The 61309-nt window shown below is 44.5% G+C and overlaps 1 protein-coding gene and 1 long non-coding RNA gene across 6 annotated transcripts; one reads left to right on the top strand and one right to left on the bottom strand.

Annotated features, from left to right (window-relative positions):
• Positions 1-585: 585 nt before the first annotated feature.
• Positions 586-49124, bottom strand: LOC4816587 (uncharacterized). Of its 5 annotated transcripts, none has more exons than XM_033380999.1 (7): positions 48988-49124; positions 36437-36481; positions 8877-10566; positions 8020-8806; positions 6696-7438; positions 5199-6621; positions 586-4379 (listed from the first exon to the last, which is right to left on the bottom strand). In XM_033380999.1, the coding sequence occupies exons 3-7, from the start codon at positions 10481-10483 to the stop codon at positions 2187-2189; spliced, it is 6753 nt and encodes a 2250-aa protein (XP_033236890.1). In that variant the 5' UTR covers positions 10484-10566; positions 36437-36481; positions 48988-49124; the 3' UTR covers positions 586-2186. The 5 variants fall into 5 exon arrangements, with proteins under 5 accessions (XP_033236890.1, XP_015036542.2, XP_001355906.4 ...); XM_015181056.2 differs by having other exon boundaries at positions 5775-6621; XM_001355870.4 differs by having other exon boundaries at positions 6201-6621.
• On the top strand, positions 48901-49190 carry LOC117184259 (uncharacterized). Its single transcript, XR_004469574.1, has 2 exons — positions 48901-48954; positions 49019-49190. It is a non-coding gene; the product is annotated as an uncharacterized lncRNA (long non-coding RNA).
• The last annotated feature ends 12119 nt before the right edge of the window (positions 49191-61309 follow it).

The following is a 61309-nucleotide window of genomic DNA, read 5'->3' as shown; positions in this document are numbered from 1 at the left end:
TGGCAACTACATGGGGATGATTTTTGGTACATCGAAACTACACAGGGATGAAATTTTCGCGGGCGACACCTGTCTAAACGTAGTGCACTCGGATAGCAACGTAACGTGTTGCGTATTTTACTGGTAATTTGAACACATGTTGCTTGTCAATCGGCTTCAACTTGGCGGACGGATGTTTGTCCAATACCCGTTAAATTTGTTTATATATAAAAAATCAAATTAATTGTTTTATAAAGCTTTGATTATTTGCTTAGTTTTCAAAACATCTAATAATATTTCCTTGATAATTTTCAAAAATTATAACAGCTTTCATAGAATTTAGATATAAAGATTTTAATTCATTTAATATTTAAAACTAATTAATTTTGATTTACAGTATTGTTATTTGTAGGTTATATGGTTTGGTCCATTTCGAAACTAAACTTTTAAATTATATACATTTAATGTTCTAAAAGAAAAATGGTTTGTTTCTAAAATATTATGATTTTAAATATTTCAATTTTAATTAATTTAAAAGGGAAATCCCTATTCTAATTAATATTATGAGAGATAGAGAGCGATAAATTGTAAATGCAACTTGTGTATTTTTTTAATTTGATTTCTTTATTAACAAATTGTTGTTTTTTGTACATTTTTTCTCTTTTTGAAGTTGATGCCATAAATCTGTGTAGGTGTAGGTGTACGTGTATGTGTGTGTGTGTGTGTGTGTGCGTAGTAAACAAAACTAATTTAATTAAACTACCTTTTGTTTAAGTGTACTTTCATGTTAAGGACTATTTTATCATATTATCAAATATTTATGTATATTGTTGTGTATAGATATAGATATACCCTATATATAGATGTATACATATGTATATGCATATCAAAGGCGGTTGCAGTTTTATATTCAAGTGTAAGTTACTTCTGTATACTCTCTATTCTGTTTATATTTTCTGTTTGTTTTTGATTTGCTTTTGTTTAAATGTTGTTTCTCGTTAAACTATTTAAATATGGCCCCGCTATTCCACAAGTGTTCTTTTTGTTTGCTTAAAGTTTATGATAACATTTTTTTGTTTGCTTGTTTCTTACATTGTTTCTGGTCAAATAATAGGAGTTCTAATTCAAAATTATTATGATACTAAAAACAAAAAACTATTTTTAAAGTCTAGCGAACTAAATTCCTAAATGTAATCATTTTTTGCTGCTTGCTTGTACAAAATAATATTGCAAATATTGCAACAATTGTTCCTATTTTCTTCAATTTGATTTTTGAATTACATTTGCGTTTTCATTTGCATTTGCATCGTATTGTAGCAGCAGCAGTGTGTAAATATATGAATATATATATAAATAGGTTTTTAGAATTATATAGTATGTATATAGTACCATATTCATTGCATGATATACGCTCTCTCTGCCTTCCTGCATTCCTGCACTACTCTTTTTGTTTTTGTTGTTTTTTACAATTATCAATAATCACAGTTCCCATTCAATAAAAAATTATATTAAACAAATGATGTTTTAGCAAGACTTAATTTTGAATATTTCTTTTCCAGTAATTCTATACAGATTTTTTGATTTCTTTGAAACGCTTTTGGATCTTGCTCTTTGTTGGGTTAGATATCTTATAAATATATCTCTAATCGTATTTGATTATAAACGTTTATAGGTGACTCCCTCTCTGTTCCTCTGATAATTTATATTACTCTTAAGTTATATTACACATTTTGCACCGTTCTAGAACATAATCATAATCATAGTCATAATCATAGAAATAATGAAAGACAGAAGTTCTTCCAGGCAGATTCATCCCCAAAGAAGTATTCGAAATTGTTGCTGTTGATAAATATGAATTTGTTGGTCTGCCCGAATCATAAACGGAGAAGTTCTTATAGTATACTCGTGTTCTATTAACTAGGGGTTTATAGCTTATGATCTAAACCAAGTTTTAAGTGCAGGAACATGTTCCAACTTTTGTATCTGTGTGTGTGTGTGTGTGTGTGTGTAGGAGTGTGTGTTAGTGACAAAATATAACCATTAATCGGTGTGTGCCTAAAACAATTCCCAACCTCAACAGAAACCCGAAAAAAAATAAACTAAACAAAAGCAACAACAAAACATTAACAATACCAAAATGAAATAATATTTTAAACATAATCAAAAGTGTTTCAAACGTAATCTAAGGGGGGTTGGTGGATTCCTTCCTACTTCCTGGAAATGACTTTGCCCGTCTTCGGGTTGACCAGAATCATTTTATCCGGAGTCGTTGGCCGCTGCTGCGCCTGCTGCTGCTGATGGGACTCCTCTGGGGCACTGCCCCGTAGAATGCGCCGACGCAGCCGATCGCTGATACTCTCGCTACGCTGCGACTCTGGTGCGGGCTCCTCCGGCGATGGTTTCACACTCAGTGCTCCGTCGCTCTTGTACAGAATGATCTTTGTGCTGGGTTTCTTGGCTGGCGGCGGCTCGTCCAGTTCCCCATCCTGATGCTCTGGATCGTTGTGTTCCTGCTGCTGCTGCTGCATGTTGGCATTGACCACATTGTCCTGGTTGTTATTGTTCTCCGTGTGCTGCTTGGTGGAGGACTCCTCTTGGCCAGCCTCCGGCTCCTGTTCCATGCTGATCTCGAGGTTGTCGTAACACGTGTAGAACTCCACGGACTTGAGCTTCTCGCTGGCATTGAAATGCACCGCCGTGTGCTCCTCGATCTCCGCCTCCGTGTCGGTATGGTAATCGCAATGGGCACACAAATGTGCACCTTCTGGGGCTGCCTGGACGATGGCATGATGCGGCAGGTGCTGCTGCAGTTCCTCGTGCTTCTGCGTCTCGAACGGACAGTGGAGACAGCGCTCGGGGGCCGACGCTGACTGGGGCATGTCCATGGAGCCGGCATCACTGCTGCCATCTGCAGCCAGGTCACTAGTGGCCACCGAGGCACTCGTCGATGGCGTGGAGCTGCTGCGACGCTCTTCATCCTCCTCGCCTTCGGCTTCCGCCTCTTGTGGCTTGGGCTGAGGCGTCGACTCGCGTTCGTTGGGCCTCTCCAGGCCACTGCCCGACTCCAGCTGCTTCTTGAGCAGCGAGTTCTGGCCATTGTAGTTGCCGCCAGCGCTGGTCGAAGAACTAACGCCACCCGCTGCCTGCTGCTGCAGCAGCTGGACGCTCAGCTCATTGTCCACCACCCAGATGGTCTCGGGTCCCGTGAGCTGCATGAGCTTCGGGGCCGGAAACTCGACATCCTCTTTGCAGTTCTTGTACAGCTGCTGGCACTTCTCCTGGTAGTGCGACATGTGCACCGCGCGGTGCAGCTGCAGCAGGGTCTCCTCTCCGGTGCGGTATCCACAGTAGGTGCACACGTAGAGATCCTCCGTCTCCGAGTCGCTGGCGGTGGCATGGGCGGTCAGGTGCTGCTCCAGCTCCTGTTTGCCGTTCCGCTCATCGTTGTGCTTCTGGGCGAAGCGGGCGGGACAGCGCGGACAGTAGCTGATCAGCTTGTACTGGTACTCCGGCGGCAGCTGTTGGGGATTCAGTTCCGCATCGGAGGCCGCGTCCAGCTGCAGCTGACTCAAATCGATGGACAGCGGCGTGGAGGCGGGCAGCTGTTGGACCTGCTTGGCCGCCGCCGCCAGCTGGAGGGCCACACTGAAGTCCAGGCCCAGGGAGGAGGCTCCTCCTGCTGATCCTCCAGCGCCCGTTCCAGTTCCTGTGCCTGTCGCGCCCACTCCCAGCTGCTGCTGGTGCACGCTCCTCATGTGGCTGCTCAGATGCTGCTTCTTGGCGCACACAAAGGTGCACAGCCGGCACTCGTACTGCGTGGGTTTGTGCAGGGACACGTGATAGTTCATCTGGGACTTGCTCTCCGAGATGTACGGACAGACGGGACACTTTTGCTGCTTGCTCTTGGTGTTGCTCTGGCTGCTCTGGTGCTGCTGCTCCTGGTTGGCGGAGCCGGCGCCTGCAGATGGCAGCCGCGTGATCTCGATCTGATCGTTCTGCTGCAGCTGGAGCAGCTCCTCCCCGTTGGCCACGGCTGCCTTGCAGGCGGCTGCCCAGTAGGCGGCCACTGCCTGGAGATCCTGCTGGGTGTTGGCCGCATTCACCACCGCCGCGGCGCCTGCAGAGAGGGGCGAGTGCAGCAGCTGCTCCAATTGCTTGGAGCTCATCAGCAGCTGTTGGGCACTGGAGCTGTTGCTGTTGCCGTTGCCGTGGCCGTTGCCGAGTTTACTGTTGAGGATGTTGAGGCTGGATGTCGTAGTGCTGTTGGTGGTGCTGTTGATGTGGGACTGGGATTCATTGCTGGCACCGGCGCCCAAGGGCCGATAGCTGGCCGGTGCACTGCCGCCACGCTCAAGGGTCTCGATCCGAATATCCCCGGAATGCTTTAAGCGACAGTGCCGCTGTTGATTATAGAAGAAGGAACAGAACATATTTCTGATTAGTTTTATCTCAATTTGGGATCAGATACTTCTTACAAGTGTATGTATTGTATCTCTCTGTCTATGTGGGTGTGGGTGTGAGAGTATGTGTGTGTAGTATGTCTTCTGGAGGGTAGTACTAGTACCATGAGTTTTAGCCCAATCGAAAACACCCGCACCGTATGGCATCCCTTCTTTTGGGGGGTTAGCTTTTTGTTTGTATGTTTGGATGGATTACACTTAGTTCGAGGAATATTTAGAGATATATAACGATAGCAAGCAAGATAGCAAGATAACACTGTCACCAATGAGTAGTCTTATAAGTAAAAATATATATCGTATCAACAAGAAGCAAGACCAGACACCACACATTTAACAAATGAATTGAATCCAAAAATAAGATTTCGGTTTGTTGCATATTTACCAGCGCAGCGCAGGGACTACAGACACAGATGGAGAACGAGTTGCTTGGTTGGGTGTGTGAGTGTGTGTGTGTGTGAGATGTTTCTTTCATTTGGAAGGACTCTGGGTAAAAGCGGGACGTCTTCTTTATATACCTTCTGATTGGCTACTAGTGGGGACCTTTATAGGTCTTTCGGATGCTGCAAAACACACGTCAACCCCCTCTAAAAGGATACTTTTTGTGTTGGTAAACGGACTCAAACCCTATCAAGCCCCCCCTCTGAGATGGCTGATTGCAGGGACACGGCTAGGGGTCACGGCTAGGGGTCACGGCTGGGGGTCTTTCGGTTTTTGAATGGGACAAAACACAAAAACCATAAAATGCATTTGAACAAATACCTGGATCACATGCTTCCAATTCGACACCTGGTGGCAGTGGCCACAGCGATATGGCGACGGATCGCGGCGATCGCCATCGGCCATCGTCAGGAGACTGGGACTACCTGGACTATGGCTTTGGAAGCGCGACTGCGACTGTGAGTGCGGTTGCAGGGCGGCACTGGCCGCCGCCTGTGCCTGTGGCATCGACGATGCCAGATACGGCGATGACGACGACGACGATGGCGGCGACGCGTGTGGCGATGCAGCCTGTGATGCTGATGATAGGGACGACGACGACGACGATGCCGCCGACGACAACGAGGACGATGACGACGACGACGACGACGACGAAGAGGCGGAAACGGAGGCGGAGGCGGAGACGGATGTTGGGAAGGACTTGGGATTTGTGTGCAGATGGGGGGCCATGTGGAGATGGTAGCCATCACCGGCGATGTGGTGGTGTGGATGTTGTTGGTTATGTGGAGGATGAGTGTTACCCGAACCCAGATGATGAGCCAGATGAGACTTTGCACCAGTGGGAAAAGTAGAAGAGGGAGTTGTTGAAGTAGAAATAGGAGTAGGAGTGGTAGTTACTGGCATAGTAGGCGATGCATTCTTGTGGTTGTTGGCTGTGGCTGTGCCAGTGGCTGTGGGTGTGGTGGATGATGCGACGTAGATGTTGTTGTTGTTGTTGTTGTTGCAGGAGGAGGCGGCGTCCAGCCTGTGGCCCGTACCGGTACCGGTAGCACCCATTACCACAACCGAGGAGGAGTTACTGTTACTGTTAGCATTAGATTGATGATTAGATGTTTGCAGCCCTCCAGTGGCTGTTCCAGCACCATGATGACCACCACTAGCATTTCTGGTTCGCGGTGACGTGAGCAGATCCTGCAAGGATCTGCCACCACCGCCACCCGCCATGCCGGCTGATTGCTCTTTTGTGGTGATGTAGTTATTGTTGTTGTTGTTGTTGGTGGTGGTGGTGGTGGTGGTAGGCGACGTCAGACTGTCGGCACTTGCCTCGTTTTGACTCGCTTTCTGCTCACCGTGCTCTAAAATGGAAGCGGCACTGGCTTTCGTCGTATTGGCAGCGGACTTTCCGCTAGCCAGGGCCAAGGCTAGGCCACTCAGAGCGCTGGCGTTCGGTGTCGGTGAGTGCTGGGCCTCCTGGATGGCCCGCTGCAGCAGTCCTGCGGATATGAGGGAATGTTGTTGGCTGCTGGAGCTGCCCCCAGCGCCGGTGTTCGTCGCATTGGACGTCGGCGATGACTGTCCCAGACACATGGCAGCGAATACTTTGTTCATGTAGTACTGCTGATTCGGGCTGACGGACACCTGCAGCGGCGAGGTGCCGGAAGTGGCGCCGGCGGCGGACTTCGGGTAGCTAGCATCCTGGTAATGGACCTTCACGTGGGCCAGCACTGCGTCGCGATTGTGATGGCTGTTTGGCGGGATTTGTATACAGGTTAGACCCTTGATGGGTGGACGGACGGATTCGTGTGTGGCAATACTCACCCAAAGTTGCACTTGCGGCACCTGTAGACGGTGCGCTTCTCGTTGCCCTCCTGGTGCACCTCAGTGATGAGATCATCGCTGGGCTTGCTGGGCGGCGCCTGGTTCGTCCGCTTCACCGGCGAAATGGTCACCGAGGGCGTGATGTGCTGCTGCTCCTTCTGGTGGTGGTGCTGCTGCTGTTGTTGGTGCTGCTGCTGGGACATGGCCGCGTTCATAATGGTCGCCAGCAGGGGTATGCGTATGAGGTTGCCCGCCAGATGGGCATCGTCCAGGGCATTCGGTTTGCTGGACATCACCGGCTCCAGGGTTATGTCCTGGCCGGAGCCGCTGCCCACCTTCGCGTAGTCCTTGAGGAAGGCCAGCGAGGCCACCTGGTTGGGTGTCATCTCGCCGGATTTCATCAGCTTGGGATCGCCATCCTCCTCGGTGACCTTCATCAGGGTAATGTACTTGTTGTACTTGGTGTAGTTCCGCCGTCCGGTCTCGTCGTTCATCAGCACTTTGGCGGTCTTGTGCGAGGGATCCCGGATGGTCTTCAGGCGGATGTGCTTGGTGATGTCCCAGCGCCAGTTGGAGCGGTACGAGCAGAGGGAGCACTCAAAGGGCTTCTTGTTGAGGTGCCCCACAATGTGCACGTGGAAGCGGGAGGCTGTCGAGGCCCAGAAGCTGCAGTGCGGACACTTGTAGACCTTCTTCAGGGACGAGTTGGCGGCCTCTTCTTCGGGTGTCATCTTTTTGGTTACCTGCAGTGCGTGAAAGAGTCAAATTTCATTTTGACGCATGTGGTCGTGCATGGGAGTTGAACGGAGGTAGGGAGTTTCGAGTGTGTGTGGGGGTGTATCTTATAACTAGAGTACAGAGATATACTCCTGATTCGTGATAAAAATATAAGAGTTTAAAATTATCTGTCGAATAGCGTGGTATATCACGTCCTTGCTACCAATTTTCCTTATTCATTCCTCGAAAACAGAAGCCGCACAAGCAAACCCCTATACATGTCGTGTGCCTGACGAGGCTATTAATGTTCTACTCGAAACTGGGACAAAGGCTGACTCGGGCCAGCGAATTTAAGAACAAAATACATGTCGTGTGCATGACAAAGCAAACTGATGTTTAACTAGAGACTCGGACTTTGGCATTTAAAAAAAGAAATACATGTCGTGTGCAGAACAATGCGCATCGATACAATTTTGAAGATCTATTCTGATATATTAAGCATTATCTATCGATTTTCCAATGATTACGGATTACACAAAGTCTTCTTTGTTGTGTGTGTGGATTACGGATTTGATTTGGATTTGGAGGGCTGTGCTCAAAGACATACCTCGCCGTAGCCGGGCGCCGTCTCCACGCCGTAGTAGCTGTTCTCCTCGTTGTTGGTCCCCTGACTGTTGGCCGGTGACTTGACCAGATTCTTGTTGCTGTTATCCTGATGGACAGCCGCTGTGGCTGCGGCTATTTCCTTGGCCGCCTTGTTCCAAATGCAGACGCGCTGCTGCTGGACGGCCGCCTGCTGCTGGAGGGAGTGGTGCGACTCGGAGCGACGCTGCTCGCCGCTCTCGCCGGAGTTGGAGTCGTACATCTCGTTGGCGCAGCGGATGGCCTCGACGCACTGCGTCAGGTGGTGCAGCAGATCGTTGGAGGACTTGCAGCGGTGCCGGCAGTGTTGGCAACGTGTCGATCCCGTCACGCTCAGATTCAAGGCCGAGTGCGAGTGATGATCCTCATCGTCCTCGTCGATCTCCAGGCGATCATCGGCATCGTCCTCGTGCAGGGCCGCATCGTCGTCGTCTGCAATGATCACGGCCGAGGCATGGCAGCTCTTGCCGTGGATGATCGACTCGGACAGGCACTTGGCCACGTGGCCGCACTGGCAGATGAGATTCTCGTGCTGGGCGCCGGTCTTCAGTTTGTCCAGGAAGCTGGAGCCGGACTTTTTGGTCAGCTGACTGCGGGACGAGGCCTGCGAGGTGACGGTCGTCGCTGGCGACAATTGGGGCACATCGGATTTGTCCAGCATCTCCGAGATTTGCTTCTCGTTGAAGAACATGGAGGCGATCTCCGTGAGGGCACTGCGCGATGCATTCGTGTCCTTGGAAAGATTCAAGACGCTGTGTAGGAGAGAGAGAGATGTCATAGGGTTATTATCCTGCCAAGACGGGGCACCTGGTGTAGACTTACTCTTTGGGACTCTTGGTGATGGGTATGAGATTTGGCACGGGTCTCTGGGACCTATTGGGCGTCGTGGTGCCCACACTGGAGGTGTCCGACGAGCAGCCGCCCTTCTGCGACAGGTCCGTGGGCTCCTCCTCGTCGTCGTACTTGCCGCGCTTGCCATAATGATGCAGCTCCTCGCCGCTCAGCACCTCGTCGGGATCCTCCATGCCAGCATCCAGATCATCATCCACATTGTTGTTGTTGTACTGATCCTCGAGCTCCGCCGAGTCGCTGAGGAAATCATCGCACATCTCGCTGGCGCCGACCTTGTTCTGGCGCCTGGGCCAAATGGAACCGGCATTGCCCACGGGGGGCACATGGTGGTTCATCTCGTGCACCGTCAGTGACTGCTTGATGTCCGCGGTGAAGTCGCAGGCGGCGCACTTGAAGGCGCCCGCTCCGCCATGGTTCTTCATGTGGCGGTCGAGGTTCCACTTGTAGGGGGTGCGGAAGTCGCAGGTCACGCACTTGATCATCGGCATCGAGTGGTACTTGACGTGCTTGCTGAAGCGCGCCTTGATGTGCGTCACATAGCTGCACTTGTCGCAGCGGAAGAACTTGGTCTTCCCGTGCTCTTCCAGCTCGTGGGCCCGCAGCTGGGTGCGGTACAGGGTCGTGAACTCGCAGGCGCTGCACTTGAGCAGGCGATTCTGTGGCTCCTCGCAGTTGGAGGGCGGGGTGGCCGATCCGCTCGGCGAGGGGGTCGGCGGCTCTGGCGGCGACTGGCGCTCAAACTCCCGGAGCACCTGCATCTGGATCTGGCGCTCGTAGCTGTTGGCCAGCTCCATCTGCTGCTCGCGCTGCTGCTCTACGCGCTGCCGCTGGTTGAAGGCCTCGATGTCGCGCTGCAGCTTCTCCTCCTGCAGCTGCAGCTCTCGCTTCACCTGCTCCAAGGTGGGCACATCCGGCACGGTCACCGTCAGGCCCTGTCCCACCACATGGCTGCCCGCCATCACGCCCACGCTCTCCTCCAGGCGACGCTTGCGCGCCTCCCGGCTCATGCCGCGCTTGCCCCGCGCCTGGCCGTGGCCACTGGGTATGCCGTCGGTGCAGCCGTGCACCATCTTCATGTGCCGCACCAGCTTCTGGAAGTGTCGCGAGGCGTACAGGCACAGCTTGCACTTGTTGATCACGATCTTCTCGCCGTGCACGTCCCTCAGATGCGTGAGATGGTAGCGCGGGTTCTGCGTGAAGTAGGCGCAGTGGTTGCAGCTGTAATTCCGCTTGATCTTGCACTGTGGCAGTCCCTCCTCCTTGGCATCCATGGATATGACTGCCTGTTGCTGCTGCTGTTGAAGCTGCTGCTGTTGTTGTTGCTGCTGCTGCTGCTGTTGCACGCTGTTCACGACTGCCGCTGCGGCAGCTGCCGCCTGCTGTTGCTGCTGGAGTAAGTGTTGCAGGCGATATCTCTCCACGTGCCGCTCCAGCAGAGAGGAGGAGCCTGCTGTGGCACTGTTTTGGCTTCCGCTTGGATTGTGGCCGCCCTGCTCGGCGTACAGCTGATTGCCGCTGACGACGCTGCGCACAATCAGAGTGTCACCGGAGCGCTGCACCATCGAAGGCAGGTCCATGCTGCAGCCTTGGTCAGCGTCTTGTTTACTGGAGAGGAGGGGTCTGGTCTGTGGCAACTCCCTCACTTTTGGCTAGTGTTTAACTGTAAGTAGAAGAGCCGGAAGGGTTTCAGTTAGTAGGGGTCTATGAATAGACTCTTAAGTGTAAGATAAAGAGAGTTAAAGAGTAACGAGGGGGGACGTTGTGAGTTGCTGCGGAGACCATTGTGAGAGCGGAAGGGGGGGGGGCGAAATTTTGAAATAAACTTGTCAAGGTTCGATATCACAGGAGTGCGGATACCAAATTTGGTTGCTCTAGCTCTCATAGTCTCTGAGATCTAGGAACTCACTTCTTGCAATAGGCAAAGCCGATATAATAACGATATAAGTAATAACAATTATTCAATAAAAATCAAGAATAATAATTATAATAACAATTATTCAATAAAAATCAAGAATAACAATTATTCAATAAAAATCAAGAATAACAATTATAATAATAGTTATTCGATAAAAATCAAGAATAACAATTATAATAACAATTATTCAATAAAAATCAAGAATAACAATTATAATAATAGTTATTCAATAAAAATCAAGAATAACAATTATAATAACAATTATTCTATAAAAATCAAGAATAACAATTATAATAATAGTTATTCGATAAAAATCAAGAATAACAATTATAATAACAATTATTCTATAAAAATCAAGAATAAAAATTATAATAATAGTTATTCAATAAAAATCAAGAATAACAATTATAATAACAATTATTCTATAAAAATCAAGAATAAAAATTATAATAACAATTATTCAATAAAAATCAAGAATAACAATTATAATAATAGTTATTCGATAAAAATCAAGAATAACAATTATAATAACAATTATTCTATAAAAATCAAGAATAACAATTATAATAACAATTATTCAATAAAAATCAAGAATAACAGTTATAATAATAGTTATTCGATAAAAATCAAGAATAACAATTATAATAACAATTATTCTATAAAAATCAAGAATAACAATTATAATAACAATTATTCTATAAAAATCAAGAATAACAATTATAATAATAGTTATTCGATAAAAATCAAGAATAACAATTATAATAATAGTTATTCAATAAAAATCAAGAATAACAATTATAATAATAGTTATTCAATAAAAATCAAGAATAACAATTATAATAATAGTTATTCTATAAAAATCAAGAATAACAATTATAATAATAGTTATTCTATAAAACCAAGAATAACAATTATAATAACAATTATTCTATAAAAATCAAGAATAACAATTATAATAATAGTTATTCGATAAAAATCAAGAATAACAATTATAATAACAATTATTCTATAAAAATCAAGAATAACAATTATAATAACAATTATTCAATAAAAATCAAGAATAAAAATTATAATAATAGTTATTCGATATAAATCAAGAATAACAATTATAATAACAATTATTCAATAAAAATCAAGAATAATGGAATAATTTTATTTTATTATTTTTTTTTTGATTTTTATTATTAAATAATTATTATTTTTGATTTTTATTATTAAATACTTATTATTTTTGATTTTTATTGAATAATGATTAATTTTGATTTTTAATGAGTAATTATTATTTTGTATTCTTATTGTATAATGATTATTTTTGATTTGTATTGTTTTTGCTTAAAAAAAACCCGAAAAAAAAGAGGGTGAACGTTGTGAATTGCTGCGAAGACCGCAGCTCTACATAAACGACACGACAAAGCGTGCGTGCGAGTGAGTGAAGATCCCAGATGCAGTTCGGGAACAACCTCACACGCCCCTTGCCCCTTACTCTTCCACCTTCTGCGAGAGGCTAGTCACCTGCGGCACCTCCTAGAGCATTTCCCCGACTGTGAAACGGAGTACGAGAAGGACTACAAGCCCAAGTGGAGCGCACAACATTCTAAGATGAGTCGCATTAAATTATTTCATGTACTTTAATTCCACATTTAACAGCTAATATGCTAAAGAAGTTTCCTTCTTAATCTTAAACTTTTTGTGCCCTTCCCGCTAAAGAAGGGTCAGCCTGGAAAAGCAGGAAGTGATGCGAGCTGAAAGGCCAAAAATGCGATACAGCAGCCCTAAATGCAGATTTCAACACTTGGCCGGCACAACACTCATTACAGCAGACATTAACACACACATGAGTTGGTAGCCCCTCGATTATACGAGTATAATACATATGTATAAGTGTGCGTGCCTGTTCGGCCTCATAAATATTTCAGTTTCCGACTCCTTTCCTCCTGATTATATCTGAATGAGTGGGGCGGGGGTTCGGGTTACTGGGATATTCAAATGAAATGAAATGTTTTCGGTCCATGTCCGCGACAAAAGTTGTGAAAACAGTGGGGAGGGGCAGCAAATGATTCGAAGGCAGAAGTTTCCAAGCATCTGGGGCGCCACAAATCTCAGAGGTAAATGTATTGTAGTTTTGTGCGTAGCACAAATCCATTTTAAGGCTAATTGGAGTTGGCCAAGTCGAAACAGTAGGGCTCACAGGAGTGGAATGTGCCCATGCTCTCGCACACAGACATAAATAAAAGGGGGTTCGACCCAATGAAGGTCAACCTTTTTTTGGGCGGCGGTCCACAGATTTGGATGAGTGCACATGCCGACAGGGCGGGCGGGGAGGGGAGGGGAGTCCTGTCCTGTCCTGTGTCCTGTCCTGGCCTGTCCAGGGGCTAATCCTTGGGGTGTCGTTTTTATCAAATGCAGTAATTTTGCTTTTTAAGCGTTTTTTATTGCCCTTAAATGGACCCTCCTCCCCATCCCTCTCCCCCTCACTCCTGCCTCACGATTTATCCTCTCGGAGGGGATTCCATGCGTGTTAGGAGAGGCTTAGCCGCAATTGTGTTTTGGCTTAGAGGGACAGAGCGAGCGCGATGAAGCTTTGATGTAGCCATCCTCCCCCTCCCCCTGCTCCTCCTCCTCCATCTCCATCTCCATATTTAATTATCAAAGTGCGAAAGAGAGAGCAAATAACACCCGTGGCGGTGGCGGTGGCGGTGGGGGCTCATGTGATGTACTCTTGACATTCAACACGTTTATTGTCGCCAGCAACAAGCTCATCATCATCGTCCTTCTCCTCCGCCTCCTCCTCCCGCCGTAACTGCTCCTTCTGCTCTCCAACATCCTCATCAGCGTCAAGGCGGAACTCATTAACAGAGGCGTCTCTAAGTGCGTGTGTGTGTGTGTGTTTGTGTGTGGGCGTGGCATCTCAGGGTTGGATAGAGACCATATGGGCATAATCAGAAATTAAATTACTGTGCAGAATGTCACTCTTTAGGTCACTGTGACCCATTCAGGGCCAAGGGCAGGGAAGTCGTGAATTTTATTTGCGATTTCGATTAGGTTTTAGCCAAAAATATGGCAATAAACTAATTAAAAACTAATTCCCTGTCTTGCCATTTATTTGTGTGTCCGTTATTCGTGGTCCTAGGTGTTTTTTGAGTCCCTTTCTATTGGAGTCTGTCCTGGAAAGTCCCCATCTAAATAGTAATAATCCTCCGCTTAACAGGATTATTTATTGCCTTCTGCAGTCAGCTGTTTGTTTTCGTTTTCTGTGCAGCCCTGGTCGAAGGGGGAATCACCTTTTGCATTGTTTACACCGCGCTTATTACGAGGCAGCGGCACAGGCACAATCACAGTCACTGGCAGAGCCTCGTCCTCGACTACTTTGACGGGACGACAAGGAGATGCTTCCTGCTTATTTGCCTTTGTTTAAGTTTTGCTGCTGTTGTTGTTGCTGTTGTTTTTTGTGATGTTTTCCTTTTTGTTTTTCGTTTCGTTTCGTTTTGTTGTTCTTGGCTGAGTAAATACCTTGCCACACACCCACACCCACACCACCCACACACACACGTGCAGCCTGCTTATGCGGCAACACGTTACGCTTTGAAATTTTAATTTCTCGCGCGACGCCAAAAAGTATGCTATGCCGCACGAAACGAAACGACGCGAAACGAAACGAACCCCAAGGTGTAGTCTGTTCCAGGTGTTCCACGTTTCAGGCCCCCATTGTTTGTTGTAGATGTTGCTGCTGTTGCAACAACAGCCTACGCGGACTTAATTAATCTTGCTGTGGGCTTAGCCCATCGTTGTCCCTGGCAATCCTTCAGACAGTTATCCCTTTTTCTCCCGTCTCTCTTTCTGTCAGTCTAAGACTGCTTTCTCCTCGTCTTCCACTCCGTTCCGTTCGGCTGAGGTCTGTTCTGGTCTTTTCTTGTATTTTCTGGTGATAATGAGGCATCACTGAACCGCCTTTTTATATCGTATTTTCTTCGTTTTTTTTTGGGTTTGGGTTGGGATAAAACTGTTGAGCGTTGGCTTGATTGATGGGCCGCCTTTTGCCTGGCTGCCTTTTTGGCTTGTTAACTTTTTCGCATTTTAATTAGAATTCAACAATTAAAATTCATATATTTTTGTGCTTTTTGTTGGGGGAAGTTCTTTAAAATTTGGAGTTTGAGGCACGATTGCTGCAAACTCTGGACTTTAGATTTAAGGGCGTGCAATCCTTGTGCTTCAAATCCTTCAATTTTCTCCAAATATTCCCATTTAAATCACAAAATAAATAGGTTCGAATATTCGCAGCTTAATTGGCATTGCAGCCGTTGAGAGTCCTGTGGCAGGAGCAGCAGCAGCCGCAGCAGCAACCAATTTCCTCTTTGGTCATTTGGTTGCAAGGCAGCAAAAGAGAGAAAGAGAGAGAGAGAGAGAGGGAGAGGGCAGATGGAAATGGAAATGGCAGAAAGGAATGCGATGTTGTAGCTACAAATTAACTGCAAACTGCAGGAAAAGTAAATACGTGGAGTCCGGCCAAGTCCTGCGAGGAGAGTGGCCTGCAAATATCCTACAAAATGTTTATACATCATCAATTTGTTTTCATTTGATGGCCAACTAAGCGAAACATGGCTGCCACGCTGCCACATTCATGCCCTGCCCATTTCAGGAGATCGTCCTGTTATCATCTTGTTTATGGCCGTGAAAATTGCCAACGCTGGTGGGGGAGAATGGAATGACATTAAAAGCAGGAAAAGTAAACCAGATAATTACGGAGAGGGCTCTCTCCGTCCTCCCTGGCAAGTGCTGCAAATCGAAAAATCTCCTTTCACAGTTTATGTCCCCTTTAAAAATTTAAATACATTTCAAGTTTAAGCCCAGTTCCGGCTTTCGCCTAAAAACATAAATAAAGGCGGGGGCGGCGTTAAAAGTTTTTCCCACTAGTCTGCCCCTGGCTGGGGGCTCCGTTTCGGGGTCTGGGACGGGGTCCTTATTACTTAAAGATTCTGTTTCTAAAAACTAAATCGTCGAGGCGGCAGTGAAAACTTTTAGCCACCACACCAGCAGCCCAGCAGCCCAGCCACTTAGCCCACTCTTAGTGGCAGCATCCATCCGCCCCCCACACGATGAGTTTTCCACCGACGATTTGTTTAGAGGGCACATCTCATGAGATGCGAGCAGAATCTTCGGTTGAAAACGTTTCGTGCCACGTCCACCCACAAGGATAATATGGAGAGGCAAAGAGCATTTTCTATTGCCTTTCACATAAATCTCAACGCACGTCAAAGTTTATTTCGCATTTTTGAAATTAAATAAAGATTTGTCACGTAGAAATCCATTTGGGGAAAGTCACTCACTAATACATAAGCAGTCGCACGCACACTCACACACACACACACACATGTGCACACTGATGAGACAGCGTAAAAAAAAAGGAAAACTGTATTTCCTTCGGTTTTCGGTTTTTCGTTTCTTTTTTCCTCCTCCCTTTCGGTTTTCTGTTGTCTTTTGCTCTTGGCGTTAGACAAATACCAAGGCCAAAACTTTGTCTACTGTGATTTCTGGAGTTTCTTCGCTTTTTACACCACCTAACCATCCAACCACGCCTCTTTGGGCGCTTTCCTCGCCTTTTTTATCCTTGGACACTTTGCTGGAAGTGGAATTTCTGGGCGATTTTTGTTTAGCCTCCGCCAAAAGTTGGCCGGAAGTTGGGCGTTTTTCGCTTCCGTTTTTGATTAAAGTTGAATGCTTCTCCCCGAGAGGAGGCGCTTCCCAAAAAAAGAGGATATTAATAAAAGTTGTGTGACTGCAATTTAAAGTACTTTTTTTGGCCCCTCATTTCTTATGGGTTTGGTAATTTTTGCATTACAGATTTCCTTCATCCTTTTTGACGCTGCTCTTTTTTTTAAGTTTAAATTTTCTAGAATATTTGTGATTTATTTTTATACATTTTTTTTCTTTTATATCAACTTTAGGATCACTTTTTCTCATTCATTAATTCCTATCTCTTTTTGTTCTGTTATTTGGCATTTTTTTATATTTTACATTATTTATATTTACTTTATTTTGTTGTTTTTTATATTTTGATATATTTTTTTTTTTACACCTAAAATCACATTTAAGTTACGATGTATTTTTATAAATTAATTTTTTTATTTTGCCATTTTTTTCTTTCCTTTTTTGCATATTTTTTCATACATTTAAAGTAGATATTTTTGTAAATTTTGCATCTCCTTCAACTAGTTTATTTATACTGCTTTTTTGTTATATTCTTTATGTTTGGCCCTGCATTTTTTTCCATAATCTAAAGTTACGCTTTGAGATGTTAAGGCGAGAGGAGAGCATATGTTGGCATATGTTGACACCTGCTGTGGACGGAAGTCACTGTCACCCCACTTTGCCACCCCACCGCCCATCGTTGGCCTCCCTTCTTATCAACATACTCATCCATAAAGATGAGGCGTACTCGCAAGTTCCTCTTTGGACACCCTCTGATTACTCATAGGACATGTTGGCCAGCCCACAGTTTCTGTCTCATCTGCCGCACAAAAATGTACTGTACCCTCGAAACTACTCACTCCCCCATCCCCCACATAATTACCCAAACGGAGAGCGGGGAGAGAAGAAAAGTTATTGCGAAATAAAACCAAACATATGTTAGCTTCCTTGGACACCTCGAAAGCTGTTGGAGAGTGCTTTTGGCTTGTCGTTTAGCTACTGAAATGATAATAAAAAGCAAAGCAGGAAAAAACAGTGAAGAAAATTTAAGAAGCATAAAAAATGCAGAGGCAAAGAGGTGTTTAAAAGCAGCGACCACAAGGAGTGGGGCGTGAAATCCAATAGATGATGGAGAAGATAGCAGAGGGGGTGGAGTGTGAACAAAAAGAGGGAGCTCTAGTGGTGGTTTGGCCTGAAGGAAAATCTTTAGCGGTTCTGCCTGAAGAGTTAGTAAAACAAGTTCCTCCAATAGTGGAGTTTAAAGCTGTGGTTGAACAGAATGGAGTAGGGTCGGGGGGCCTGCCCCAAAAATAAACAGGGAGTTGAGGGTTGAGGCCCAGAGATGGACAAGGAGTTGGGTGATGCCTGAAGCAGGATATGTCCGGCAGCAGTTTGTGTTGGTGGCTGTACCGCTGCTGATGGGGATATCCATGAACCTGCGCGACCATGCAAATTAACAGACGCCGCTACCAGGAGGCAGGATGGCAAGAGGACTGTGGATAGTGGCAGGAGCAGAAGCAGGACCAGCAGAAGGAGCACGACACGAACGCGGCAGGGGCCGCGGTCGGGGACAAGGCACAAAGTTGCTAATGCGCCGCGTTTGCATTGTCTGCATTCACACACACACACACCCACACACACGCACGCACACATTCACATCACACATGGATCGGCTGTCATCGGCTTTAACAGCGCCGAAGGCAGAAAAAAAAGGAGACGAAACAAGTTCCTCGGCTCCCCATCTCTCTTACTCACTCGCTGACTCTCTCTCTCTCTCTCTCTGTCACTCTCTTTCCCTTTGTTATATTGGTATTGCCGTCACTTTTTTACTTGTTTTATTTAAGAATTTTTTTGTTTTTTAGCCGTCACACAACGCAACGCTCTTGCGGTCCAACAACAACTGAAGAAGAAGTGACCGCCGTGGTTGGATTCGCAGCAGGACCACAAGGATGTTAAAAGGATGCTGCTGCTGATGCTGCTGCTGTTACTGGATGGCTGGCTGGTTGCTACTGCTGCTTCAACTGCTGGCTAGTTGGTCTCTCTTCGGCTGCAGAGGACACGATACGATGCGACACGAGCAGCATTCAATGGACGTTAAGTCTGGCAAAGAGTAGCGCTAACAGGGCTCTGTTAAGGGCCTAAGCAGAGAGTATCATTAACAGGGCTATGTTAAGGGCCTCAGCAGAGAGTATCGTTAACAGGGCTCTGTTAAGGGCCAAGGCAAAGAGCATCTTTGGTGCTCTTTGAGTTGGGAAGGCGAAAGAGAGCAATGTTAAAGTCCATAACAGAGTTACAAAGCGTAATGCGGACTGTTATTACAGTCCATGCCTTGAGGCCTGTTAAGCTGGGATGTTAGGGGAGTCCTAGTGATAAACTTAATTAGGGTATCGCTTAAAATTCAAGAATATCGAAATTTGGGAATAAACCATTTTTAAATATATTTATAAAAAGATTCATTAGAAAAAAATAACATGTACTGTATATACTGATTATGTATAATAAAATATATAATATAAAAATAATAATAAATACACTGAATAAATACTGCAGGCTATACCGATTCAATAGCAGAACAGGATCGAATAATTGAAATTTAAGACCTTTGGAGAAATGTTATATTTTTTTTCTTGAAAAATAATGAAAACTCGTATTATCATTCCTCATCCATATTCCAAAGCTTAGAAAAGAGAAAAAATCAGATGATAACACCAGAGAACAACCTAGATAATCATCTTAATCGTTATTAAACGCTTTCGGTCTTCGAGGATGGCTAGTTCTTAATTTTTGGATCAGTTTCCATTAAAAAAATTCTGTCTACAAGTATATTCCATTTGATTATAATTTAAATATACCTTAACAAGCTTAGAACCCAACAAACCCTTGGTGAAAATTCCAAAATTCCTCACAACATAGAACTTTTCACCCTCCTGCCATCCGCCCTAACCACACGAAAATCCGTGTAATCACACCTATTGAAAGCCACGAGGAACATTTTCATTTACAGCACTTTTAATTTGTCGCAGCCCAAGACATTTGCCGCACTTAATTTGCTAACCATCCAGAAGACCGAGAGAGAAGAGCGAGGCATCCACTTGAAAAGAAAGGCAGAGACCAGTGGAAAATAATGTGAAAATCAAGCACTCTTCAGGCCCCGCAATTGTCGAGAGGCTAAGCCGAAACCGTAAAATGGGACGAGCGATGCGATGCGATGCGGGTTTCGGGTTTGGCATTGGGTTCTCGGCAGGGGAAGGGGAAGGGGACGGGGAGGGGGAGGTCTGGTGACTGGAGCTTGGGTTGAGGGATTTTCTCGTGTCCTTTTTCAAGGCAATCAACACAAATGCTACTTAAAAATTTATTTGTGACACGCACGGGACGCACACAAACACACACACACACACAGGGAAAGGCTTCCTCCCAGGGAGGAGGCGTCGCAAAGCACAAACACTTAACACACGAATGGCCTGTGTGTGTGTGTGTGTGCGTGTGTGTGCCACATGAGGCACCGGCACAGACAAAAAAGGACAATCAACATTTTAACACTTTGCGAGGCAAAAGAGTGAAAGGAAGGGTCTCACAACGAGACCGAAAGACCGAAAGATATCTGAGAAATGTGTTGCGGTCATGCATTTTTATACGCCCTTAGGAACAGACGGGTCGACAAGGACCCGAGGGCCAGTGCTTGGCCAGGATACGGTGCAAGCAGCAGCCACAGGACCCTTGACATTTGAGCCTGTACTCATCCTCCGGGGGTTTCTGGGGGTCTGCGGGTCTGGGTCCATGATAAATGCCGCAAAATGCCTGTAAGCCTGAGTGCGTTTCCAGTTAATACCTCAGCAATTATGACAGGATGCTGGCCCTCCCTTGCTGCACGCCAGCACGTGTCCGAGCCTCAAATATTGACCAGACCTGCAGTCGAAAATCTTTTGAGCAACTTTCCTGTAAACTTTTCTAATCAAACACTTGCCACACAGATGGCGGGCAGCACGTTGCAGGCCGATGGTGTTGCAGTGCCACCGTCTGGCCAGTGCCCCCAAAAAGTCTAGTTGTTTGTTTGCTTACAACTGGTCCTGCCGCCGCCCCTCCTGGAGCCAAATGAAGCAGCTCAATTTCGCCCACAGAGGAAAAGTTTCACGAGTGCAACATGTGAGAAGCCAGAGAGCCAGAGAAGCAGTGCCCCTCCATGTGGTTTGGGGGGGGGGGGGGGAAAAACTGTTGCCTGGTCAGCGGAGGGGAGGGCAAGGACGTAATGGAGCCGCACAAATGCATACAACATGGATTTTTTTCGTGCAGAGATATTGCTGTAATCAAAAAGCATACAGAAAAAGAAATTTGCTGTGTTGTTTGCTTGCTTGATCCCTCCCGCAGCGCTGACTGATGGAGAAAGTTAAGGGAACATTACGAATGCTGTTAGAATTTCAATGAGAGAAACGGAATTATCCACGACTCGAGTGAAAGATACAATTTGGAGCTGCTGAAAGTGGATGTACTTGGCTGCAATCTAACCTCGATTCAATGTTTGATTTCTCTTTAATGCAATTCCCGCAGAAAAAGTGTTTTTGATTAGGTATTTATGGAACTTTCTTCTTCTATTTATTGTGGAAAAAAATATAAATAAAATATACAAATCTATAGCAGTGTTTCATCGATTTTGGCTGCTATTTCTTTCATATTCAACTAAATGAAATATTAATTAGTGGTTCAGTTATTGCTTTTTATGCTCCTGTATTTATTTAAAAATGTATCCAAAGAATTTATGGCCTCTAAATCAAACAGAACATATGTTCAGGAACGTATTCCATGGCCCGCCGGCTTGCCATTTCCAAGCCAATAAATCTCTCAAATCCAATATAAAAGTATATATTCGCATGGAAAATATTTTCCCACTGATGGGAGCCCAACAACTTCTCGGGAATCAACTCCGGGCTTCTGCCGGTGCCCCGATGACAACTCAATCAGCCATATTTTCCATAAATCTTTCCATATGCATCTTTCATTGCCTACTTTTCAGCGTTTTGCAATTTGCAATCCCCAGTATTTGCTGCCACAAAAATTTGATTTATATTCGAGGTGCATGTGGCATGTGGGCTGCTTCAAAGTCGGTTGCAGTTGCATGCGGCTGGGAGAGAGGTGGGAAACCACAGCCAGAGCCATGAGCGGTACTTCATCAAACGAACAACTTGCCGCAAGGTAGCCCCCCACAGACTCACTCACACACACACACACACGAATACAGGGCCTCACATAGATACACCCATACGTATTTGAGAACTCTCTTCGCTTTGGTTGCAGCAGCAGCAGCGGCAGCGGCAGAAACAAAAACTCCGAGGCACACGACTCTCGGGGAGCACAGGAGCCCCGGCACTTGTAAACACGTGCACAGTTATAAAAGCATATAAAATTTCCTATTTAACTTCCGGCATGTTTCAACACACACACACAAAGGCGGAAAAACACACACATGTATGTAACTATGTAACGCATATGAAATACTCACTACAGCAATGGTCATCGGCATAAGAGCAGCCGTTTGAATGGAGAATGGAGCAGGATTGGTACGGAAATGGTTGCCACATTATGGCACACATTCACACCTTCATAGGGCGTGGCCTTGCTTTCCACTGCTCCCATTTTCACGGGATTTATTCATAGACAACCGACGGCAGTTAGGCGCTCGAGAATGCCCGAGAAACCACAACAAAATACATGTCGTGAGCAGGATAAAGCCCAATAATATTAGACTCGAAACACAAAAAATAATGATGAAAAGGATAACGCTTAAAAATATCCAAAAACAAAATACATGTCGTGTGCATGACAAAGAATCTCATCGGTAGACTCTAAGAGCTATGGCACCCACAATATTAACGCTTAAAAAATATCCAAAAACAAAATACATGTCTTGTGCATGACAAAAAATCTCATCGGTAGACTCTAAGTGCTATGCCACCCACAATTGTAAAGCCATATATGAGGCTTTTTATCCATGATAAGGAATAGAAGAGCAATACCTGAGTTCTACCTGAGTTGTATTTTTGTTAAGGGAAAACTCTGGTATATGACTTTGTTCTGGGCCAAGCTTCAATCATGCCTATGCCTTAAACTTCAAGTAGTTCTTGAACAGTTCTCGGAGAAGACTTCTCCCCTATCGAGGGTTCACTCCTATCACATTTCCCCAGACTGTTTGCCAGAGTCGCCAGCCAGGGAGAAAGGTGAGAGCCCTGCCACAAGTATATTGCTGACATGGTAAGTCCAAGTCTAAGGAAAACATATCCGTGACAAAGTAAACCGCCTCCAGGTGTGCAACCAACAATAATAATACTTTTAGTAGTTGATTTTTCTCTCGGCTTTCGCCTCAAAGTTTTCTCGCTCTTTCTTCAACTTGCAACTCAGTTTGCCTCAGGTTTTTCTTTCCTTTTTTTTTTTTGGCTTTTTTTTCTTTGAAGGCACCTAAGCGGACGACAAGAAATTGAATTGGGCTGCAGGTGGCATGCCACCATCCATCCACCATTTCGTCTCGTCCTCCCACGCTTCAATCCCTCGTTGTGCCTGATGGCAGGATGTGTGACAGGCTTTTGAGTTGAGTTTTCCTTTTTTTTCTTCATTTTTTTTTTGCGGCACCTTGACAGCCACAGGATTTAGCGGTCCCCAGTCGACGCTTTAATATTTAATAAGCTGACTTCGCTTCGGTCTAGCCGAGTTCTCAAAGGTAGAGCCAGAGCCAGGCCAGGGCCAGGCTAAGCCAAAGCTAAAATATGCCATTGGCTCGAAAAGCAGAAACAGTAGCCGTGGAAGCTCTCTTCAATTATGCAAAAGAGGCGTGGCAGGCGGCAACTTAACCCCCACTATGACATGCCCAATGGATTGACAGTCGGGCGGGGGACGTCGACTGACAACCAAGCCAAGGACACCTAGGGGATAATTCTACTTAGAAAGTGTGGTAGCTGGTAATGAAGAGTTTTTCAAAGCAAGAAGATCGAAAAAGTTGGCTCTTGTTCACGAGAGCTTGAGGTTATTCCGGAATAAATTATGTCAAGTATTTTTGAGGAAGAAAGGAGAGCAAAATATCAAGTGATTTACCCCTACTTTCCTTGAGACTTGATCCGTTTCCCTGGACCTTCACATGAGTCTCCTCTATTTTTTGGTATTTAACACATTTCCTCTAATTATTTACTTCTGGCCATATTATCACGTTATGTCAGCCAGAAGTCCCCATCTACCAGCCACCAGCTACCGTCTTCCATCTACCGTCTTCCATATTCCATGTGCGTTCCGTTTGGCTCCTCTTGGAGTTCATGCCGGCGCATATTTTAGCACACGACGCGACGCTGCCGCCTCAAGGACTCCTTCTTTATAGAGGGGGGCGATGTTGTGTCTGCGATTTGGTTAGGCACGTTCTTCGTCTTGGCCTTTGTATTCGTTTTGGCCTCCGCTTCGGTTGCACGTTTTTGGTGTTCTTTGCCGCGGCCAAGTTTATTGTTTGTTGTCGTCACATTAATCATAATTTAACGATTAGCGCAAGTTTTGTTTATTAAATATTTCCACCCGAGCCGCTGGAAGTCGATTCAAGTCGAGACAAGTCGAGTGTCGCAGATATTTATGAAGCGTCTGGCGACGGCGATGCCACGCTTTGATAGGCCACAAAATACAAATAAATCGCACATTATTTAAGTCAAGAATCCACAACAAACAGCAACAACAACTAGTGGCAAAGGTATGGTCAAGAGTTATGACTTGGAGATACCCTTTTCCCTTCAAGCCCGCCCCAAAATGGGTTCCTTTTTCCCCACTCAAACCCTCTATACCCTCGGTTTCCCGCATGCCTTGGAAGAAAAACAAAATTTATGACGCGCGCCTTTTTGCCGGTCTCCAAATTTATGGCTCACACTTTAATTATGCACGAGGCATGCTTCATTCAAAAAATTATTGCACTTTGCCGCACAGAGACGCGACCCGGGGGCGGGGGCGAATTTATTCCTAATTTATTAATAAAAAATTTAAGGCTAAAATGCCGCAAAATGTGGCACAGTTCACATATTGTTCTGCTTGGGTGTGTGTGGCTTTTATTGTTGCTGTCGCGTCACGTCCTCGCGCAGAGTCAAAGGAATCCATTCCATGCCATCCTCTTCCCCTGGTCCTTCGTTTAGTTTTATTTTGGTCTGCTCTTTGATCAAGCCTTTTCCTGTGGAGGGTCGGGCATGGGGCATGCACATGTTGTCGCAGTTATTTTGATTTTAGATTTCGTTTTTCCTGAGGAAAGCTTGAAGGGGCACAGCTTGCAGGGTTCGACTGGTTCTTCGTTTGATCCGTGGCATTTATTGGAATTTTTTGATGAAGATTCATATTGAAGGCGACTCTAAGCAATGTTTGGGGCATGTGTTCTGCAACAAATCATCCCTGACTCATAAATGAATATGATTATTCATATGCGTGGTACATGTCTCTTATCGGTGAACCATTTGAAAGTGCTTCAAAGATGACACATAACAAATGCTCTAAGATTGTAGAAACCACACAGAAATAGGTCTACAAAGAGAGAGGGGTCTGGGCTATAGGCAAATAAAAGATACAGATACAGATACAGATAGTGTGCCATGTCTGGCATTGGCTTCATGCGCTGCCTGCCATGCGAATGAGCCAGGGATACAGATACGGGACGGGCGGCTATCTACCAGATAGCACATTCGCTAAGGTCAAAACTAATTGATAATCAAACAATTGTCCGCACACAGACGTCGCTTGTTGTTTATCTGCTTGTAATCGCTAATTAGTTGCATTGTCCGTTTGCCGAGGTCACCGCTGCGTATGCGCAATGTGCAAATATGGCCAGCAGCGCACGAAAATGGGTTAAGCAACGACGAAATCGAATCGAGAATTGAGAATCGAGAACACGCCGCCACGCAAGTTCAAGTTTATTACGCATACGCCCCATGGCCAGAGAACACCTCCCCCTCTCTGTAGAGAAGGAGAGCGTGAGAATCCATAGAGAAGCACAGAGAGAGAGTGCATGCAGCCGCCAAGAGAGAGAGAACAATTCTAATTTATTGATGTGCGGTGTGCCACGCCAGTCAATGCCATGGCATGCCTATAAATGTAACTCAAACAATTTTCTATCTATTCTACGAGTACGAGTATCTGTATCTATATATCTCTATGTGGCCATGAAAAGCGGCTGTGGCTGTGGCTATGGCTGTGGCTGCTGTTGCGTTTTAGCAATTTGCAATTGGTTCAAGATCAGCAGCAGCCACTGCAGCAACAGCAACAGCAACAATCGCATTGCGTGAACCAAACTTTGAGAAGACCTTGTGACAATTGATTCTGCCCCAAAGCCGCAAAGACCTGCACCGCTTTGGATATCCACTTTTGTGGTCGCTTGCACAAATTGTTGGCAAAATAACAATAATAATCCAAGCAATTACCGAACGATAAACGACTAGAAGACACCTCCCCCCCAACCCCTGCAAGAGATTTCCCTCTTAAAATGGGAAAATTATAGGCAATTTGAAAGAAGAAAAGTCCGGAAAAAGATGTGGTAATATAAGGGGTTTGGTGGCGGAATAACAAAGGAATATATTTCATCTTGATTTATAGAGTATAAATATTTTCTTTTATAGTTTTATTTTATTACCCATAAATGAAGGAAGACTTTGGAGTGTAAAATTGAAAGGAGATTTAAAGGAAAACAAGAGATTTCTGGAGTAAAAACTTGGCAGCCAATTATTCATATATTTTATAGCACATCAAATGGAATGGAATGGAAATATATAGCTACGGGGGGAGGTTGGTATATTTCTAGATAATTCTTAGAAATTCTGGAATTTATACACTTAAATAAAAGTATTGAAGAAGATATAGTTACGAAATGTGGAATATCTTCTTTAATAATATCCATATTTATACGTTTATATTTTTAAATATTTAAATATTTGTTCTGATTTACCATGAAACGTTTATAATACTTCAAATAAACTTTATGGCCGCACAAAAGTTTAGTTCCAACAAAAACGGATGTGGACGTGCGTCCGTGGTGTGGCGGACATGACGCACAGATAGACGTTGCTCCGGCCGCCTGCTACATGCTGCTGCCACACAGACAAAACGCAATATGCCCTTGTGCCTTGTACACCCGAGGAGAGACGAGACGAGCCGAGAGGAGGGGAGAGGAGAGCCATGATGATATAATGGAAAACAATCCATGGCAAGGTCCCATTTTTATCAGTGGCAACTTCTTGAGTCATTTGAGTCGCTGCTTGGCATTGCATATGGCAAAACTCAATTGCTGTTGTTTGTTGCCGCTGCTGTGGTTGCAACAACAACAGTACCAACAGCAATAACAACAGATGATGAGTGCACAATCGAGGCTGCCAAGTTGCTCAATGCTATCGCACTCTCTGGTCTCCTTGTCTATCTATCTCTATCTCCGTCTCTCTGCATCTCTGCATCTCTGTATCTGCATCTGTATCTGTATCTGCATTGCCTTCTCAGTTTGCTGCAGTTTTCAGGGTCTCCTCTGTGCATCTAAATAAACACGGTCTATAGTATAAACGTCTGATGTTTTAGTGGGTTTTGGTCCCTGGCACACGCACACACAGCCCGCCCCATGGCAATGGAATCCACTACGGTATAGATTATGGAAACTATATCTCTAAAGGGCATTCATTCTGCTTCGATCTACGCAGAAATCGGAACGGGTTGCCAAGCACTTGAGGAGCAACTCATTTCGAGGGGGCTATTCACTTTCAAGCGATGTGGTTCTCGCCTTGGCCCAAGGCTACACTGCAGAGAAAGCGGGGTGCCCCAGTTTAGATCTTGGGTAGTCTATCCTGAGATTCCTAGTAATTATTTGCAGTGTACTGCATGACAAAGCGTGAGGGTGTGAGGGTGTGAGAGTGCCGGCATGTCGTACATCAATTTTCATTTACTTATGAAAATTAATAGCATTTTCGCTTAACTTGCGCTCAAGTTTGCTCAGGCTCAGTGCCTCGCAGGCCTCGCAGGGGCATGGCTGGGGGTGGGGGGCATGGTACATATAAACAGGACATGAAAGTGGGTTCTGTGAGTGTGCGGAATGAAATGAATTCGCTGTGTGCCGGGAACCAGTACCCGGACCAGTACCCGGACCACTGCCAGCCATTAATCAGTGGAAATGTTGCCGCAAACGAAATTAAATTTCTGCCTGCAGCTGGATGGAAAATGTTTTCTCATATTTTTTTCCCCCTTCCCCCACTCCCTCTTCAACAATTTTCCTTATTTTATTTTATTGCTATTATTATTATGACGGAGCGGGGGAGGGGGGGTTTTTTTGCCCCGCACTTGACTTGACAATTTCATTAAAAATTTATTAATTATGAAATATACCAATTATTCATATTTTTATACGATTGAATTGCATTTTGTGTGTGTGTGTATGGATCTTTGATTGGTTTCTGCATACGGCAGCAAATTGAATTGGTAATACGAGAGAGAGGACATGAAAAAGTAGTACGCTCTATTAAAAAAAAGGAAAAATATTGCCAATAATTTGAATACCAGTAGCAGTTTCTGGCAGTACAAGTTTTTCATATGAATACAAAATTTGTTGGGAATTCGAATGGAAGAGGCGTATCCTTTTTTCCTTTTGTCTATGGAAATTGCCTGGAATATAATATGTTTTGGTGGACTTTTGCTTAAGTTTGTTCAAAGGAATAAGTCCCAGTGGTGTTTTGAGCGCTAAATAAATATTGCAGTGATTTTCTATCAATCATAGAACGTGCAGGACTGCTCTGATGGTGACCCATCCCACGGAGTGCCCTTCCAACTCCGACTAAAGTTTCTCTCCAACTGCTCGAAGCCTCACAAACCTTGTATCTCTTTCTCCCATTCACTGAGTAGCCTGCTTCCATGCCAACTCTTTCCCACAAAAGGTTCGATCAAACCAGACTGAGGAATATATCTGCACTCTTCTAATCCCATTACCATCCATCCTTTGAGGCTGGATCAAACCCATCCACAGCCGAACATCAAACGTGTTGGAAGTCTCTCTCTCTCTCTCTGTCTCGCACCCGATCACCATCTCCCAACCATCATCAGCATCGTTGTTGTTGCATTTGCATTTGCAGTTTGTTGTTGTTGACAATCAAACACATTTGTGCGCGAACTTGACTTTCAATGCAAAACCGAACAAGGCGAAAGCTGCGCTGCCAGCGCCGATGCTGGCGTCGATCGTTGAGGCGCTGCAGCCACAGCAGCAGCAGCCACAGCAGCAACCTTGACCTGGTTCTTGAAACTGCAGTGGCAGCGCTGCAGCAGCAGTCGACGCGTCGACGTCGCGTGGCTGCTGCAGTCGACACTTGTGCAACATTGAGAGAGGCTGACAAACAGGTTTGCTTTCGGCTTTTGCCGGCCGCCTGTCGCGCATGCGCAAAAAATTCCCAATGCGTACGCCGCATTAATAAGCCAAGTGCTTTGGGCCATACCCTTGCAGATGGGGCCACGCCGACTGTGGGAAGGGGTTTGCAACGGAAATGGGGAAAGGAAGAAAAGAAGGACACGATTTTAAGGGACAACCTTTGTTGTTTTCAAAGAAGGTCTAGAGAAATGTTAGATATGGCAGATTCATGTGGGTTTACACTTTATTCTTTATGCAGATCCCCAAAGTGTATCTTAAGCCTCGTCTTTCGCAGCCCCGGCACCGCCTTTCTTTCTTGTTCATAATAAATTGTTTATGTATGGCCTATTACTGATGTTTTAATGTGGCAATTGGCGATGGCCAACTGGAATTGGTATGGCAATTGGAAATATGGCGACATTGAAAACTTGCGAGCGAACGAACAAATGAGCGGTGCCTGACGTCAGCCAGCCCGCTGTCAGCGTCGTCATCGCTGTCATGGTTGTTGTAAGGAGAAGGTCGAGGTTAATTAAGTTGTCTTTTGCCAGTAGCAGCAGCAGCAGCAGCAGCGGCAGAGCCAGAGGCAGAAGCAGAAGCAGCGACAGCGACAGTGCCTGTGGCAGTGGCAGTTGCAACCTTGTTTGTCGCTGCTGCAGTTGTTGCAATCTTGACATTTTGGCTTAAACAAGCTGTGCGCTCTCCCTCTGCCTCTGCCTCCCACCCTCTCTTTGTTTCACCCTCTTTTCATGCGCTCTGCGGGTTATGCATTATTAATTGTAACTGCCTGCTCCTTGTGGCCCATCTCGCGTCATGTCATCCTTCTTGCTCTCGTGCTCTCTGGCGTCTCTTGCGGTTAATTGTGACATATCCGCGGGCTCTCTCTTCCCCTCTCCCTCACTCGTTGTCTCTTTGGGTTACTTGTTAAATATTTTACACAGAAAATAAAACTTCAGATTCGAAATAGCTAAAGATTCATATTTTAGGCCTCAAACTAGACAAAGTTAATCTATCCGATAGGAATCGATTTATTATTAATTATCGATTTATTATTAATACATTTTTTAATCTAGAAAGAAAAAAATCTAGAAAAAAGACTATTTAAAAATTATTCAAACGATTTTTTATCGACTGTTTTTTCAATCGATTAAATTCTTTGAAATATTTAGAAAGCCAATCAATTTGATAACTTGACAAATAAATATTGTTCGATTTATTATCGATTTCGGAACATCGATTATTTATGGTTTTCTGCTTCCGATAACCGATCCTCCCCTCTCATTGGTAGGCCAATCAATACTCCATCATTTTGAGTCCCCAAGGAATGGATCTGAAGGTAATTCTCCTCCAATGAAATATTCTCAGCTGTCTTTCAGTGTGTGCCAGTCAACTGGCTGTGGCTCTGCCCCCTTCTAATGCTTCCATCTCGATAGCTCCTTCCGCTTTTATGATGTCGCTCATTCGCCATGGCAGCACATCCATTGTTCTCTCACGCTCCGCTCTGTCTGGTGGAAGGTTAAATGTAGCATTTACTTGTGCTCTGCTCCTGCCCCATCTCCTTTCGGCTCCCCTGCTGCCCCTCTCGTTAATTGCAGCATCCCCTCTTGTGGTTGTCCCTCCGTTTACTTCATCTTCTAACATCTCGTGGCATTCTGGCTCGTCCTTACGCTTGCTTGCTGGATAATTGCTTTTACAATTTTATTAAAATTAAAGTAAACTTTTGCGGTTCTTGGCCTGTGCGTTGTGGCATGACATTTAGTTAAACGGAAATTCCATTCCATTCCATCCAGCTCTGGCTCTGGCTCTGGCTCTGGCTCTCCTGCTCTCACTTTCATCCTTATCCTTATCATTCCACTTCTGTCACGTCACTTCAAACATATTTTCTTATTAAATTCCTGCTGGAAAACGAGGGGGAGCTGCTGCTACTGATGCTCCACCGCATGCTCCCCTCGACCTCCTCTCGACCGCCTCTCGACCGCCTCTGCGACTGACAGACCCACTGACTGTCTGACAGACAGACAGCCGTGCAAATTTAGTTGCAAATTGGTAAAGTGACTGCAGTTGAAAGGCGACAAGTTGTTGCCGAAGGTAAGGTCACACACACACACACACACACACACGTGCACACTGCCCTGCCGAAAGAAATCAATGGGGAAAAGCTGGTAGGAAAAAATATATTTATAAGAGAGAGAGGGAGAGGGAGAGAGGGGGAGAGGAAGCCATTGAAGGCTAAAGACCGTCATGGTTGGTTGAAAGGGAACAACAGCAGCAGCAGCAGCAGCAATTCGCAGCTGAAAATAGTCAAGGGAGTAGAAAAGTAGCAGCAGAAGCAGCAGAGGCAGCAGCAGAGGCAGAGGCTTAAGCAGCAGCAGCTGTGACTGCAACAGAATGGGGCACGGCCAGGGGACAGGGGCAGGGCCAGCGCTACGAATTCTAAAGAATTGAAAAAGTACAAAAGCCGATTGGGGCTGCCAGCTCCATGGAAATTCTAGTAACTTTATACCGGAATTCATGGGGATAAATTATTTTTTTCGCTTTTTTTTGTGCTTCGATAAAATCTGTCAATTGGGGAGGCAATTCAAATGAAAGGGGGAGGGGCAAGCGATAATTCGTGCGCACAAGGAAACATTTAATCATGGGAAAATATTCAAATAAGCTGGATATTCCCGGAATCCCCGAATAAAAGATGTTCCACGAACATTCGCATTCTTTTATCGCAGTATCGATTACTTGTTCGATTTTAAGCTATCGATTCCTCTTTTTCGATTCTCAATTATCCCGCAATTAATTAGATTGTTGATTTGATTATTTCTTGTTGAATAAACATAAAATATTTATAGATTTTATGTACGTCTCTGTCTCTCATTTCATATTTTTGTTTCCCTACCAATTTCCAAGGAAATTATCTCCTGCCCTACTTTTTCTGTGCACGCATAATCCATCTGTTTCCTTCGGATAGTCCCAAAATGATTTGATCAAAGTGGCCGCCACCAAAATGCAGACGAAAGTGAAACCGAAGCCCAGAAAAATTGCCCACAAAATGGGCAACAAGTGAACCAAACTCCAACCCCCGAAAGGCGAAGGGAAAACCCCAAAAAAAGAAAACAAACTTTTCCTGCTATTTGCTTAATTAAATGCGCAATGAGGGGGGGCGGAACGGAAGAATATGGAGGGCAAAAGGCAGAGCGCTACTATTTGAGCGCTACAAAGCATTAATACGAAGAAGCGGCAGCAAAAGGTCAAAGATAGGGCTAAGAATAATAGAGAGAACAAAACAAACAAAAGCCGCAAGAGCCGCAATAGCAAAATGGTGTAAGAGCTTGCCGCACAAAGGTCTATGAAATCAGGAAATTATCAAGCGTAAAAAGCAGCAATTTCAACAACAAAAACAAACACCAAGAATAAAAGTATCAGCAAGGGGAACAAGAGCCTCACAAAGGATTCACCAACCAAGAAAAACACAAATAAAAATACACCAACATATTGATTGGGAATTGATTAAAAACTAAATAAATAAATAATACACCAACCAGCAAAAGAACACCAACACCAATGAAAGCCAACCAAAGAAAATGATAACACCAAGAAAAGCATTCCAACAGAATTTCACCAACAAAAACAATCAACAACAATGCACCAAAGAAAAAGAAAACATACACCAACAATAAAAACAGCACCAACAACAAGTTAAACATCAACAGAAATACACCAACAAACAAAAACTACACACCAACAGCAATACACCAACAAAAAAAAAACCAATAAAATCTCACCAAGAAGAGGGTTAACACCAACAAAAAGTACACCAACAGGTACTCTACAAAAAAAAACCACACACCAACAAGCAGTACAACAACACACCAACCACACACTTCCCAGCCCCCCATAAACAGGACTGCCATTTCTAGGTAAATCATTAGGGGTGGGGCAGGGCTCGGCTCCACCATCTGCGGGTCTGCGGACTACGACTAAGCTGTAATTAATGAGCAAGTGGAACATCGTTGAGCCGGGCGCCGAGCAAATTAACCTGAACTGCTGCTGGGGGGATGGGGTCTCCAGCGATGCGGGCTGGTGCTGGGGTTGCGCTCTGGGGTCAGGGGTTCAAGTGCAATTAAAGCAACGCCGCATTTTGTCTTGTAATCATCTAACTTTTTCCATTCCCCCAGTTTTTATTATTGCTGACGTGCCAGCGAAAGAAGGAAAATGCTAAAAACCACAAGGAACCGGGGGGCTCTCTGGTATATGCTCCGAGGGCCGAGGGGACGGGGGGCCGGGGACGGGGACCACTTGGCCGAGTGCCTGTGCAGAAAACTTGTTAAATGTCAAGGTATTTTCCCAAGGATCGGATGATGCGGATGATGCCTGATTGGTTGAGCCAAGGCAAAGATTTGATTGGGGTTAAGCCAAGTAATTGGCGATAAGTCAATTCGAATCATAGCAAAACTTGTCCAATTGAATGCCGAGACAACTAATTGTGGGCATCTGCGAGGAACAGGAATCAATCGTATTGAATTAATGATATGCCATGGAAATTGTAGCCAATATTATGGGTTAATCAGAGGCTAATCATCGAGCAGGCAACTCGATGTGTGGGCTATCGATTTTGTATCTAAGCTCAAGAGATTACACTGATATTCTACCCAAAATGTAGGCTCTTTGGGCTATTTAAATTGGTCATCATTTCGCTTCAGTAAATCTCTTCGGCCTAAAACAGATTACAAGCCTCTTTAAGCCTTAACCACCCACACACACACGCACATAGGTATCTGTGTAATTTCCACTTTTGATTTTGGATTTATGCACACTCCCTTCTGTGGCCTCCTGCTCCTGCTCCTGCTCCTGCTCGTGTCGTGACCTTCAGCTGCCACATCGTTATTCGCAAGTCTTTTGTTCAAGAACTTTCCAGCCCAGGCCGAACTCTGCCTCCGCTTCCCATCAGACAGCCAGTTAATTATTAAGTAGGATACACAAATTTATGGCAAAGGTATGCCCCCAGGCTATGCCCCACATTCTTCAGCGGGGGTGAGGAGTGGAGGAGTCGAGGAGGAGCCGTGTTTGCCGTGTGCGTTGAGGTGTAAACGTGCGGATTAAGTGTCTCAGTGTCTGCTTTGGGCCTAGAAGATGTATATCAATGTGCCTTCTGCTCGTTTCGTGGAAAACTTGGCTAATTTGTTGTTGTTATTGTTGTTGTTGTTGCTGTTCTGTTTTTTGGTTTTGTTTACGCTTTTCCTGGGGATCTTCACCTGCCGCATCTTTCCTTTTGTTTTTGCGAGCATTGAAAAATTGATGAGATTTTGTTTGCTTTCGGTTTTCTGAAGTTAAAGTTTTGTCGACACTTGAACTTTTCCTCCATCCCTTCTCTCCCTTCTGGAGAGAGGAATTTCCAGAGCTGCCAAAAGCGAAGGAGAAGAGTTGGCCAGAAAATAAAAAGGAAATGCAAAGAATTTCACTTCTTTTGAGATAGTTTAACTGCCGTTGAAAAAACTTGCAGTCGAAAAGGGGAAACGGCAAAAAAGTGTCATAAGACATGTACAGGGGTGGGGGAGAGGGAGGGTGGCACATTCATTCAGAGACTCGGACATTCAGACTCTCATTCATTCATTCATATTCATGCTGTTCGAAAAGGAACAACAACAACAGCAGCAGGGGACGAAGGCCAGGCCGGAACTGAATTTATAACGAGTGTCTGCCTGCCTAAGCCATATTGATTGGAGGAAGCGAAAGGGAGAGACAGACAGAGAGAGAGAGAGAGACAGAGCATGTGATGGCAGAAGGTCCTGCCAATTGGTTGCATTCCATCTCGAGCAATGCCATGCAGGACATCGAAAGACTTCACTTTTGATTGAGTTTCGCCTCGGCTGTGGGCTCGGCTTATGTCTCCCCAAAGCTCTCCCGATTTGCGGTCTCATTTCTTTTGTGTGTGTTTTTAATTGAATTTTGTTCCAAAACGAAAAGAAAAGCAGCCAAATTTTAAACGATGTCAGCAAAAAAGGTTTAAAAGGGACGAGGCAGAGGTTTACAATGCGGATGGACGTCCCACACATCCTCCCACATGCCAGCAAAGGGATATTCGAATAAAAGATATATCATCCAGGGCACACACACACACCCACACAGTGGAATGAATATCAATGAACTGTCATAAAAGCTTCCCGGGAGGAGGACTGCCGATGACAAGAGTGACACGTACGCAAACATTTAAGCACCCACACAACAACAACAACAGATGCCAGCCCACACACACACACACACAAACACACACACAGAAGATACTCGTACTAAAACCTACACTAATACGTAATTCACACTTTGGAACAGGGAGCATAAACGTAGCCCATAAAATGTGCGGCTTAAAAGGGGGTTCGATAGTATTTGGAAATTTAAATATTAAGAGATACGTTTAAGGGGAGAGATGGATAGATGGGCAGACACATATCAAGCATATATAAATATAGAAAGATGAAAAGATTTCCCAGCAAATCGAAATCTCAAAAAGCAGTCAATAATTCCCACAAATACACCCTGTTTGTGCTCTCCGCTTACCCTTTCGTAGGTCAAACTTTTTAGGGTTCTATGCCGTAAAATCCCACAAAAAACTTGTGCAGCCCAAAGAAGTCTGCCTTAGACATTCCCTAGCGTAAAAACAGGGCCTATGCCTATGCCTATCCCCCCCCCGTTACTGCCTGCCACGTCCCTGTCTGAGCTTTGGGTCACTTTTCGCCCTGCCAATGACATGTGATTTCAACTAATGACAGCTTTTCGGAGGCGTTTGTCATCACAGCAAAACACCACAGACACTGACACTGACCGGACCGTAGTGCCCCCCCGCCCCCCCTCCACCCGACAGACAAATAACAAGCTTAAAAATTAATGAAATATCCATGTGTAGGCTAGAGTTTTCTTTTCCGGCCCATAATACAGAGGGAGAGGGGTGTCTGTGTGTGTGCGACTGTAACACATGGCGTATGATTAATGGGCCTGCACTAAAAAGGGATCTAGGATAGGGGAAAGGGTATGTGAGATGTGGGATCTGTGGGTTATGGTTTTTGGCCTGTCAATTAGGTTCAACTTTTGTCAAATATTCAAAATACAAAGCAGAACCTCAAAAACTGACACTCTTTAGTGGCTCTTTAGGGCTTTTCCCTGGCCTGCATTTTCTACCCTTTTCTTCTGGATATTTTGCACCCCCCCTACCCCCTCCCGCTTGACGGTGCCAATATGTATTTTTGATTAGCTTCAACTTTTACCTACAGTTCTGCTTTTCCTTTTTGTTCATTTTCATTTTCATTTCTCCACATTTTCCATTTGTTGGATTGCGTGTAATTCATGTTTTCTGGGTCGCGCGGAATGCTTTTTGCCCTGCCATGCCCCTGCCCCTGCCCCTGCCCCTCCCCTGCCTTTTGGCTGCCTCGATGGGAGAGAAATCCCAAATAAAAAGTTTTTCATTTGCATATGTACGATATGTGGCATTCAATTTTTAATGAGCTTTTAAGTTGGGCCCCTCCCCACATACCAACGCCCCTTATTCCGAATATGTTTGAGTATTTGCCATGAAAGAGAGCCACTTACCGATATGTAGAGTGAAGCGTTCCCCGTCGGCTCTGAACATGTCAACTGTAATGAAAGGAAGGAACACAGTATTAATGAAAGATTTTTGATGAAATATATTTAAAAGAAGCCTTCCTTGTCGTCCCGAAATTACCCCAAATACCGACAAAGGGCACACCAATGAAAATCCCGTTCGAACATGTTTGATCCCCATATCGAACATGCTGGATCATACTCAAGTTCTCTGAAGTTCGCTGTGCAAAGTGCCCATAAACGAAAGGATACATTTGCATCGAATGATCATTCATTTGACTGGGATGAAATCCCCGTAAAGCTGTCGATAATCCGAATCCGAACACTTTTCACAGCAGTTTCTTTTTTCCCCCACACTGTCATTGTTTCTTCTTTTCTTCGACACCCATCCGTGACCCCAAAAAGTATGCTAAATGCACATGAAATATACATCGTGTGTCACTGGGTGACCTGTGTGACCCACTTGACAACTCAATCCAAATTCAAATTGATGCAACATCCAATCATCCATTGCCCTCCCCACCGCCCCCCTACGCCCCCTTAACCCACCGTTTCACTCAGCCATCGAGGCGTCAGTCAATCAATCAATCAAGCGATCAATTGCGCCTGCGTTTAGGGTTCCAAAGTATGGCTTGTCAGCGCTGAAAAGCGCTTCTTGTGTGAGTATCTGTGCTGTGCTTTGTGTGTGCCTGTCTGTTGGTGTGGTGTGGGTGCGATGTGGCGTGGTGTGAAGTGCATCCCCCTTAATGCATCAATGAGCAAAACGATACGAGGAGGAGGCATCGCTCATGTCACTTTTTGTGTGTTTTTTTTGTTGCTTTAACCTTTGCTCTCTTTGACATTAATATGTGGACGCCTTTGATGGAGGAGGAGGAGGTCCATAAAACTAACCATAAAACACCACGAATAAAGGATTCCTCTTCCTCTGGCTAAAGGCACCTTTCTCGCAGCAGATTTGTTTGCCTTTCATGCTCTCCCCTCTCGGACCTGCCCTGGCCATCGAGTCAAGGCAACAAATGCGGCCTTAAGTGTGACCTTTTGTTTCGCTGCTCATTTGGGTGCCTTCATGGCTGCCCAGCCCAGCCCCCGCCGCCGTCCCCGTCCCCCTCCTGCCTGTTCTGCTAAGGATAATGGCTTGTCTTGGAATACAATTGCTTGGCCCTGGCCGCAGAGCCTGGCCTAATTAGCAGCCCTGAGCAGGTTCAGGGAGGCTCAGGGAGGGGCGAAGCAGAAGCCACATTTGCCACACTCTCGAAACACATGGACATTAAGGATAAGCCAGAAGTTGGCTTGCATTTATCACGCATACGCCACCCCACACCCCCTCACAAAAAGAAAAACCACTTTGTGTGGGAGATAAAAGCGAGGCAGAAAGCCAAAGCCAAATGGCCAACACCGAAACCGACTAAAAATGTAATTTTGGCATTAAGCGAGCTTGGCAAACATAAAATTACCTTGATTAGAAACTCAAATGTGGCCCGGGCCCAAATAAAAGGTGCAGAGAGGCAGAGAAACAGCGAGGGGGAGGGGCCGCGTGGCCCGACCTAAGCCTAAAACGACTTTGCCCTCTGCCGTGCCCTGCCCTGCCCTTCTTTCCATCCCCCAGCCTCATATATCAATGTGTGCTGTGTGCCGTGCACCTGTGCCCCGGGATGGCGGGAATAAACCAAAGACCCAAATGAAGCTGGCTGCTGGGCGGTGGGCGGTGGGCGGTGGCGCCCTTTTACCTTGAGGCGAGAGCCAAGCCGCAATAAAAACCAAGCGTCACACATAAAAAAAATATAAGAGAAAGCAAAGGTAACAAAGGGGTGGCACAGAACGTACACATCGAAGTGGGGAATACCCTTGGGGAAAAGATTTAAATATCTTTACAGGAAAGATTACTCGAACAGATGTCTTGTATTTTCTGCTGGAAACCCCCCAAAAAAAATAAATAGGAGGCCACAAACTGTGCCACTTTCTGGGGTATTCCCATTGCACCTCTACTCTACACTCTCTGTCCCTCTCTCTCTTTCTCCGCCTCCTTCTCTTAGTATCAATTACATGTCACTTCTCTCTCTGTCCCTCTCTGTGTGTGCGTTAGCGTTTAGTTTTTATGTTTGGCCATAACAAACAGCCAAGCAAAGTGGTGGGGATTCCCGCCGCCACCCAGACACAGGCCTAATCAACGAAATTGCTGCAGCCTTTTAGGGGCCTAACCAGAGAGAACGACAGACAGAAACAGACACAGGAGGGGGGAGGGGGGGCACAGAGGCAGGAAGAGCAACAGAGGGGGGCAGAAACAGAGTGTGCAACATATGGCTGCGGATCTGAACACTCTGTTCCGTGTCCCGCTGCCGACACTTCATGTTTTGATTAGACTTGGGGGCGTGGCATGATTGATGAACTATTGAATGACCCAGCAGGACCGGCTATAAATTTCGCCTGCGGAAGAGTCGCCGCCCCACGCCCCCCGCCCCACCCTCTTCGAAAAAAAGGCCGTCACGATTTGGCCACCATCCGGAAACAAAAAACTTTTGAATGAAACGAGTGCTGAAAAAGTTTATTCCTGGGAATCGTAGCGAGCGTTCACGGAAGGGTAAGCCACAGGAGGGGAAGGAGAATTCATTCAGGAATCGATCTTGGAGATTTCTAGAGGTAGAAAGGCTGCAGTTGTAGCCCCTGAATATTCAATGGTTTGTGGTGACCCCGACATAAATGATGGAAATATTTTGCCCTCCATCTTTTAGCCCAAAAATCATCTAAATCTGTTAAATATTCATCTCCTTGCAGCACTCCCAGCTTTTCCTGTTAATATTCTTTAGATTTCAAGTTGTAAAAGGTATCCCTTGGTCGGAAAACCCATCGCCTCTCCTTTTGGTGTGGAAACAGTCGCGGAATTTGTAAAATTTGCAATGCAGCCCCCCTCCCCCCGCCGCAGACGGTAAAGTTTTTGCCTCATTTCCTCTTTTGTTGTTGCACAGCTGCAGAATGAAAATGAAGCCGAGCAACAGGAAGTGCATCTGTCTTGGGCGTTGAGCAAGTTTCAGGTTCCCTTCGAGATGGGAAAACTTGTTCAACATTCTCTCCCTTCGGGATTCTCTTCGGGTGGATTCCATCAGCAGTGGAGTGGTGTGGAGGCGGGGGCTATTCTCTTATATTCGGATCAGACGTAGAGACATATGTTTCCCTGCTCAAGGACCTCCTCAATGGCCACAATCAACATCCGAACAACATCATCGGGCGGCGGGGCAACAAACAAAGCACTTGAAGAGCCTCGAAATTTAGCTTTAGCTTCGTCAAAGGACCCTCCCTATACTTATGTGTGGGTAGGTCGGCTGTGTGGGTGGGTCGGCTGTGTGGGTGGGTCGGCGGCTGTGTGGGTGGGTGTGGGTGTGTGTGTGCAGAGGACATATTCAAAACACGCAACACTTGTCATCAGCAGGCGTCGGCAATCATTCAACATGAGCACACATCAGCACACACACACAGACAGACGCACACACACACACACAGACAGACATGCACTGAAGAGAGAGAAACAATAAACTGGCTACACTGAAAGAAAATTTCATAAATGTGGATCAAGGATGGATGGAAATATACAGATTTGGCAAAGGAAAAGCTTTCAACAGAAAAGTAGAGGATATTTCTAGAAGATTCTAGACAGATTAAAGTATCTAATGAATAGTGCTCTGTCGTCTAATGTTCTAAGAAATGGGATAAATCCTATAAGCAGTAGTAAAGCTTTGAAATTCTGGTTCAATTTAAAGAGAATCCTAGCAGATAAGATCAAAGACTACTAGAACTGTTTCAAATACTGTTTTGAATGCCAGAAGTGTTGATAGCCAAGTAAAAACCATTTTTTTGGTATACAGTACTCATTTCTTCCGAAGTTTCGTGCCTTAAACCGAGGTCTAGAGTCAAGGGTGATCTTCTTACTCCAAAAAACCTCCTTTTATCCATCTTTAACTACCATCCATAATCATTTGTCTCTATTTCTTTCAGTGGCCGAACAAGTGGCAAAGGAAATACTTTGGTCCTTGGCTTTGAGTTAAATTCTGCCTCTCCCCCCTCTCTCCCTCTCACTCTCATCCTTTTGGCACTGTCATCATTAAAGCAGCTTCAACGCAGCATCGTCTCATTGCCACTGCTTGAAGGCACTTTGGGCACATTTCAGTGTCGCCATTTTGATGCCTTGCAAGCAGTTAACAGCACTGCTTGACGCATGCCTCAATCTCCTTTGATTCCTCCTCCCCCACTGCTCCCCTTTCCCCTCGCCCGTGCTGTGCATGTTTACGCCCCAACACCTGCAATGTGACTTTGTTGACGGCAAAACGTGGCAAGGGGCAGGCTGCGGGTGTGGGCCAGGCTTACTGGGGAGCAGGGTGGCATGGGGCAAGGTCTGATTGTTATTTATGACATTTATATGTTATATCCGAGTGATTTTTGTCTGGCAAAAGAAACGTTGAATGGGCTTGAGTTGTGCTCGAAGCTAAACAGAATTGTTTACTGTTTGTTTTATCGAAGAAAAAAGATTAATGACCGTATAGGGGAAGTGCATTCAACTAAGGTTTATGCTAAATCTATACTGGATGTATCTCTTTATTTAGCTGTGATGTAGAGCCAAAAATAAGGTTTTATTGAGGGGAAAAGGATTTCAAAAGGGGGTTCTTATACGGAATTGTATTTCTATTGTATTTGAAGTTTTCCACGAAGAAATGTGTGAATTGCAATTGGAGATACTTGTATCTTAAGACTTAAATGTATCCAAAAAAACCAGGAGAAATTGGATCCCTATCAGAGCCATTGTCCCATTTCACTGTGCGAAAACTTAAGAAGATATGTATTTTCTTATCTTGTATTTTATAACCGATATACATATATCTATACATATATCTATATACATTTTTTTTGTATCTGTTTTCCGTATCTATCTGTATTTATTTCCTACTCTACGATCGGTTCTATCGAAAAATATACAGCAAAGATCTCTTCGGCAGTGCTGCCCATTTGGTTTCAGTAATTGCCTCACAACAGTGCTGCCCATAACAGGGTTACCCTAAAAATGCTACCACTCACAGTGATGCCCATAAACATACACACAATTCCGCACTTGTGAGTGCTGTCCATTCAATGATGCCCACTGGAGTGAAACCCATAACAGTGCTGCCCATAACAGGGTTCCAAACGTATGAGTGCTGTCCATAACAGTGCTGCCCATACTCTGGATAATTTTTCCTTCCTAGAAGCACCCCCACTCTCCCTCTCTCTCTCTCTCGTTCTGCTTTAATGAGAGTGTCATTTATTTATGACATTTATCAGGTTAAATGTATTTGAGTGAGCAAAAACCCCGAGGCTTCTCCCAATATCTACCACTTGATGTCTCGGATACCCGACTATATGTATATTCCATCAATATTCCATCGATAGCAACCCCATTCACAGCCATTGAACCGTCGATTTCCATCTTAAGCTCCGAGTGTTTGTCATTTCCATTGCCTACTACTTGGGGGCCTGCCTGCCTGCCTGCCTGCCTGCCTGGTGGGTGCAAAGACAAACAATTGTTTTGAGGTTGATTTCTCAATTGAGAGGCTCCACAGAGATTTTGTTTGCATTGGTATTGCCAACACAAGTATCTTTGTGTGTCTGTGTGTGTGTGTTGCACTTGACTTAATTGAATCTGTGTGATTGACATGTGCCCTGCTGCATATACGAATGCGAATGCGAGTGGAATGAGTGCAGGATTGGCTATAAATCGAAATGAATGAGAGATGAACGATCTCCCAAGTCCATCTCGTGCCACAGATTTGTCTGCGTGTGTGTCTGTGTGTGTGTCCTTTGAATGTTCATCAATTATCAACTAAAAAGAAGTCCAAGTCCACGTCCAAGCCGCACAGTGGATGTCCAAAGGCAAACAGAAAAAGCAATAAATCTAAACAAAAGGCCCAACGGGGTCATGTGGGTCATGGGTGTCCAACGACAGGCGAAATGATATAGGAGAAAGGATAACAAGGACAGGGCCCCTGCCCCAGTCGTGGCTGTGCGTATGCGAGTATTCAGAGCAGAGCTGCAAAGTCTTGTTTATAGGCAGATTTCGTATACCTTTAGACAGCCTTGAGCCCCTGTTAGGCGATTCCAGCCTGCTCTTAGCCTCATTCGTTGTCCTTTTAGGCTGTCTCTACTCTGTTTCCGTATCCCTGAGCCTGCCTACAGACGTCACTCATGGATTCCAGTCGTTTTTTCGTGTGCGGCTATACATATCCATACATATTCCAGTGTATCCGATTCTAGTCTACAGTAAAACCTCTTCGGGGGGATCCTCAGACGAGGATAGGACTATTTGGACATCAATTTTGAAGTCTTTTGGTGGCGAAGTGCCTGTATAGCCTTATTCGATATTCAATGATTCAAAAAATCATTGTTTTTTTGGGATTTAGTCCAATTTTCTCTGTTTCGACTTAGGAATACATATATAATTCTGTATTATTATTTTGTATTATTATATTTAGATCCTATCCGATTCCCTATTGCTTTTCCAGAAACCTCTATATTTTTCTATAATTTTTCCTGCCTATTTTTTGCCCAGTTTTTCTATATGCTGATGCCTTTAATATTTTTGTTGTTGTTGTTCTGGTTGTTGTTGTTGTTTTTGCTGTTTGAGATGACGTCTGCTACAGAATTTTCCATTGCATCGAAAGACAATTGGCCCAGTGGCTGTGAGGCAGTGTGGCTGTGTGGCTGTGTGGCAGTCGCAAGTCCAAGTCAATTCAAATGAATGCAATTGGCACGGAGAGCAGTCTGTCCCGTGCCCCACTTACACAGCCACCCACTGGGTGGAATACACTATCTCTCTGATTCGATCAACCTTCCATTTCTTGGCCAGACTCTGGCCTCTGGCTTCTGCTTTTGGATTTTGCTTCTGGGGTTCGCTTTTTGCAAACAATGCCAAGTGCTGTCAGTGCTATTGATTTGAGTGTGTTTGCCATGTGAACGCCTTTTCCGATCCAACACCCACACACACCCCCCGCCCGCCCCGCTCCCTCTCTTTCTGCTGCGTGTTGCAATCAATGGCAAAGCGCATTGCCTTTGCCTTTGCCTTTGCCTTGGCACCTCTGCTCTGCCACAAGGCTGTAGCTGGAGCCTTTTGTCCTGCCCCTCCTTTCCTCCTCCTCCTCCTGCTGCTCCTCCTGCTCACCCACATGTGACGCTGGGCAAAAAAGAAAACAAAAAACTAAAACTCTGCGAAGAAGAAAAGCTAGAATTTTACAGCAGAATCAGAACTTTGTTGCCAGAAGCTTGTTTTACTTAAATTGTATTTGTACAAGGCTTCTGCTGCACTTGCACCCCCCCCCCACACTCTTGGGCTCCCCCTCCCCCTCCCCCACTCCATCATCAATCTCTTTCACTCGCCCCAACCCCCCTCCCTCGCCCACCAATAAAAAGTGCTAACTTGTTGTTTTTTTTGCCTTTCTTTTGGCTTTCTGCTTTTTGAGTCGAACAGAGGCGGTGAAAAGTGGAAGAAATATTCGAAAGGGTGTGGGGATGAGAAAAAGAGAGTGAATGAGAGAGAGCCAATGAGACAGAAAAGAAGGATAATAGAAGGGGAAATTTAAGATTGGTCTTGTGTAGAAAAGAGCGGCAGAGCTGCCTAATTATTGCCTCCTTTTTCTCTCTCACATTCAGGTTTTTATTGTGTTTTTTTATAAAAAAAGGATCATTGAACAGATGCTCTATTCCTTTATTCCAAACCACAAAAGGTAAGTAAATGATCTAGGGTCTTCCTCCACAGCAGGAGCTAAAAAACAATCAAGATTCGAGTATTCTTCGTCCCAAGGAAGATGTTACCCAAAACCATTCAACGCTCCCAGAATTTGTACAATTTTTCATGAGAATATTCACCTCTATGACGTTTATTCACTGCACATAAATTTCCCCTAAGTGAAAGGCAACCTTTTAGTGCAAAAGCCATTTGGAGTGAGCTCTTTTTAGAGGACATTTAGAGGCCCGTTTGGAGTACGGTAGAGTATTACTAGTACATATACTACTAAATGATTTATTTATTTTTATGCCCTATCCTCTATCCTATCCTTTGATTGATAGAATTAACTACATTTTTAATTTTTTTTTTTACTTTTGAAGGACTTTTTTTTAAAAACTTGTAGCCAAAAATGTAATTAAATTTTTACCTTATGTATACTATTTTTATCTTTTAATATTTCCATTATATAATTTTGTAAATTACTTTTTAGCTTTTAGGAAATTACAACCAAAATACAGAATTTTTTTTGGCCCCAAAAAGAGTCCACAAATTACAAAAAAAAACCAAACAAAATTTAAGAAAAATAAAATAAAGCAAATGAGTAATGCAAATAGAATGAGAGAAAGAGAGGGAGTGAGAGGGAGAGCAATAAATGAAAAGAAAAAGAAAACAGAAACAATAATTGTTCAAGGATTGCAATGACAAAAGCAACAACAACAAAAAACTACTGCCAGACAGACAACAAAAACAACAACAATAAAAGCCATAACAAAAAACAACAAGAGCTGCAATTACAACAACAAATGAAATGGCAAAAAGTAAAAAGGAAAAACAAGAAAAGATAAAGATAAAAACAGTACCTTGGCCCAGTATTGAAAAGCGCCTATAAAGCACCCCACCACCCCCTCTCTCACCCTCTCCATTTGTCTCTCTCTATCTCAGCACTTGCTCATTCTCCGTCTGTCTGGCTGCCTGTGTGGGTGTGTCTCTTGGCTGTAGATACATTGGCTATAGATACAGATACACCAGCAGCAAGTATTTCGAGCGCATTGAGGGAAGACCCCCACCGGGGGGCTGCAACACCGAATAATAAGGCAACAATAAATGTCACTACACACACACACCCACCCTCCACCCCCTCCATTGATCCCCCACCCCCGCTGATTACCTCCTTTCCTGCCTTCGTGCTGCCAAGTGCATTCGAAGACGTGACCAAGACGTCAAAAGAATAAAACAGAAAAAAGGAAAAGAAAAAGATACTTTGACTTTCGTTACATTTCATTTCGGTTCTTGTTTTTCGTGGGGGCTGCAACGTGTCGTATGCTTAATATGGCACAAGCATACAATTGAAGAGGCAGTGCCAGAGGGCGGGGGATGGGAGGGCTGGCTTGGCAGGAGGCCCCACTGTACGGGTGGACTTATCAGTGACAAAGTTTGCCCAAGTCAAGCACTCGACATATTTGTCCACCAAAGATTGGAGGAGCCGGCACACACACACGGCCCCACGGCCACACGGCCGCAGAAACACTGCAAAAATAATCACACAAAAAAGCTATCTTTAAGGACCGAAACATAAGATACTCTGGGGGAAAGCAAAGATGCATATATAGGTTTATTCAAAAGATTTTTTGTTAATATTTATACATTTTTTCCGCACAATTTCCTTCATTTTTTTGCAGGCAGTAGAGTTCCATCTCTGGGGGAATGCAGTGGCTGTATCTGTATCTATAGCTGATGCTCAAAGTCTCCCATAAGCGAGAGGATACTATGAGGCAAGCCGAGAGCCTTTCGACTCAAAGGTTTTGCCCTTTTCTGCCTCGCACAATCATCATACCCTGTCGCCTTTGGAGTACCCTGTTTTAATAGCAAAAACTTGGCCAACCTTAATGATGTTGCTGTTGTTGTTGTTGTTGCTGCTGTTGCATGGTCTCTGATAAGACACACACAGACAGAGACAGACCTATGGCTCATAAAAGGCAAACTCAATTTGCTGTTGATCACGTTTTTCTTTTAACAATTTGCACCGCACTCCCTCATCCCCTCCCTGGAACTATTTGCAACAAAGAAAATCTTTTTATTACCAAAGAAGTAGAACACACAAGCACATACATATACGAGTATGTACAGTGGACAGGCATATAAAAGGAATACAATTAAAATTATTTATTAGCAAGTGCCAGAAGATATGGTAGATACTGTGCTATGTACAGATACTTTATTATGCTCAGTGGCAGTGCTGTAACAGCCCAAGGGGATACCCTGTCAAAAAATAGCCCCCATAATGAGAGCACAAGAAATCAGGGGAAAGATTTGCAGATTTCGACTGTTATAGATAGATTGGAGAATATAGAAGATAGGATTAAGGCATAGATACATATACTCTAACAGAGAGCCCAATTTGGAGACTCCTTCTGCTGTCTAATTAGCAAAGGGAAAAGCAAAAGCAAAGGCAAAAACCCTCTACAGGGTACACAAATTGGCCTAAACATTGGCCAACCGAGAAGCAAAAACCCGGCAAGGCACAGCCCCCAGAATCAGCAGAATCGGAGGCTGGCTCTTTCTGTTGGATGTCTGTACATTTGGCCATGTCTTTTTGGCCACTTGCCAGCCATAACAGAAGAAGCGGCAGAGACATAACAGTGGTGGTTGGGTGGCTGCCGGCGGCTGGCTACAACAATGCGGCTGGCGGCTGGCGACCAACAATTTTTTGGTTGCCTTTTTGGCCCAAAAGCTTATTTATGTGCGTTGCCTGCACAAAAATATGGCGCAGCAAATATTGTATTTCTTGGATACGTTTCCTCCCGCTACCCCTCTACCGCTCCACCCCCTCCCCCCCCCTCTTAGCCAATTGGGCGACAACTTGGGCTGCGGAATCAAGCGTATGTAATGCATTCCCTGCTCTGTGTTCTGTTGCATATTTAACGAATGTTTCTTGTTTGGAAAAACTACATTTATATTTTGAGTGGCACATGGGGATTCCCCCTTTCTAGTTTCCGCAATTTATTTGTCAATGTTTCAATATTTTCTTCAAGTTTGCGTTTCCCCCGCCCCCGAAAACCGATTCGTTTTCCACAATTTATTGGCCATAATTATTGGCCAGACATTTTCTGCGGCCAAGCCCAAAGGGGCAGGGAGGGGTGTGGCATGCCTCTTCTATATTGATGGGAAAATTCGTTTTTATTGTCATTATTTATGAAGAAAAATGAAGAAAAAACTCCACTTAGAGGCTGCATTTGTTGAATAATTAAAAGATCTTTTGGGTAACTAAAAGTTCTAGGGAATCCTCAGATAGAAGTCTTCCAGAATTTCATGGGTTCTACATTCTCGAGAGGTTATTCTGTAGAGATAGGAGCTTCAATCGAAGAGAAACTATTTCTAATGCTAATAATATTCTGGGAAAAAAGTCCCTGCTAAATCTTTTGGATTCTTCTTTTGTTTTGCATCTGGTACTTCCCTTTTTGAAAGCTGCACAGCTTCCACACAGAATTTCTTATCAAAAAGAAACCCAAGAAGAACCCAAAGCAGAAGCAGAAACAGAACGAATGTGGGGTTAAGGGACACTCCGTTATATTTCGGCAAACACCGAGAGGAGAATGCAGTGATAAAGACTCAGTGTCAGTGAACTCTCTGTCTCTCTCTCTCTTATCAACGTTGTTCATTTTGCCAAAAAAAGAAGAATGTGTATCTGTATCTGTATCTGTGTCTGGGCTTTAGTTGAGCAACAAATGATTGACAAATCGTGGGAAACAACAGGCAAGACTGATTGATGTACGGGAATGCATCTGTATCCGTATCTATATCTATATCTACATCTATATCTAAGGAGGAAGGGCACAAGTTCGTTTACCTATGGCACGAGTAAGTATCTCTATCTATATTTTCGGGGAGGGTAAACGATCTGGTGTGAATAAACCCATTTCTCGCTGCTGCACTCTCAAGGGGTTCTACCGTTTCACCCATCATTTACGTTGATGTATTACCCCGAGAGACAGAGAGAGAGAGAGAGAGAGAGAGACGTCTCCGAAAACAGATTTGCTAATTAAATATCATACGTATATGAGTGCATCTTCAGAAATTAATTAAGGAATTGTCACATCAATCAGGCTACAAATTATGGCTTTCTCCGTCTCTCTCTCTCTCTTTTTCTCTGTGTGCTACAAAGGAATTTTTAAATAAACAAATAAAATGCAGAAAATAGATTTATGTCCCCCGAGCCCGAGTGCAGGGAAATTTATGACAGATGTAAAAAAAATGTCAGCATTTTCTGAAGCTCTTTTTTATGGCTCTTTTTTTTATGAATGAGCGACAGCGACAGCGACTGACCATATCCATGGCCCTGGCTGACAGACAGTTCTACAAGTACTCATACACGTACTCAAGAAAGAAAAACCCCTCAGAGAAATATCCCAAAAAAAGAAATGACAAAAGTTTCAGCCTTTTTTGTTCTTTGTGATGATCCTTGGATCTTCCGGTAATGAGATATCCACTCGCCGTACACTTTGTTTTCACTTCTTTATACACCATAAACACTCATAGATATATGTATTTATATCTGATATAAATAATTCTTTCGATTTCGTGTGCTCCAGGTGTTTCGTTTCCATTTTCCTGGAAATTCTACCCAAAAGTATGGCCCTCCGGCGTTCCTGAGGGCCTATCAATAGCCAAAGCCAGTTGTCGGAGTATAGATTCCCCTTAAATCGGTATCGGTATTTACAGGAAAGGAATTTCCAGGCGGATTTATAATTCCCGGACACGTACGGACGTATGTTTTTGTTTTGTTTTGTTTTTTACTCACCTTTTATAAAATGTATATCCCGTTTTCTTAGGCATCTGGTGCTTCAGTATATTCAAAATATAGAGGGGGGACTCGGGGCTGTGTTGAAGTATTCCAAAATGCAAAAACTTTTCGCGGTTAATCCAAGAGTTGTTTCGTATTAAAATAGTTTTTCCTTTTAACACTTTAATGCGGAACCAAATAAAATTCACGCTCTTCTTTTCTTCTTCTTCGTTTATTTCTGGCTTACGAAAATTGTTATAAAAATGCACGCAAATTTCTGCAAAATTCAGAAAAACCAAAAATTTACTTCACTTTTATTTTTTGAAAATTCTTAAATATAGAATCTTCTTGCCACAAATTTGTTTGTCCCTTAAATCAGGAATCTCTTTGGCCCGATTTTTTGTTTGGGAAAAATACAAAATTTTTGTTGTTGCTACAATATTTTTGTGTTGTTTTTGTTTTTCCACTACACTTTTGGCACTTTTTGTTGGCCTTTTCTTTCTCTATTAGTAAATTAGTATTAGCAAATTTTTTTTTTTATTTAGTTGCTGTTTTAGTAACTATTTTAAGAACTTCTTTTCACTTTTTGTTGGAAAATGCCGCCACACTACACGCGTTTTTCCTTAAGGTTTTTCCTCTTTCTTTGACACTTTTTTGTTGTTTTCTTTTGTTTTGTTGTTTCTTTTTTTGGCACTTTTCGAAGTTTTTACCCTTTTGGTTTTTATTTCGGAAAACTCGTCGGCATTTTCTCTGTAGATTTTGTAGTTGTTGTGTTTGCTCGATTTATCTCTTATTTCTGTTATTTTTGTGTGTCTATTTTTAGCGGTACAAATATTCTGCGGTCAGCATTTTAAAAATAAACAAAAGAGTAGGAAAGAGAAGAGATGCCGTTGCACTTATGCTGCTGCTGCTCGTGGGATGTTCGATGTTAGATGTTGTATGTTGGATGCTGCTGGTGTCCGCGTAGAACCGCATGCGCTGCCTGCTGATAATGAAGACAGCAATAGCAACAGAGCGACAAAGAGCGAGGGAGAGGCGGAGGCAGAGCAAGAGCGAGCGACAGCGACAGCGATAGCGGTTTGTGTGTTTCTTTTTCGACTGAATTTGATTACGTTTCACACTTCACTTGTGTCTCGATGCGAATTGTGTTTCAATTACAAGTGTTCTTCGGCAGCTTCTTCGGCTGCTGTTGCAGTTGTCCAATTACCCGCTCCGGCGTTCTAGTCACTTCGATGAACATCTTGTAACTATTTTTGAAAAGCGCACGAACGCAACTGCAGAGCAGAGTCCGACCAGCAGCAGCAGCAGCAGCAGCAACAGCAGCAGAAGCGGCAGCAGCAACAGCAGCAGAGGCCCACAAACGAAACCGAAACCGAAAGCAGAGACCAAGAACAAACACCACAAAAGAGAGCCAACGAGCAACGAGTTGGGGGAGCACAAGAGAGTGACTGTGTGAGTGTGTCCAAGAGAGAGTTTCACTGTTGTATACGATTCCGAACAAACCTCTTAAGAGAGCCGCGCGATGGCGAACATTTCTGTCTGTGCGTTAAAGAAAAAACGAAGCGTAGCATCCGCGGTGCTGCGTTCGTGTTGGCTCTTGAAGAACTGAACGCAGCCACAACCAGCCGACCAGCCGACCAGCAGACAGCAGCCAGCAACTGGCCGAAGCCCACACTCTGTAACACGAGCGAAGCTTCGTGCGCGCGGGCGAAGAGCAGCAGCCAGCAGCACAAAAAGACGATTACTTAAGCAGTGACTAACTGGCACAGCGCGAGGGAGGGGACAAAGAGAGCAGCAGAGTGAGAGAGCGACAAGCCAAGCCCCGCATTTCTGGCTGCTGGCTGCAGTTACTACTGTCTCTGCTGTTAGACCCAACAGAGCAATGTTAACACTTGTTTTTTTGTACGCTTCTGGAGGGGGGAGGGGGCCGGCAGATATTCTGACCAGATGTTTGTAAAGCAGATGCTTTTTCGACCCCAAAAATGGGTGTTTATGGCTGATCAGCAGCAGCAGAACCCAAATTATGAGAGATCGTTATAGTATACTGTGTGGTTCCCATGGAAACTAGTCCGCAAGAGTATCCAGCTGTCGGCACACTTTTCCTTCAAAGAAGCCATATGCCGAGAGATTTCATGGCTAAATGACCAATCTAATTGTCCAAAAGAAGCCGCACAACTGATAATAATAATAATCAGGGGAAGCCCACGGGCCAGCCCAAGCAATCCATTATCAAAAAGTTTTCCGTTCGGATCTGCTCATTTAAGTCCAGGAACTTATTGGTACAACAATGGACCGTAAGTACAATAAGCGCTTATTAAATGCCTCGAATGCGAATCAACTTTCAGCTAAATGGAAACTGGCGGGGCGACGGGGACGGCGATGGGGATGCCAACGCGGAAAAACAATGAAAATGCCATGGCCGGAAATTCACGCAACGGAAGGGGAGTGGGAAAGGAAAAGGAAAGGAAAAGGAGTCTTTGGAGGAAAGCAGCAGCAAGACGACGCTGCCAATGCCACTTGGGAACGTCAGTCACCCACAAGATTTGCTCGAGTCACCACAGCCCACCGCCCACCGCCCAGCCCTCCTACCCTCCTATTCCCAGTTCCAGTTTCCCATCATGCTATACAATCTTCAGCAGCTGCTACTCCATGAGGTCGCTCTGCATCCTTCCTTTCCACTACTCTTTCCAGCTCCTTGGGGTTGGATACCCTGTAAGGGTAGGGTGTTATAATTATAGGCACGCGATTGTCATGCTGGAGGGTAAGGTATTTCGATAGCCGTCACTCATTCATCTTTTTTGGCTAGCCAAAAATTTTGCATGCCATGGCAGAAACAAAGCCAGCGCAAAATGTTTGGCCGCCTGGGAACAAAAAAGACTTGAAGAAGTACAGGCCAGGGAGCCAGGGAGCCAGGGAGCCTGGGAGCCTGGGAGCCAGTGAGAACACTGCGAAGGAATGAGCACTAGAGCACAGAGAGGGGGTGGGGCGAACAGGAGCGAAAAGAAAGAGGAAGCCTGATTGGGTTTCCATTGAAAACTGCTTGGCCAACTTTATGTTTCGGCCGCAGGAATTACCCAAAAACTTGAAGCCTGTCTCTTAAGAATTTTTTTGGTTGGTTAAGAATTTCGAAGAGAGTTCAAAACTGATATTCCTGTGCATAAATCACAGGCAACCAATCTACGGGGTCCGGATCTCGGGGATTGATTAATGAGATGCGCAGCACTTAGCACGTGCTCTCGGTCCGTCCGGGGACATTGGGGAGTCACTCCGTCAGTCAGGTACAAGGACACGGATACGGATGGAGACACGAGCGCACCGGCGATTCCTTGGACACAGTTCCCAAAAAGTTATTTATGACCGCCGGGCGAATGCAATTTGTTGTGGTCAACAAATCGCTACACAAATTTCTGTTCTGTTCCTCTTGGCTTGTTTTTTTGCACAAAAATGAGCCAGATCATTAGAGATTTGATGTGTGGGTGCGGGGGGTTTGGGGAATTGGAGAATTGGGGATTGGGATTGAGGATGGGGTGGAATGAGACAGAAGTTTATTAGTCACGTTCGAGGAATGCGAGTGGCCATCGCCACCAAAAGGTGAGGCTCCCAAAAATATTCATACTCGTATTCGCATTCGTATCAAAAGCATCCAAAGAGTCTCTGCTAAAAGCGGCCAAAGAAACGAGCTTAAGCCAAATGGCGTTAATCCATGAATTATTGCCTAAAAGCATGCCAAAGCGCATTAAAGTCGAGAGGTGACAGCGCGAAGAAGGCGACACTGGAGTGGAGGTGGAGGAGGAGGTGGAGGAGGAGGTGGAGGAGGAGCAGGAGCAGGAGCAGGAGGAGCCCGGATCAGGCAGGTAGCCAAGGGACAAGGCAGCGGACAAGATATCAATTGTATTAGACAAAAACAAGAGGTGCGGAATACCCTCTCCAAGGGCTAAGATTTTCAACGGAACTCATCGAATATGGAATAAAGATATGGGGGGCTATGGGGGAGGTGCGCTGTCCAGGGATGTTTGTGGGAATATCTAGTTTGAGAGGCTAGGAAGGAGTGGATTAGTTTGGATAGGATGAGTGGAATGGTATTTTCCTTGTAGAAGTTTTCGAGCAGAAACTCTGCTTGGAATAGATTGTTCTCGTAGGAGGGTAGATATTGTAGATAGTCGTGTATAAGGAAAAATATCTGAAAAATATGAAATCGTATCCAAAGATAACACTGGGATATAAATACGGCCTTTTTTTATACTATCTATATGGACGGACTTTTTCTAATAAAGTTGGAGCTCCAAAAATATAAAAATATGTTTTTTTTAAGGTTCAAGTTTTTCAAAGTTTGAGTTGAAAATTTTGTAAAAATATATATAAATATTTTTTTAATTTTAAAAGGAACTAATCTTTTCTTTAGAAATATTAAATCTATTAATCTATTAAATCTATTATCTATTAAATATAGTTTTCCGGAAATTTTCAAGCCTGAAAATATATTAAAATCAAAAATTTACAAATTGCTGTTGTGTGTATTTTTCTTCAATTGTTTCTTGTAAATACTTGGCTTAAAAAACGGAAATTGAAATTTCCACCAGGTGACAAATCCCCAGACAAAACGACAATACCCTCGCCCACCGCCAAATGTCTCCACGGAGCATTAGTAATGCCCATGAAAGTGCCAATGGAGAACATGAAACATACATTTTGATTTTTTAGCTCAACAAAAAAACACCAAAACACCAAAAAGAAAACGATAAAAATATTGACCGCAAAATATAAATAAAAGCACATAAAAATCAAAAATAAAAAATAAAAAAAAGGGGTAAAGTGAAGCCCAGTTTTGGACCGCACCCATGAGGAGAGCGTTCCAATCAGTCCATGTGTGGCCCCCCAACCGAATGCCCCTCTATCCTGGTTTTTTAGAGGTATACCTGCCCCTCCATGCCCCCCTATCCCCCCTCTATGTAGGGGTACATACGTATATCTATATCTCGCTTTCTGCATTTGTCACAACTTTAAAGTTGTATATTTTATTTATTTTTGGGTGCCTGCTTTTGTTGTTGTATTTCTGTTGTTTCTGTGGATATTGACATTATAATCAACGCCGTTTTCAATTTCAACAAAACCCTCTCCTGCCACAAAATGTTGCATCCGTCCCGCCCGCCCCCAAACTCCTAAACCCTGAGGGGGGGAAAAAAAACTTCTCTTTGCTTTTGAGCTGTTCATTTTTTTTGGGGTATCTTCCACAGTGCTGCCAGAGGGTATGTCATCGGAGAGGGTATACAAGGCTCGATCAGATGTTGGCAGAGGAGAGAAGAATACAAAATTATATAAGGATGAGGATCCATGATCTGCAGATCAAGAGCCATTAAGATCGGAATATTATATCATAATCATAATCCATAATTAGCAAATCATTTTTAAATAATTAAGTGGATCTATCGGAAAAGTATCTGTTTCCAAAGATATGCCACCAGATTTATTTCCTACATTTCCAATATCTATAGGATACACCCGCAGGCCATCCGAATATTCTCCATCACAAATCCATCCTCTCGTTATTTTTTACTTCGTTTTTCATCTTTTTGGCTCCTTCTTATTTCCACTTTTCGTTTGGCAAAAAAATATGTAAATTATTGCTCTGTATCTGTGTATCTGTGTCCCTCCATATCTATCTGTGTGCGTGTGCCTCTGTGTGTGTGTGTGTGTGTGTGGCATGCGTCAGTCACCTGTGGTATTTTTTCTGGTTTTTTTTTAGCTGAATAGTCTCGTTTTTATTGGCTGCCCCGCCTGACCCGTTCCGGCTCTGTTGCCACATAACTGAAAGATAGTTTTTGGACCTTTGGAGCTCTGATGGCCACCAAATCCCCAAGGAATTTCGATTTGAGACGTATTCCATTTCAGGTACTCAAGGGCCGCCCAGTGGGCTGGCTGTGTGGGGTGGGGTGGGGCTTTGGATACCTTTAACGGTTCCAATAGCAATAAAAACCGTAAACTGAAAAGTATGAAAGCGCCTTAAGACTTTTGAAGCGACCGAAAGTTTCTTTGAAGTTGAATTTACAGTTAGGTATGTTTTTTGGGTAAAAATGGGGTCGCGAATGGGGTCAGAAATTAATTAAAAGTGTTATTTAATAAAGTTTAAAAAGTTTCTACCAAGTAAAAAGGGGTTTCATATACTTGATAGGACTTTGGTGGAAAAATTTGCACAAAAAACTCTCGTAGTAAAAGGAAATACAGCCATATAAATCTCCTTGAAATATATAGTTTTCCTTAAACTCAAAAGTCCTTAAAATTGCTTCCTTCCGCCTCCTTACCCAATCCCTGAACAACTTCCTTCCTCCCAATGCCACATCTTGCCATCTGCCTCATCGATCTCTGCTGGAGGAAGCTGACGATTAGCTTTAAACTGTTTCCCCTACGACCTAAACCAATATTGGACCACTGTCCATATCTGACAATCATTTTGATTTATGGTGCACCCTGCCACTGGCCACTGGCCGCAGTACCCCCTCCCCCACCCCTGCCCCTGCCCTGCCCTGGCAACAGTGCAGAGAACTGCACTTGAGTAAATATTTTTCAGTGGCGGCCCCATATTCAATTTCAAATACCTCAAGCCCAGGGCCAGCTCCCTCTGCTATTATCGACAATCATTTGTTGAGGGCGTTGTGGCGGGGAGGGGAGGGGAGGGGGGCGAGCAGCAAGTAAGTTGACCTTTTGGGGCAAAGGCAAACAATGACAATGAACCATGTGAAAGACAAACGAAAAGCCAAAGCCACCAAAGCCAGAAATCCACAACCAAATCAAAATTTAAACAAGAAAGAAAGGTTTGATTGGGGGGGGAACGACGCTTTAGATACCCTTTTAGAGATATGCAGATATATTATAGATCACTAGATTGTTTCAATGATAACTAAATGATATAGTAGTCCGATCTAAAGAAGTGCCAGCTCAATAAATATTAAGGAATATAAGTACATACCTTATAGGGTTCCAAATGCATTCCTTCCAGTTCTATAAATATTAAGGAATATAAGGACATACCTTATAGGGTTCCAAATGTATTCCTTCTCTGTATGGAGCATCATAATCTCTCCTTCTGAGAGTGTATAATGAACTCACTTATGATTATTGACACACATCGGACTCTAACAAGATCTTGGACTCTGCTCTGTTGGGTTTCTGTGTTCTGGACTCCTGTTGACAGTTGATGGAATGAACTGGGACCCAGCTAAGTATTAAATATGAACCCAACGACAGACAAAACGACACCTTCTTCGGCGGCTCCTCTATCTGTATCTGTGTCTGTGTCTGCATCTGTATCTGTGTGTTTGTTTGCCTGTGAAATTCAATGCTGGGCACAAACATTTTTTCGCTGCATTCAACACTCTCATGGCGATGGGCGGCAGATTGCACTCCCCCCCACCCCCCCGCCCCTCACAGCTCCTGCGAAAGACAGAACTTGAGACCCGAGACTCTCTGGTAACTCTATATTTCCAACTGTGGAAATGTGTGGAGAGAAGTGTAGGATTTGTTTGAATTCAGGAAAAACAAAATCGCAAGTGTTAATGGTAGTTTTTGGAAGTAATTCAAGCAGCAGATGAAGGTAGAGATTGGATGTGTATCTGCTGGATTCGTATAACAACTCACTCGTACTTTTAGTTATGCTAATATTCTGGGTCTCTGGGGGTTTCCTTTGAGGTTTTTCTCCAGTATATTTATCCAATTAAACTATTTATATTCCCCATCTTCCGCCCCGCCCCTTGGCTTGCCGCCTCAAAGTATTCCCAGGCATACCACAAATCATTTGAGCAATCATTACAAAACTTTTCCATTGTCTTGGATTTCAAGTGCAATGTCTGTGTGCTTCCCCTTCCAGCCACCCACACCCACCACCCCCCAACCACCACCCCCCCTCTTAGTACTACAGAAATATTTCCCACTCTAAGAGTTGTTGTTGTTGTCTGTCTCTACGCGTATTACGTTTTATTGGCCGCCTTCAGGGCCCCCGTGTCCGGCGTTCGTGTCCGGCAATTAGTCTGCGCGCATGCGTCGCCGGCTTCATTGTCATTGCCCGGGTTTTGGCTTGTCCGCCAATTGTCGTCAGTCCGCCTCTTCTTCTGCCTCTGTTTTCTGTTTTGCTTCTCGTTTTTTGTTTGTTTCACTGTCGCTTTTCCCATATTCAAAGTATCGGGCGTAGTAAAATGTTAATTAAATTCAATTAAAATGCGACGCGAGTCTTCGACAAAAATGCTATTCACATTTCAAGGTTAATTTGACAGGCCGCCTTAAAGCGCTTTGAAGAAGTGCCAAACTTTACTGGGGAGGGGGGTACGGGAGCACGGGGGGGGGGGGGCCCTGGATCCATGGGATGTATGTGACCAACTGCAAAGTTCAAGTGCTCTTTGGTTCCGCAACATTTGATTTATTTTATTGTCCATTATCGGTATCTATCGCATCCCTGGGTTAGGGTTCGTTCAAGGCCGATCGAGGTAAAGTACAGTAGTATTTGTTTCGTCCAACACGAAGTGGAAAAGTTTTATATGTGAGAAACATGTGGTATAACGCAGACTTCCCCTCAATGAAGTGTCATCTGTGGGATACTCGTAAAACAAAGAATTTTGGGGATAAACAGAACACATTTGGTAGAGAGAGTCAGTGCTTACTTTAGATACCCTTTCAAGGCAGATTACATATGTTTATTGTACTTCCATTTCTATGAAATTTACAACGAAGAAATAGGATCTTTTTACGTTTTGGAAGACATTTCTGGGCAGACATTCCCAGTAATTATGACAAATAAATATTTGTGTTACTTAATAGTCTTTATTTAGAGGCCTAATTGCATTTCGATCGACCGACCAGTCGTATTATGTGTTCCTTTATGTATCATATGCTTGGAACTTTAATGAAAATAAAAACTTTTGTGGGTCTTATTGTCCAAAGCCTTTAAGTGGGCCCCGAAACGTTGAGAGAATGCAGGGAATTCATATAGGATGTGATCCGATGTTTACTATTCCTTTTCACAGAATCCACAAGAGTCTAGTTCCACCAGTTTCAATTTCTTCAGGTCCTACCTCTTTAAATCTAACATATTCCCTGGCATACCACTGATTCTGTTCGTATCTGTCTCTAAAAAGCGCTTAAAAACCTCAAATACCCCGATTGGAATAATGTTAAATATGATTATTATTTGCTAGGGTTCTTTGGCACTGCAAAGGATCGTTAAGTTTTGTTTTATGATGTTTAAAAACAAAATATATATATATATACACCTCCACAGGCATTTTGTTTATATTTTAGCTGTATAATATAGTCAACTGATATGGACGGTTTTGATACATATATTACTTATAGTATCTGCAGCCAGAACTGATAAAAACCTTTAAGCTGAGAGCCCTTTTCGCCTGGAAACTGTCTTAAGGTCTATCGAATAGAAAGACATGTTGCTCCAGGCATTTTTTTTTTGTTCTTATTTTAGCTATATAATATAGTCTACCAATATGGATACCGTTCCGAAATACCTATGTTATCTTATAGTATTTCAGAGCTGGTAAATATCTTTGAGCTGAGAGACCTTTTTCGCTTCGAAACTGTCTTAAGGTCTATCAAATAGAAGGACGTGTTGGTAGATATATAGATATTGTATATATTTATAGCTAAAGATTGATAAAGGATAAATCTACCATAGAATACTCTCAAAATACTCTCAAATAGCCCTTTGCCGAAGACCCCTGAGAAGGTTGAAAGGGCAAACATGATATACAATCCCCAGGAGACTCTGTATTCATCTGCCAGCTAGGATTACCACATCTACTCTTGAGCTGGCCTGCCGTCGCGACGGAAAAGAGAGCAAAACAACGGAATTAATAATAAATATACTAAAAACGGCATTAAGCCGAAACCGAATTGTAATAAAAATTATTTAGCTCGCCACAAATTGTGGGTCCAGAGCCCCCTCTCTCTCCGCTCCGCTCCGCCACCCGCAGGCCAGTGGCCACCACCCCCCCCGCTGCTGCGGCGTCAGCTGCCACTTAATGACTGAATGAATGGCCAACACGTTGCCACAAGGGGGGAGGCAGTGGGTGGGCATGGCCAACAAAGCATTTAATGTTTTTATTTGCGGGCGGCAGAACCTGAAAGTGGCAGGCAGCAGCCTGTGCCTGCTCCTCTTTAGCGGGGCTTTGCGGCAGGGCTCGTGACAAAATGGTGGGGCCAGCGGGGCGGGGAGGGGAGCGAGGCGGAAGCCCAGCGGGGACAGTCCATGCAACATGTTGTTGTGTGGCAAATGCTTTAAGCTGGATTTTCTCCTCGAATTTAATGAGTAAAATGTGTTTTGCACGGCTCAGGGGGATTTAATTAGCTCAGGATTTTCCATGATTCCTAGGCTCAGAGATGGGGATTCTGGGCATTCACAATCGAAAACGGGCTTTAAATATTAGTGATGAATATTATTTGAGTGTTATTTGAACCCGTTCTGGGGGTTAATCGGACTTACCAATCGCTTTTACTTCCAAGAAGTCCTTGTGCCTATAGCCCTGTGTTTTGGGGACTTTAAACATTGTTTTCTGTAATCTTTTTCAGGTGGTTTGAGGCTCTCAATGGCATCCCGGTCTATCCCGATTTAGTATGTGACGATTCAATCAAACCTCCCTTTCGGATCGCTGCCAACCGATTTATGCACATGGAATATTCTAAAGAACACTTTCAGCTCCAGCTGATTACCTTCATTAATCATATCTAGAGGACTTTAACCCCAATTCATTGAGTGCATTGATGGCTGGCTGGTGTCTTCTCCCAAGGAATACTCTTTCATTCTACCGCTTCTCCTCTCTTCCATCTCCATAGGCCAGGGAGCTTTCCTCCCAGATTTCCCACACGGCTTCCAGCCTTGAACCCCCGCCTTCGGATCGTCCGATCGTACATAGTTCTCTTGCCCGTGTTCTCGTTCTCTTTCAATTCCCCTTCATCATTGTATTTCCATTTCATCTTTATTAGTTTGGCCTCCTTTTTGCCGTGGCCCGACAGTATCTCGCTCTCTGTGTGTGTGTGTGTGTGCAGTATCTGTGTGAGTGGCGGGGTCTTTAAACAAGAACTTTGGCACAAATTGCAAACAGAGAAAAGAACAGACAAGAACAGTGCAGAACCGAGAGCTGAGCATTCCGATTTGCTGCGAGAATTACAGAAATTTATGCAGCTCCTCCGCGGATGGCGATGCTGGTGATGGTGACGTTGACGGATAGCGAGGAGATGATGACACAGCCACTGGCCACAGAAATAGAAGGAAACAGACATGAGCGGAGCGGGGGGGAGCGGGTGGTGGTCTAGGGGTAGCTCGAAGGTAATGGCTGGTACTGGGGTGGGGGGGATTTGGATTTTTGGGGCCACTTCAAGGCGCTGACTGCTGACTGCTGTCGGCCCAATGTTTGTTTAATTTGTCCGCCTTGGGATTTTTCCCCCACGCTCTTTTCGGTTTGGTTTTTGGGTCATTTTGGCAAACAAAAGAAAATATAGAATTTATTCATCAGCTCAGAAGAATGGAAAAGAACAAAAAATATGTAGACGACTCATAAACACGCGTGGCAACCGGCTGATTATTTAGTTCGTTTAGCTCGTGTTCCGCGTATCTGGGCACGGCGGGCGATAAGGAAATTAGCTGCAAATCCCTTGCCATCTCTCTCCTAAAGATAGGCCGTTGGACCGAGCCCGAAGACATGGACACGACCCAAAGAAAGGGCCTCTGGCCATAAATGTGTCTCGTCTGAGTCCATCACGAGTGCCGGGAGTGAGATGATAAGCGAGAGCCCACCCAATCACCCCGAGCAAATAAAGAAGATCACTCGAGTACTGTGAAGATCCGCGAATATAATGCCAAGAGTTCTTAGCAGTCTAACTCTAATTTCACCAGCTTTGGCAGTGTCTTTGTCAAGGGTAAAGGGTTTAGCTTCAAGCAAATATTCTCTGTTCTATGTATCCACATTCGGTTGGGGCTACTGGCCAGAACCAATCAAGCTGAAACCAAGTTATTTATGGCCTAACCTCAGCCTAACCCAAAGTCACTTCGTCAATGGTAAGGGCTGGATACAGACTCCACATGAATTGCTTGGCTCTGCGTTGACTGCTACAAATCGCTGGCCATTTGGTCTGCAGCCGCACAAGATACGAGAGTACATATGTATCTGCATCTGTAAAAGTCAACTAAATAAATAGTTACGGGGATGCCACGACTGTGAGTGGGCTGGGGGGGATGTGGGGTGGGGGGGGAGGGCACTCTCCACATGTCGCGCACAATTGCCACTAATTTAACGTTGGTTTTTCTTTCATTTGCTCTCTTTTGGCTTGGCGCTCAGAGCTTTCT

This window comes from Drosophila pseudoobscura, chromosome 4 (assembly GCF_009870125.1).
Source record: "Drosophila pseudoobscura strain MV-25-SWS-2005 chromosome 4, UCI_Dpse_MV25, whole genome shotgun sequence".
NCBI lineage: Eukaryota > Metazoa > Arthropoda > Insecta > Diptera > Drosophilidae > Drosophila > Drosophila pseudoobscura.
This window is presented reverse-complemented; position numbering and strand designations above follow the sequence as displayed.

Bases quoted from the DNA above. Each gene is read 5' to 3' on its own strand.
- LOC4816587 (XM_033380999.1), bottom strand. From the start codon at position 10,483: ATGGACCTGCCTTCGATGGTGCAGCGCTCCGGTGACACTCTGATTGTG. The intron at 6,622-6,695 runs GTGAGTATTGCC...CCCGCCAAACAG, and splicing joins TGCCGCAAGTGCAACTTTGG to CCATCACAATCGCGACGCAG. The intron at 4,380-5,198 runs GTATTTGTTCAA...TATAATCAACAG, and splicing joins ATTGGAAGCATGTGATCCAG to CGGCACTGTCGCTTAAAGCA.